Source organism: Pieris brassicae, chromosome 4 (genome assembly GCF_905147105.1).
Source record: "Pieris brassicae chromosome 4, ilPieBrab1.1, whole genome shotgun sequence".
Classification (NCBI taxonomy): Eukaryota; Metazoa; Arthropoda; class Insecta; order Lepidoptera; family Pieridae; genus Pieris; species Pieris brassicae.
In genome coordinates, this window is record NC_059668.1 from 3,108,405 (window position 1) to 3,180,493 (window position 72,089).

Below are 72,089 nucleotides of genomic sequence, written 5' to 3' on the forward strand. Positions count from 1 at the left end.
ATCAATATTTTTTTTTAATACGGTAGAGGTATTTTTCTACTCCGATCGAATAACAAAGAATAAAAGAAAGAAGAATAGAAGATAACAGAGATACTGAGCAACTGCCATATGTTCGTTGCTACTTGGGACCCGATAATTATTTATTCTTTAATTATTTTATTTATATAATGAGATATTTTATTGTTATTGCTCATATACAGTGGTAGTCGTATACTTAGAAACACTACCAACGGTCCATGACATTATGTAAGATACTTCACAGCAATCGCTTTTATATTTAAATTAAACAATAAATTGTACAACAATATATCCCATTACACAAGTGCAGTTTCAATATTACGTAAAAATATTTAAATCAGTTTAAAGGTAAGAATAATAATGGTCAACTTATTAAAAAAATGTGTACGTGTGTCAGCTACGACGCACGATTGGAGTTTACTCCTTACGAACGATAATTATGATATATATCGAATAAAAAAAAATGAACTCATCTGCTAAAATGATAAGAGAAACAAACATATATCTGTAATTATTCGCATTATTTATATTACTTCAATAAAGCGTATTACATAAAGTATGTTACAAAACAATATAAATAATAATAATAATAACAATAATAATTGTGTTCAATTTATACAAATCCAATTTTAGAGAGAGAATGAGATGGAATCATTCTTTTACACGTTCAATCCTACAGATATATATGTTTGTATCTTTCTACGTAACGCCTCAACTTTTCGTGTTACACTTGATTTTACTCCTCATCAAATTTCCGTACCGGGCCTAAGAAACTCAAATCGTTTCTTAAGGAGTAAACTCCAACAACAACACAAAAGTATTACAACAATATTTTTTTAAGTATTAGCAATTAGTATTGTTATTTACGAAAGAGCTCCTACCCACAGCCTACCAATAGTTATAATAATATTTATTGGTGTATCCCTTATTTTCAATAACAGCACTGCAACGACGTGGGATTGATTCAATCAATTTCATACATTTGTCTAGCAGCATTGAATTCCATGCTTCAACAAATGCTTCATATAGTTCATTTTGACTGGTGTTACGTTTGTTTGAGACTTTATATTTAACAATATACCAAAGATTTTCTGTGGGGTTTAAATCCGGACTATTGCTGGCCAGTCTAAATGGGATATAAGCTGTTCGCTAAGGAAACATTTGATACTATTGACTGTGTTTAGCATCATTGTCATGCTGAAAGATCCAGCTTACAGATCATCCGTGTAGGGAATTATTGTGTGCTCTAAGTTATTTATGAATACTGATACATTGTACCTTCGTCCTTCAGGCTCCCAAACGAGTCCAACTTCACATCCGGGAAAATACCCCCAAACTTTAATGTTACCGCCACCGTACTTGATTATTCTCATTGTGTAATTATAATTAAAAGTACTGTTTACAGGACGTCTAACAGCGCTTTCCACCTGACTTTACCATATTTATTTTTGGTTCATTTGAAAATAACACTTTCGCCATTCTCGTACCGTTCAATTAACATATTTTTTTGGGAATATTTATCACTTATTTCGGTGTTGCTTGATAGGAAGTGGTACCTTTCGAGAGATTCTTCCAAACAATTCATCACAGCAAACAAACAAACTGTCGATACACAATCTTATACTAGAATAATAAGTCCTGAGTACATACCTCGTTACAATATCTTCTTACCAGGAAGAAAGGCACACAATATTATCAGCCGTAAGGATTTGGAGAAATTCTATTAGTTTGGGAACAAAGAGAGGTTAGACTGATGCTAATTAATACCTTGCCTCACGATATTTCTCAAAAACGCACTAAACACTGACTATAAAATTCTAAATAGTGGACGTAACTATTATTAATTATAATTAAAAAAAAGTATATATCAAAATAAAAATGTGTCTAACGTAACCCGAGTAAATCTCAACAATGACTCAACTAATAAATGAAATATGTGTCATAAAATGAAAAAATATACCCTCATCAAAAATTATTAAATTGAAATTATGTTATAATAGAATGAGGGTAGAGAGAAAACGAGAGGCACAGGCGGTGATTGCCGTGTTTTTAAGACATAAATTGTATTGGTGTGATGTATAATTTTGAATTATTTCGGAAATAACTGTTTTGAGGGGTATGTTTTTTCTAATTATTATTTTAAGATTTGGTTTTATTTTGTTGTGAAGATATCAGAAATGTTTCCTTCCTTTTTAGCTTTGCGAAACGCCCTCAAATTAGATGTTCATTATTGAATGATAAATTAACAAATTTGTTTATGTGGTAATCGTAACTTCATATAATAGGTTTGGTAGGATAAACCAAAAATCCTCCTGGCACCCACATTTAATTATAAAAAAGGAATTTTTATAAAGCTAATTTTCATACATTATATTCCTTAATAGCATTGGCCGGTTGGAGTGCTGTTTTCGACACGCGTGACCCAGACGGGGCCTTAAATTATTTTTATAGTATTTTTATTGAGGTTATTAATAATTGTGTCCCTAAAACCAGTTAAAGCCTGGTAAATCATACATTTTACTTATCGTAAATATTGCTATCCTGATTGGTATACCTACTAAGGAATCTATAAGTAACCTGCAGCTAAAAGCGATATTACACAAGAAATATCATATTAATTCTATAAAATTAAATTAAATATTATTTAGCTTGCGTTTGAATACATAATAATTTAATAACCAAACCAATCCTAAGTCTTATTGGCATTATTATATAAAGGCGGGGAATAGTAATTCTGCACATCAAAATTGTATTTAATAAAATGGTGAGGTTCGATTAGATACGGATTGTCGCGTATTTTTAGTCAGTCAACAGTAGAGAGACCGCGCAGTTGAATGTGGAGAAGGCGATGGCAGCGGGTACCGGGAGTGGCACGTAAGTAAGAGATGCGCTTGTCAGTCTAAAACCGAAGTGCTCGGTAGGCCCAGTCGGTATACCAGCATATATTATGAGAGACTGCCGATCTATATTTGCCGAGAACCTTATCCTATTTGTTCAATCTATGCCTAAATAACGGTTACTTTCCAGATTGCTGGAAAATCACGATAAATGATTTTTTAATTAATGTTATGATTTTCTTATGTAGCCAAGTTCACATATCAAGGATCGTCAGGCTCGCTTAAATGTTATTGCTTGTGGCGGCATCCATACGTCGGGTTGCCTCTACCCCAAATATATGGCGAGGGGGCCGATGGCTGGCTATGCGTCATACTCGTGAACGAGTGCTACTTGCGGTGACTGGTCGGACTTGAATTCGTGTATGCGGTGATGTTAGTTATTTCGACTACGTAGTTCCGTGATGTTTCCATGAGAATGTGAGTGTGTGCTCCTATTTCACCATGCTTCCTGCTGATAGAGGACAAATCTTTGTTTTTAATTTATTTTATTATTATTAATTAACGATTAATGACTTAAGAAGTCATGTGGAACGTGGTTTACACCACATGGTTTGCGAATTCTTACAAACGTTGTGTAAAACAAAAAACTTGAAGATTAAAAAGAGTGGCGGAGTTTATTGCCAGTTCCTCTCTTCCATTCTTCTACCTTGATTTGAGAACTGTCATCATGTTAATGTAAAATTAGAAGCATTTATTATGTATTCCTTTGCTAATGTTCATAAGTGTATTGTGTTATCTATATGGCGTCTATTACTACCTTTAATGTATCTACCATTATTCATCTTAGGGATGGTGGGGTACAATAAATTGGAAAACAGACGGGACTTACAGTTACAGTTGGCCTTCTACGTACTTAAAGTCTTGCGGCGGGTAGTGTGCTCCATGAAGTCGATGGTCGATGGATCATTGTACCTTTGAAGTGCGACGGCGAAGAGCAACCAAGAGCCAGTCTTACCACATCCCTGTTATCAAAGATGTTGCGTCTCCGATACTATCGGCCTATTTATGTGTTCGCAGAGTGAATTTACAGTAGCGATATTGTGTATATTATGTTTTTTTTAATTTTATTTTAGTTTTTCTCGACATCATCGTATTGGCATAGGTAAGGATAATGTATGTATTTCTGTAAATAAAAATATATTAATGTTTCGGTACTGGTACTCGGCTATGTAATATTCTCTGCTTGACTCACTACTGTCACAGGTATTACGTCTTAACAGGTCTTATCGACGTGAAGTTAGGAGTGGAGTTGATGAAGAGAGGCTATTTGACGGAGAAGTGAAATGTCATGTATTCCGCTACAGTCAACCTTAAGCTCCCCTTTTTGTAAGGAGCACTCTTTTTTCTTACAGAACAGGGGCAAACGGGCAGGAGTCTCATCTGATGTTAAGTGATACCGCCCATGGACACTATCAATGCTAGAGGACTCGCGATTTCGTTGCCGGCCCTTAACTACTAGCTCAAAAGCTAGGAAGGGTGTCATAATTCATTCATAATCATTTTGTTTCGACTTTTAGTTGACTTTCCAAGACATAATCTCTATATTTTATATGATATGATAGATGGGCAAACAAATCTACAGAATAGCCATTAAAGTCAGCTGCCCATGGACCACCACTTTAGAAATATATTATAAATATAAAATTGTTATCTACAATTTATTTAATAATATATATTCCTAAAAAACAATCATTCTTAGTTTTATACTAGACAGATACAAGTATATGTTTAGTCTACCTCATTATGATTTTTTATACGAAACTCGTTGAAAATTATCGATCTACATTAAATTCAGTTGTTTATACTTCAATTCACTAAACGCGAGTAATTTCAGTATTCTACCGTTTCATTGTCGGACTTTTACACGGTACTCGAAGAGGTGATCGTAAAAAGTTTTAATTATTTCGTTCAAAATAGTCTGTGAGACCACAAACATAAACCAGTATGCATTCTTTCAGCCAGCCGCAAGCCCGCAAGCGGTAAGTGGCTTGTTTAAAAGTGTTGTAAAACAAGCGTAACTCTCAACCCTCTGTATGTTTAACCTTAAAAATAACAAGCGTTTTGAACTGTTCCTTTTTCTTGGAAACTCTGAAGAAGACTAATATTTTGGCTTTAAATTTTAATATTATCTGCCTATATTCAGGGATTCCAGTACTGACTTCAGGTGGTTTGTAAGGGAAAAATTGTATTACTTAGAAGAGCCTATATTTGTGTAATAATTTCAACATATATATTTATTATTCTTTGTATAAATCACATTTACTTAGAAAATTATAGGCTTTAATTTGAATTGTATTTTAGAATTTCACCAAAAAAAGTCTTATCAATTAAAATTTGGAAGCGATAATTTTATACTAAAGATATAATCAAGACTAATAAACTTGCTAGAATGACAAAAAAATCAATTATTAATTTAGAAAAATATATGAATGATGAAGTTAAGGTGAACTAGCGAGGTGACCAAAATATTAAAAAGTCCATGAGAATAAAACATTGGGTCACTAACATTCTATTATTCATTTTCATTACAGCTTTAGCAAAAATTGTCAGCAAGAGACGTACATTACATAGTTTACTACGTAGTCAAATCCATATAATCGTGATATACTTTTATACGAAAAACGAACTCTAAAAGTGTGTCTGATAGGTTATTATTATATATTTATTGTGCATGTCTATTATCATCTTCGTTAACATGTCCATACTAAATAATTATTCTACATAAGCTTGCAGGTGAGTTATGAAGTGTCATGTACGGCGTCCATTGGCAATCACGGTCACTAGTATCTAATGACAGGCTATGAACACTGGCTTGACTGACAGGTCACTTCGAGGTCTTGAATAGCTTAGAAATAAACGCTTAATATTCTCACCGTAGCATTCGAATCCTAGTAAAGGAAATCGAAAAACTAATTGGGACATAGGGAAATAATATTTTCATCTGATATGTTGATGATTTTTTATTACGGTAAGATGTACTTTTTACAAGAAATTGAATTTTTCGAAGGAGTGGAATAGAATCCAGTTTTACGACTACGCCTTGGTGTAATACATAATAATCAAGTGGCGCTACAACCCTATATGACTTTCGGGGTCTCTTTGTTTCTATATATTTGAATTGAAATAATATATTTCCGTATACATTTGCACATAAATATATTGGTGATATTATCCATGAATCCACCTCCGTAATCTGAACGGACAACCTCAGAGTTGAGTCGGCAAACTCATGGAATTTAATTAATAAAATGAACACATTAATTATAGATGAAACAAAACTAATTAATTATTTTAGTCAAGGATGTACGGTTTACGAAACATACCCGATAATACAACGGGTTTAGTAGGCTTCTCATTAGTTACAAGGTTTACACAAATCTGGATAATTAATAAAACCGGCAATTCAGCAAAAGCGGAATAAAACGAAACTAAATTGTCACTTAATAAATTGTTAAATAGGTAAGTGATTGGAGCAAAAAATACTATTCGCCCAACGACCAATCTCCAGAACATCTGACAATCAATTTAATTCAATTGCAAAGCGGGTTTAATCTTTTTACAGAGTTATTTATTAAAATAGTATAATGTGAAATATTGTTGTTTGAAGAAGAGAGAAGTAAGAGTTGAATAAGCAGTAATCATTTTTCATAATATTATTTAAAAATTAAATTTTGTTGACGTGAATATATCTTAATTAGACTGCTTATTTTTTCTCTACATTGTTTATTTTTTGTTATATAATCAATAAATATTTTTGAAACAATAAAAAAGCTTTGAGACGTAGTTTTAACAATATTTATATTAAAATAAAATATATTTAGACAGTTCATTTATGAATAAATAGACCGCGATTATCAAAATGGAGTAGCTTTCTGGGATATGATATTTAAAACAGATTAATAGAAAAGAGTAGACAAACACACATTGTTACGTCTTAGTAACTGTCCTATTAAGTGTTTTTGTGTCCATCAAAATGATTCGCTATAAATGCATTGAAATGCGTTTTTATATGCAGTTATAATAGGCAGGAGGCTCATCTGAAGTTAAGTTATATGCCCATGGACATAATCATCGGCATAAGGCTCGGCATAAAGCTCGCAAGTGCGTTGCCGGCCTTTTAAGAATTGGTACATTTCCTCTTATGTCGACATAGGTGCGCGGTAAAACTGCCTTAAAATTAGCCCAGTTGTCAGGAACGTTGGATGTCGAAAAGATACGGATGGTACTCTTAATATAGTTGCTATGTTGTTGTATGATTACTTAATGTCCAGGTCAGGGAGATCTAAAACCTACATGGTTTACACAAATACAATCTTAAAATTTTCTGTGTTAAAAATGGTTTATTTGAAAATACTATATATATATACTAATACACAGTACCTAACCATTATTATATATTCTAATTAATAAATTTCCCTAAGTTGCAAAAACTTCTAAGTATGAGGAAGTTTTAAAAGAAAATGTAGTGAAACGTCTGCACTACACGTTTTCAAGTGAGTCAAAGATGAAGTTAAGAAATTGTCAGTATGCAAAATTGTACAAAACTTCGCGATAGCTTTTCAAATAAATAGGTAGCGTGTTAATATTTTGCTCTATAAGAAACTGCATGTGGCGAGTGAGTCGAAGATCTTTTATAAGTTAATTCCTGTCTCATGCACAATCCGTAAACTTTGAAGAGCTACCTTGCGTGCATCGACGCCTGTCGTGAATGAGAGCACTTCTGTATTTTTATTAAGATTTGTATACATTCCAGATAATTATTTAACATTTTCTTTCGATTCATATTTCATTTTCTTAATTAACTCTGTGGGTTTTGTTTCCATGAAAAGATGTTGACTGTATACGAATGTAGTTTCACAATTCGTTCTAATATTCTATTTACGAAATTACGTAATTGGTAATGCTAGACAGGTTTGAATATTTTATAGTAAAGTATCGACTCTATGCACGTGACTTGGTTTGTCTTGTTGCTAATTTAAATCGTTTGTCAGAAAGAACAAAATCTAATAAAAATTATGCAAACGCAATTCAACCCAAATATTTATTCTTTTACTTAGATGAAATCGCTTTATCAATTGAACGCTCTTAAAACTAAAACTTCTAACTTTCAAAAGTTCCATCTTTTTTGTTTCAAAATAATGTGTTGTTAAATTAAATCTTTATAAAAAATATTTAATCAAAGATGCCTCACAAAAGCAACGTGCCTTCCGGGTATCATTAACGAGTATAAGCGTGCATTTGTAAGTTCATTCGTTTGAATTCTTATTAACTTGCCCGTGAAACTCAATACGGTGTATCGGAGAAATGAGATAAGAACAAACAATTTGCTTTATCTCGCTGATCACTTATTGTTCCTGTGTATAAACTTGTAGCTAAATGAAGACTTCTTAGTAAACAGACAGCGTATAATTTGGATAAAATGAAATGTGCATGTTTCTTGGTTACTGAATTATTTAGTTCCACACTAAAAAACTACATAATATAAATTTGAAACGATCCATATTTTTTATAAGATGAGGCAGGGGCTATCATCGCAGCCCATGGACACCGGTTCTAGTGGGTCTTTCTTGAAACAATTGGAGGTCGTATCCCTCAGATACCACAGTTCTATACATGTAAAGTAAGTATTTTATAACTATTATATTACGTATTATCTAAATATATCTTGTATATGTATTTTTTAATATATATAGTATGGATTAATTTGTAGTTTAACAAGTGAATATTTGCATATAAGAATGGCGTCTTTCGAATGCATTTACATTTTCATCGTGTGCAACACGTGTGTAACATATTTGACTTCATAAAGAAAAGTAACTGATTTTGAAAGGATAATAAAGCTTTGATCTCCGTTTCAGGATAAGACATTTAAAATGATTCGACTTATAATCCGCGTTAGTGTAGACAGAACGTAGAATAATAGAATTTTTATTCATTAACCCACATAGTATAGCAAGTTTCCGCAGAAAAGTGAATAGAAATTATGTATCAAATTTTGATACAGTTTCGTATAAAGAGATAACCATGATCAAAGGATTGCTTTCAAAGTGGTTTACCTGGCGAGCATATTTAAGTTTTCATGAAGTGGGGAAATGGAAAATAAATTGGATTTGAATGAGTTTCTTAAAGCTACATCAGGACGTGTTTACTTTGTTTCCCGCCAGGATTAGATACCATTATTATACAAACTCCTCGAGCTAATAAGAGACTAATGCATGTCTAGAATAAAAAGAGCGAGAGAGAACTGCTTCATTTTTCCTCATTGCGTTTTAAATTAAATTGTAAGGACCGAACCCGTGTATCTATAGTAAACAAATTTTCATTTTAAGCTTATTTTCGTAACGAATACTATGGTATGAAAATACATATTTATAACATCGTTGCCTAAAAGTGGTTATAATACGGATAGCAATTTGTTGCAAACAAAAAAAACTACTACTTACTAAACTAATTCATACAATTAAAATTTTAATGTTTTTAAAAATCTAAAAATTATCATTACATTACATTATCAGTAATATTATTGACCAAGTAACACAAGTAATAAGGATAAACATTAAATTTCGTTCTGAGCTTCATATTACGTTACTTATAAACAATATATTTGATACAAATTAAAAACTATTTAACTAGCTTATATATATTTAAGAATATGAAAAAAAAATTATGAACTTCGTAACATTGAAAAACTTTCCTAAACCAACCCACACGAAAGTAAATAGAGTTTAAAAGGTAATCCAAACCCTACTTAATACACTTTTAACGGCAACTAAGTATTTAATGCATGATACAATGAGAAACACATTAACACATCAACTTCACTCAGTCGAGAAGTTTCAAACATTTTCGCAAAACTTTTCTATATGCGAAACGCTATTGAAAGCTCCTAGCAGAGATTAACACGGTTCTGATAATAGCCGTTTGAGAATTACTCGTGGAAGTGTGAAGTTCATATTAATGGACCCCTACGCGGAGTTCTGTTGTTCCATCCATCTTTTAATTTTGTACGATGTTTTGTGTCTTTTTTATCTGTAATTGTCTGGCTGCTGGTTTTAAAAGTAGCAATAAGAAGTATTTAAATTCTCTTAAATGTACTGTAATAAATAAAGGAGTGTTTAGAATGCCGTGTCATTAGAAACATATGCCTAGGTATTGCTCCAAACGACGCATACTTTATTTGCCGAAAACCTGTCTAGTAGTTCCCTCTTTTATGATTTGTTTGTACATAATCTACAAGTTAACTTTTCGGTAAATTTATATATATCTACTACACTAGTTTTTAATTAGTAAAAGTAAAATTCGAATAGAACATGTGATCTTGAGCAACAATCAACCAGCTGTGAACGCAGGCACGCATTGTTTCCGCAGCTAACTAGATCTTTAAGCGCAGTTTGGACGTCGGTTTGATCATGTTTACTCGATGCTCACTAGTTAGACTCAATTGTGAATAGCTTCTTTGTGTTTCACGATCACAACTTGCTAACTAGCTGCCAGTGACTGATGCCTAACTACGTAACCGCGACAAAAGTACGACCCAATTAACACTTGGGAACAAAAAGCGAATGTTTGAGTAAATTCTAATGAAAGTATTTAAACAATGGGATGTGATGTACGAACCCCTGATTATTATTAAAATTTGATGAAAAGCGTTTGGGTATTGTTCGTAAATAAGGTAAGTTTGGTAGAGAGAACGTTTTGGGGTAGTTATTAATAATTGGCAATTGGTTCACAAATGGGTTTGCATGTTTGTGATGCTGCATTGGATATCTAACTGGATTATTCGTCTTCAAACAACATTTTGGTGTGGGCAAATTCAATGCATTACCCGACCGCTCATTTGCTGAATTGTCCTTACGTGTAAGAATTTCCTGAGTTCTATTTAGTTGCTCTTGTACTTTTTTCAATTCGTCTAATTCGTTGTAGAGATTTTTTATCTCTTGAAACAGACGTGAGAATTTGTATCTTTCCTTTTCATTGTGGCTGGTGATTTTTTTTTCTAGTTCTTCAATTGTACTTTTGAAGTTAGTATTACTTTCACTTTCTTCGTAAACAATTTGATCTATAACAAAGTTTGGTAAAATACTTCCTCCGCTGAGAGGTGTTTTTGTATTTGAAATGTGACTTCCAGCGGCTTGCAATTCCGCTTTAGATTTAACTTGTTTTTCTAAGTTTTGTAATGTGTCTATTTTATTTAGAGACCTATTATGTTCACTCCTTCTAAAATTAGGCAGCTCATTATCATATGTATCATCATAAACAAAGTCAAGAGATTCATTATCTTCCTTCATATTCTCGACATTACTCGGTTGTCCTTTAAATATTTTAGGTTCTGTCACTGATTTAAAATAAATAATCCTCGAACTGTTTCCCGGAGTATTTGATGTCGTCGATTCTATACTTCCATTATTATTATCTAATTGCTCAATTAAAGTCTCTATATCAGAATTTTTAATATTTTTTTGCAAGGTTGTTGAAATTTTACATGACAATACCACTAAGCCTGTAAATAATTAGTCCTTATTAAAAATATTTAGAAAATATTGTACATAAATATTAATTATAAATTACTTACAAAAATAAAGATACATTTCACCGTCCGTCACTTCTAACACAAGGTAATTGAATTCCGATTGGGCATTCGGTTTAATGTCGATATCTAGACTGGAGCTCCAGAGCAATTTAATTAAGTTACCATAATTGACCATAACTCCTTTAACTATCGTATCACGGCAAAACAAAGCCGAGCGTGGTTTAATTCGTGGCGAAAATTTGAAACGCATCATTAATATTAGCTTTGTGCGTGACAGTTTAGTGATTAATGATTCTAAAATAAGTCATAATATACAGGTGATTATTCACTCGTGATATTCAAAACTCAAACATCCGTTACGAAGCATCAAAAATAGGGAAAAAATGAGATAAGTTCTCCGGAGATTTTAAAATGTAACTAAAACATTTTACGTTATTTGAAATGTCTCTGAATAGAATCTAAATAAAACCATTTATAATTAAGCACTAAAGTAAAGCACTCGGCTGAATTACTATTTGTAGAAAAACATGTAATTCAGCCATCTAATTGGCACGGTGACATTTTTACAAGTAACTGTGAACCAAAAAGGCAATCTTGGTTATCGTTGGCCGGCACCGAGCAGCATCAAGTAAACACCCGGCTCCGTCCTGCATTTCAATCGACTCTATTTGTATTTTATTGGAGAAGACTCGAGTCGAGGCCAACCAAACGGCGCGGACCAAAGCTTTATGTTTTATTGAGTTGTTTTTATGAGCTCAATAATACAGACCGATATTAACAGAAACGGCAGCTTTTAATTAGCTTTTTCATTAAATTTTTTATCATGCTCACAGTTTACATAATGTGGTGCAGGTTTAATTTATTTTTTCATGTAAAAAGTCAATGTGTGCGTGTTCCTCCGAAATAAATACTTTTGAATAGTTTAGTTGTAATGAAACCGACTTGCGAAGCCTGAAGTAGATATAATGTTTTTCACAACATAATTTAAATGAAAGCCCACAAGCAAAAGCCCCTACAAGGCCTTAAATAAGTTTATTTAAATCATAATCCTTTGATTTATTAATAAACTTATGTAAGTGCAAGTTCTCTTTCAATCCGTCTTGCAAATAACCTGTCGAGTCGAGTAATTATAACATACCGGCACTTATATGTTTTCAGAAAATTTTATAAGAAGTAATTAAAGCTAAATAAAGTGACGTGGGTGACTAAGTTAACTGCCTATTTAAGAATATACCTATATTAGGCACCTATTTACAGATTTTGCGATGAAATTAAAGTTTGAATTATAAGTTACTTTTCTATTTGGTACTGATATACTTTTTAACCAATTTAGAAAAGTTGTAAAAGTTCATTTATAGATACTTTTAATCTCATTATATATCGGCAAAAATCTTGTTTCGCATGAAATCAACGCCTAGCGATTTTTGACTCTCATATATCAATAAGTTTTAATATACTTAAATAGACAAGCTATTAAAAAAAGCTAAAAAATTAATTTTCATATTTAAAAATGTAGATAAAACAAATATGTAAAAACAAGTTAGTGTACCATTATTATCGGTTTTGTTGACAGATGGCTATTTGTCCAAACGCAACTGTTGGAATAATTGAGGTGTACATTTTCACTTTGTTCCGTTTCCATTCGATTAAAATCGTTGTACCTCACTTGTACACAACCTATTCGGCGTTTACTAAACGATTTGAACAGTTCGACGATTTGTTCAGCCAAGCGCGGGCATTTTTTGCATGCGCTTATGAAATTATACCGGCATAGATGTTGCGATTCCAATATTCAATGTGAATTGATTTTTAGATATTTCAAAGCTTTAACAATCTATTTTGTAAAACTTGTTAACGATACAATGTTATAATAATGGTTTAAACGTTTTTTATCTTTAAAATTTTTATCCAATAACGTTTATGAAGTCTTGAATGAAAAGGATAATTTTATTTTTTGATACTTTTCTTAGTCGTTAGTTGATAATGTCAGGTAACCGCTTTAACGTCAGGGCCATACTGATTCAATACACTCATATACGCATAATTTTGTAGTTGTAATAATAAAACATGATGCGGTTTAAAGCAGGCTTTTAATTTTGAACGGCTATTATAATGGTTAGTTACAGGGTAGTTTTAAATATATTGGCTACGGGGTCTCGCGAGTCATCTCAGTACATTTTACGGTCGTCTAATAAATTTTTTATCGTGTAACAGTAAAGAAGCAATCAGTCTGTCGGATATTGGCCTGCAGGGTTCGTAAACACGTGCATTTTTATGTTCACTAACGTTTATCCGGACTCTGATTGTACAGCTTACAGATTATTCTAGAATGAAGCGTGAGGACGTGATTTTTATATTAAATGGACATTAGTGCGCGAGAAATATTCTTCATTTATTATTATACAGTATACGCCGTTTTGGAATCGAAATGTGATTGAAAAATTTAATTATCACAAATTTAAGATAATGTTTGTTACTCCTGTTTGCTAGTGGAAAAAAAAAGAAAATTTAAAGGAAATAGAGCACCCTAGTAGTTTCAAGTCAGTCGTAAGGTTATACGCCAATTAATTGAACTCTGGATGGTACGATGATGTAAACCATCGTGAGGAAACAGGTATGCCTACATACATATATAGAAATGATCACGGAACTGATACAGAAATCGAATTAGGTCTGGCCTAAAAAGGTTGTAGAGCGATGGATATTAATTATTACGTAAAAAGGAACCTTTCATGTAGGATAAGGTTCATCTATCGTCTATAAATTTTTACGAAACAAAACGCGTTATAAATATGGAATAAATAGATTGGTTGGACGACTTAAGAAATATAAAATTATTTTACTATTTCCCGATAAAATAGCCCCTTGCCAAAGCGCGATCCTACCAGGCGAGCATAGCCTTGTAGTAGGTAAATAGTAAATAGTCCTTGAGTTGCAATGCGGTATGAATTGCTGGTTATGCAATCTGCGTAGCTGGACAGATCCCGTGGACGGCGGCCTGATCACGCACACCGCGTTTCGTTTGTTGAGGATTTACCGACCTATACTAATATGTTTGTCTTCCTCGCCTATCTAAACAATACGTACACTGGATTGAGATGTTTGTTTGCGAACTATTACTAATAAAAAAGCCACATGTGAGAATTTAAGCTTCTTAGGAGCTTAAAAGTTAATGGTCTTAGGAAATTATTGGGTTTGTGAAAAACTTTTAATTATGCTTATTTTTATTAAACGGCCCGAATTAAGCAATACTATGTTCGTGCAACGTTAGACGAAGTTTTAGACGTTAAGCTATATTTATTAGCAAAAAATCAGTCAAGTCCAGCTGTTCAATATATTTGTTGGCATTTCCCTGATATAAAAAAAACAGTTTTATCTTTAAAATCTTTGACTTCAAATTGGTGTAAGATTTTCTAAGTCACAGTAGACTAAGTGACATAAATTGAGCTCCACTTCAATCTTTCCATGTCATGTTCAAGCTGTATCGACAGCGGAGACATTTTCGGATGTAACACGTTCTCGAATTGAGAAATATCAAGTTTGAGTTTCCTAGACTACTTTTACATATTTATAACGAATTCTTTATTTCGTAACTTAATTCTTAAGTCATATTACCTACATGACCTTTATCTTACTTAGTGGCTAAAAAAACAACTCGTCTTGATTCCCAATTATTGTGACAACAATGAAATGAACAGTATTAAAAATATGTCCCGTTGCAAGAAATCTTCAAACAGGCATATGAATTGTATTTTATGCAATTTGTAAACCTAATTTAAAAAAATCATAAATAATATATATTTTACAGGAAAATCAATATCCACTTTATTCAAGCCTATATATAGATACTACTTAAACTACAAAATATTATCCACCACCTAATTGTTTCAAATAATAAATTCATACCCATTTTATTCAAACGAACAAAACAGAGTAAATTAAAGGAACAAAAATAAAAGCTCGGGCTAGTGAACGTGTATTAACAACGCAGTTAATCCAACTTCACACGAGTTCTAAAAACATCGAACAAAACAATAATCCAACTTATAATAGTGTGTTCGATGCAATTGGCAGCTAATTTCTTGCTCAAGCGGCGATCTATTGTGACTAATTTTATTCCTTTTCATCTTAAAAATCTTTCTTGGTTCCTAGGAACACACGTTCTAGGTTTTTATAACGACTAAACGTGAAGTAATTAATTATAATTTAAAATAAAAATTAAATGGTTTTGATCGCGATTTTTTGTCTTTCGTTGACTGAAGACAGTCGATAGTAAGTTAATATAATGTAATATGTTTACATTTAAACCCATTCAATAAGTTTTGTTTAAGATTACCTTAGTCACATTTTTGCTAAAAATAATAATATGAGTTTTACTATAATTTTTAATGTAGGTAGAACATCGATTGATTTTGTGTTTATAGACTTTCTTATTTAAGAACAAACTTTCAGGAAGCCAAAAATAATATACGTATTAAACAATGTGTTATTTAAACCAATGGTCTTAAACAAATTCTGATTCACAATGTTATGTAGGCATTTTTTGCCTTTGATTTACGTGAATTATAAAAATCTATGTAACTTGATATTTTTTGATTGATAACATAATTGTAAATTTACGTTTAAAACCCGATCAACTAAATAAATATGTTTCCTTATGAACACATTAGACTATGGAAATATTTCTCGAGAACAGTTCTGATATTAAAGTGAGATATATTCCGGCACCTAATCCCTGGGCTGGTCTGTCCGCAATGCAATAAAACTTGCCGTTATGTCATAATATTCACATGTGATAAACTCGGGATATGACGTTTTTAAAGTTACTCAAATTACTCGTTTCCCGGAAATATATTAAAAGATATTGTGAAGATACTTACGTGCGAAGTGAATTTAATTTCAGAAAATTTTATTTCCCATCTTTAAAAGGCAATTTCAAAGTGAATTAAAGTTAAACTATTTATTAATATTAATGCAAAACGTATAAAAGCTTTGTTAACAGGCTTTATATACACAAACATGTATCGGTATCGGCTAGCTTGAGCATTGTTGACCTAGTGTCTTCAGTGTTCGGTTTTCAACCCTGTGGTCGTAGGTTCGATTGAGATCTGAGGCCTATAACTAAAAAGGTTGTAGCGCCAATTAAGTTCGGTGGCGGTTGTTCTATGGATATATTTAAATGGATATGTTCTTGCTGTTTGCGTTAAGCCAGGCCTTGGCCAGTTTTGGTCAGCGTAGGTCGGCCTGAATGGGCGTTTTTCCCGCGACTAGCGCAAGGGCATTCTGTGAGACTCGGGCCTCAGATTAGGGGTAAACTGACTTTAATGGTTTAAAACATGAGCTTTTAACGAAAAGAAGAAAGAAAAATCTAAGGGTTCATAAATCTAAATGACATTTTTGTTATTGGAATGTTAAAATACAATTTATAAGTCTGGTATAAACTACAGGGCTCAATATTGGCTTGAAGCGTACGATAATTGTTTACGCGTCTACTACTTAAAATATTTATATGTAACTTAACTAAAGTTACGTAACATAACCAACATTTTATGTTACGTTTTAAGTACGAATTACTTCCATAGTTGCCACGATGTTAAATCCTTATAAAAATCAAGGCCCCTAATATAATATCTAAAAAGCACATTGCAAAAGAACCAATTTGGTTTGATATCGCATTACTTAGGCATACATATTGCCTATTAAACTCACCTATATGCTTCAATACATGAGCATAAAACATTTGGTTGAACATCATCGATAAATGGCAGGTTAACTGATCCACTAATGCAATAAAGATTGCGGTCACACTACTCCGATGCATCGAGAACGCTGTTTTTGCGATGGTATTAATTTCATAAATAATAAATAAAACATATTCCAAACAGCGAGCAGAGGACACAGATGAAATGCACTCGGCAAATTAACTGAAAACCGCAATCCGGAAAAGGCTAAATACCTGCTAATGATGGCGCAATCGAAGCTTTTAATTCTATCAATTTTCATTTTAAAAATGGCGGCTATATAATAACTGATTGTGGATTGTGATATTAAAAGTTCGGTTGATTGTCGTATATTTTTTTTTTCAATATTAATATTAACAAAACAAGATTATTAATTAGACAACACGGCAATGTCTTAAACAGGATATGGGCTAGTTTTATTTCATTGTTGTTTTAGATAAAAAAACAGTGCCGCTTCAACCTTTTTAGGTCGGGGCCTTAGATTTCGTTATCTGCTTCATGATCATTTCTTTAGCCGATAGGCAAATAGGTGATTAGCCTCTGGTGTCTGATGAATGCCGTCGACTTTGTGGATCTAAGGCAAGCTGGTTTCCTTACGATGTTTTCCTTCACCATTCGAGCGAATGTTAAATGCGCACAGAAAGAAAATTCATTGGTGCACAGCCGGGGATCGAACCTACGACCTCAGGGATGAGAGTCGCACATTGAAGCAACTAGGCTAACACTGTTGTTTTAGATACACGTTTAAAATTAATTTGGTCTTATGAATCCTGGTTTTCAGTGTTTTTCTTCACCGTACGAGCAGCCTATAAAGACTGATCCATTGCTGCAAAGGTTTCGAGTGCACGGCAGAAGGATTAAGGTTCGCATATTTGCACACTACATTTACAGTGTAAACTCCGCGTTTTACCGACGATATCAATTTGCTTCGGTTGGTTTAGCTTGTCATCCATACAAAGATACACTCTAGATAACATTGCACTCACTCTCAATAACCACAAATATTGAGTAATAAAGTACTTTTTAATTTGTTAAAATTTGTTCTTCGTTCTTTCGTTCGTTCTTTTGTCGCTTGATTATCCTAGCCCGCAATAAACTCGACTGTCGGCATCATGCATACGAACTTTATAAGAAATCCGTTATTTTGTTTACAAATTGGGATTGCTTGCACGTGTAGACTGTTGTTGACCATGCCTAAGAAGAAGGAGTCATAGATTATCTATACGTTTTTCTTTTCTGAATTTAATGACAAATTCTCTGTAACGCCATAAAATGCACAGTTCCTTTAGTGTCGTTATATAGAGTTTACACTGCATTTTATTATTATTATTATTATTTTATTATAGGTAGTAATTTGTGGTTAGTATTAACTAATTAGAAACGAAATTATATCATTAATATAAAAAATGTTAACCTTAGTATTGTCTTTTGTTAAAAAAGCTTTTACTATATTTAGCTATGTTTATTATTATGCTATGTTTACATTAAAGCTATGTATTATTATTAAAAACTTCTAACTGAAAAGCTGAAAAACTGAAAAGCACGCGAAACGTCGGGAAAAAATTTAAAATTTAGAATTATGTAAATAAGTATAAGTTTTTAATAATAATACATAGCTTTAATCCGTTCAAAAAGTGTTTTCTTAATGTTAACCTTCGTAATATGTATGCAAGTACCTATTGTAAGTGAGATTGTGTAATTCCGACCAATAACTCGCTTTGCTTTGTATTAGAAAATCCGATTTGAACGTTGAAATACGATATTTGAACCGATGATAGATCAATTCGCTCTTCTAGTCCAATTTACAATCAATGCACGCGTCGATTGTGGGTTTGTATGTAATAGAAAGTTCACACGTACTGTGATTATTCAGTAATTTACACTGAGCGCTAATCAACTGTCATTACTGATATTGACGATCGGAATGCGTATTACAATAGTTTCCTATATTCGTGTTTGGGCAAATACCATTGGCAAATCCATATTTGATTGTTCCTTTTATTACCGAATTTCAGATAAAAGCTGTCGAAAATATACGAAATATAAGACAATCCGCGCTTAGTCAAAGGCTTTTTTCGATGTACGACAAATTCCTAAACATAGTTTCAAAACTAGAGGTGAGGAACAGCTGGTGAATACAAAGAAAAAGTCCGAATTCAACCTGTTCCGAGCGGAACAAGAGAGTTGTGGAACAAAAACTATTAATGTAGAGCTCCTCACGGCCCGCTGAGCTGTCGGTGCGTTTCGTTTGATAATTTCTGTATACAGGCTTTAATCGAATGAAGTTCCCCTAACAGCGCTTTAGGCATCTTTACCCGCGATTTATTTTAACGTATTCCTATTTTGCCCCAATGAAATTGTATAAAAATACTCGGAGGTTTATCTTGTTGCCTATAAGCGGATTGAAACAAAAATGGTTGGACAGAGATTTTTTCACTTATTCCCTAAAGCTTTAGTTTTTTTACCTGTCAAATTTTTCAAAATTATTGACAATTCATTACATATTTTCCAGATCGAACCAAGCGTCATGCTGTTATTATTTAATTCTTAAAACTACCAATGAACAAACTTCAAAGCGTATAAGCAATATTTTTCGCGTTAGTACAGTTAAAACTATTAGACCGTGTGCGTGGACGTCGAAATTAAGCCCTGCGGCGGATCCGTATCAGTCGTAATAAAACGCATGCAAAGTTTTCTTTGCAGAGCGAGCGCTGGCCGCAGCAAACGGATGTGAAGCAACAGGCTTGATTAAAACACGTGTTTACAGAACGCAAGTCCACTCGGTTAAACGTAATAATCACTTTTCACATCGCTGCGTCTTTTACCTTCAATCTTATAAACTTAATTAGGTAGTATAAGTGAAATTTACGTAACTTTAGTGGATTAAGATTATTTATTAGTATTGTCACTGATTCGATTTCGGGCGGAATTAAATATTGCCCGGGGTATCTGGTCTCAATGGTGGTACTGGTGGAAAAATGTTTAAATTGTCCGTTTTGCTCGCGTTGATTTCCATAGCGATCAATCATGAATTAAAACAGAAATTATCTAATCACTATTTCAATCGTACACTCAACAGTTAAGTAAGAAGTGATTAGAGAGAATCGGTTTTATTTAAGTTGTAGGAATACGGGTACCTATTGTTAAAACGCAAGTAGGTATAACTCAGCGCATTTTACGTCTGTAAATTATAGTTTTACGATCGAAAATCATTTTTATGTTTTCGGAAGAATTTAATATGACGCCAGCTATGCTCGGCACATTCGCTCTTTTATTGCGCTGTAATTTTATTGTTTTCTCGATTTTTATTAAGTTTCAACTACCTATTTTAGGTCTCAGTTGTCAAAGACCATTGTGAAAGGAATCGATTATTCTTTTAATTACGATCTTACTTATCTGATGTTATAAGCGTTTCCATGTTTCCGGAAAGTCTGGATTTTCATGTATAAAACTTATTTTTCTTTACAAGATAGGTTAATATTAGATAAATGAGTCCAGTCTTTCTATGTAAGTCTTCTAAGAAAGTCCTTCAGTTACGTAATAAATATGGCATCAGCGCTTCGTATCGCATTTTTTGTCACCTTGCAGGTTTCGTAGCAATATTATTATAAATTGATCTCACTAAATAAATCGAGGTAAAATTATCAGTATTACATAAGATGGAACAAATGTTTTTTTTATATAGACCTATTTGCCGTCGGATTGTTCTATATAATAAAACTTTCTAGTACAACATAATATAGTATTGAACTATATACGCATACTTGATGCATTGTACCTATTATAAATAATTAGACCTCCGTGGTCCAGACAATATTAATCATAATTAGAACAGACCTAAATCACATCCAAATCGAGATAAGTGACCATTTAATTAATGATTCATGTATAAATTCTACTGAATATTACTGACACATATAAGATATGACATACATTTATAGTTAATACAATGGCACTACTAAAAGATTGCATCTTATTTACATAATTTTTATTAAAAAAGTAGGTGATAAACTGTACCTACATTATCCAGTTTCTCTTTACTAGAAAGTGTTAATTGAGTAATTTAAAACTTATATTTTTTAGTCTACAAAGGTAATTAATATATTTAACTACTAAACCGATACGAAGCAAAAATTAGCTATTGATAGCACTGTCTGTGAGTAATTTTATAGATTTTAGAAAAAAGTATGAGAACGAGTTTTTCCTCTAATATTTTAACCGTTGTTAGTATTAGTTCAATTGTTTTATCTGTATATTCATTGACACCTTACAGTGACAAATAAAATTATATACGCATTACGTAACATAAAGGATATAGGTTCAAGTTAGTAAGTAGTTTACATATCTACTACGCAGTTTGATTTGAAATTTAATTAAATACATATTTCTTATCATGATAATTCCGTATTATATTTTTTTAATAGTAAAAGCGAAATGTGTAAGATTAGTTTTTGGTAATGTTTATGTAAAACGAGGTCAATTTATTTATTTATTTCCCCACATAATTGTTCTATTTTAACATTTATTACAAATACGATATAATAACTATAGGTAACCGACACGATCCACCACCACGACTACACCGATAATTTTACAAATCTATGTAAAAAATGTATATAACTTTTTATATTTATAAATAATAAAATAGCAAGCAGCTCTTGTGAACTAACCCAGTGTTCCGTGTACAAACAAATAGGTATACTTCGATAGCGTGAGTGGCACCTCGCTAACCAAGTCGAGCGTGCGCGCGTTACATCCAAAATCAGTGACTTCTGCTACAGATTCTTGATTAGAACTCGTAGACCGCCTCTTCATTATAATATTATGCCAAGCGCTGGGACAAAAAAGCGTAGAGTTCTCGTCTCAATTGGCCGTTAGCGACTGTCTACTGAAACAAACGTTTGCCCGAAGTTCGCGTCAACTGTGACGAACGTGTTTAGTGGAACAAAAATTTAATGGGCGCCACGTGCTTTAATTTAAATAACTCTTATAATATATAATATTTAATATTATCTAGTAACAGCTCTAGACCAAACAAATTTGATATGATTTAATAAATTTTTGGCTCCATCATATCTACTATCCATGATTGAATACAATTGAAATTGACGAAAATTAGAGGTGCCTTTGAAATTGACATTATAGTGACAGATCCATAGATATTCATTGGTTTTAATTCAAACATTACATACTTAGATTAAATTATATCTACGATGAGTGTTTGATTTATGCCCGCTCTTGTTGTATTGTTTGGTACGCTTAAAGACGTTATCGGCTTTATTTGTTATAAGACAATTACATCTCGAAGAATTAAATCTCTTCTTATCTTCTTTTGGAAATTGGCGATCGACATGGCTACTTTAACTTTTGATGCCACTCTGCTGGACGTTCCCTGCGTTCAGGTTTCCGGCCTGCCCCATTTGCCTTGAATGATAAAGGAGATCGTATTCTTTAGTGTTACGTATTAAAAATCATATTCGGAGGACAAAATACTTTTATATGTGTTGGTACGGTACGTACTAAATCTGAGATCGTGGGTTCGATTTTCAACAAATCAATTGCAATTTCGAGTATATAAAGCTCACCTACCTGCCTATTAAGAAAAACAGCTCTATTCTATTTGCTATAGTGGTAACAAACAAAGAGTTTTTGTATTATTTAGGCGAAATGATAAGGTTAGTCAACCAAGGAAATTGAACGGTAGAAAACCTTTGTTGATTCACTTAGCAACTGTTACTTTGATAAACAAATCAACCTGAAAATGATGTCAAGTAGTTTTAGACAAACATATTTTTATATTAGACGATTGTTTTGATCTGCTTTTAACAGTGTTGTGAATTTACATAACAATGTTGCGTGTTACAGACATGAATCCGAGAGAAACTGAAGGAATCGCGCCTAACCCAGATTGTATTAAAGGAGTGGTCGCTTGTCAATGTGAATTAGGGCGTGAGAAGCTGCTTACTGCGCCACCGTATAAAAAGTTTAGTTTAATAAAAGATGATGAAGAGAAATCTCGAATCCTCACTGCTCCCTGTACAAGAGAAACGGAGCAGTACAAATGCCCAATCAGTCATATTCTGGTCACATTCAAGTCCCCATTACACCCTAACGAAGTGTTCAACAAAGTCTTCCCATCGAATACACCTATTAAATATGTCAAACGCAAGTTAGCCAAACTACTATCTGTGTCAAACAATAATCTTTTACTTACAAAAAATAGAAACGTGTTGAAGGAAACCAGTGTTCTCTCAGAGCTGAAAACTGATACCCTAGGAAACCTAACAGTCGATGTCTTCACAAAGGATTCAGAAGATTTCTCCTTATCCACAGTTCCAAAAGACTCCTACGTTCATGATCTCCTTCAATCAGTCATTCCAAAGAAGAAAACCATGGCATTTATAGCAATCAAATTCCGAGTACGAAATCAGAACGGAATTTTTACTCGCTCATACCATTCTATAATAAAGATTCACGAAATTAAGAAAAATTTGGGTGGTATCTTTCAAGTTGAGCCCGATAATTTAGTTTTGTTGAGAGGTGAACACCCGCTGAAGGATCGCATGGCTCTTCTGGACTTGGATTATGATAAATACGGAATCGTGGAGGTGGAATTGTTAACCAAAGATAATGTACAACTAAGTTTGGATAAGCTTTATAGGGAATTGCCTATGAACGACGTGCTTACAGTAATGGTCCCCTTCGGTAGCACCGTGAAGCATATAAATGTTGAAATATTTTCTGAACCCATACAAAAGCCATTTCTTGGCGGTTACAGAAATGTTCATACAGGTATGTATGTAGAATTTATACTTGGTAAATGTAACAAAATAATAAATTCATTTTAAATAAATTTAAGGGGCAACGTATCACCATGCATTCACGCAAACACCACAAAAACCAGAAAAGCTTGTGTCGGATGATAAAACGTGTCGCGATACACAAACAGCCGAAATGCGAGAAAAAATATACGTGAGTATCCAACGAATCGTAATGAGTAGACATAACCGTTTAATAAGCAGAAATATGCTTAGGGATTATATAATTTCATTCTTAGTCTCCAAAACAGACGCCAATCTAATTGTCCTATGCCGTGGAACTTTGCATCGTGAATTCTAGATATGTCTGAATAATGAGAGAGAAACTCCCATCATCCTTGAATGGGGCATGTTAACACGTCTCAGTCATATTTTTGCGGTTATTTTTTAAGTTATTACTAACCAATTTGTCAATGCAGATTATGTTGACATCATCCTAGGATTGTACCTTAACGTACTATATGTACAAGCGTATCATTAATAATTTGTAAAAATACTACCACTGTCACATTTTAAAGGAAGTACAGTATAATTCAGTTCTCTATTGACACTGTCAGCCAATGGTATAAAATCCAATACGTTGATACTTTTCTGTATTACAAATGTCGGATTTTTTGTATGCAATAAAAAAAAACGTAATTACACGTGCCTTCCGGCTTGTTTAAACAGTACGTTGCACGTCAATTAGGGGATGTAAGGAGGGGTGTGCTATTTAAGTCCTATAGCTCGTTTAGATGTTGCGTTCGTATAAATATACAAATTAAAAAAAATAAGCGTTGAGGACTGTCTAGATTCGTTTCTTTGCCAATTTTCAAAACTCTGTTCTAAATTAATGAATTCCAGGACACAGCGTACAGCCGAGCCACTCAAATGAACACAGTACACGCTTACATCCCCAACGTAACTGACAGGATTTTGGTGCCGGGAAAATATGAAACCTATGACGAAATGATCGCGAGACTGAATCACGACCACTACGCCACTATCATTCAACGAGCCTTTAGGCACCATCAATTCAGACAGAAAGTTCACAGATGGCTAAAAGAATGCATGCAAGTATCAAAATTAATTTCTCTATAAGAACTATAAACGCAAAAAAGAATCTTTTCGCCTTTTGTTTTACGCGAGTACAGCATATTTATCGCTAACCACGAGTGTTGTAAACGAGTTAATTAAATTCTGCGTTTATATCGGTTATGTATTTTTAATTATATATATAATAGAACAGCAGAAAATATTTTCTGTAGGTCTAAATAGGTGTCTTTGGCTGTCTTTACTATTATGGTCGTTCTTCGTACATAAACGTACATGTCACGTCAGTGAAAAATATCAGGCAATTGAATGTTTTAGTATATTCCTTTAAAAAAACCATGTCCTAAATGATTAAATTATCGAATTATTGGAATAATTTTCAGGGAGAGAATAGCAAGGATGAAAGAGGAAGAAAGATTGGAACGTGAAGCTATGGAACGTCGTTTACGCGGAGATCTTATCACCAAAACGTTTCCAAAGACACGAGAAGATTTCGATCAACTTTATTCAATGGTACAATAATAACGTATTTTATCAATTCTCGTCAGCTGAGTTTAGTGTCCGTAGAGATCAAACATAGAGTTCTAAAGAGAGATATTCTTCTGAATTAATTTTTAAATCAATTTTATTTTTGTTAATATATATGTAAATGTTTTAATCACTTATTTGTATGTATTAATTGTGTCAGTTTCTAGTAGCTTTTTAAACCGGGCATAACTTTTTTCTCCATTTGTAACTGATGGTAAATTATTATAAATGGGAATAATATTTGCCTACAATTACGTGTAAAAATCAGTAAATTAGAAAATCTCATAATCGGGACAGTTTACATGCTTAGGACAATATAGAAATATGCAAGGCTGACACGTTTCTGTGTTAAGTTTTTTTTTATTAAAGAATGTACCTGGGACCTTTCCAAACTTGAACATTTATTATAGTAACAGTGCAGATTTCTGTTTTAATATCTTACTTATCTAGGTCGATCGCTGGAAACACGCAGAAATTGCTAGAATATCTCAGTTACACTCAAAAGGACCGAAAATCGCCGAATTTACATTGCTTCTTGATAAGGAAGTTGAACTGCTGCGATGTATTGAAGCCTATCGAATTCAAGTGAAGGAGGACAGCCGAAAAATAAAAGAAAAACAGTTCCTAGAAGAAATATCGAAACCATTCGCGTGGTATGGACGGGATGGGAAACTAATAACGATGGATACTGTTGAAACCCAGAAGGCGAGGAAACTTAAGGAGCTGTACAACTCATTTCTCCGCGATGACATGGAGACAAATGAGAGAATAGAAATACTAGTCGATATGAAGTTTGCCCTACAAGAGTTCCGCCACCCTTTAGCGGAAGAAATTATAAACCTTCTCGATAGAGAGTGTGACCTTCTCGTCCGGAGATGTGACCAACATCAATTGGATTTTTTAAGGCGTAGAATTACAGCCAGTCTTTTCCAACTGATAAAGACATCTGAATTAAACTCGGGCGTAACCAAATGCAAGGATATAAGAGAATATAGAGAAATGCAAAACGACAGGCTATACTTTTGCGAAATGTGCCATCAAGTTAAGCTCTACAAAGATTTTCCGTTGAATGCGAAAATAAGCGGGTTCTTAGTGTGCACGTCGTGCTCATGGAAGGATGTCAACGAACGCAGTTGGGTGGATATGACGCCATATAAGTTTATACTTAGAGCTGTGCAACGCGACGAGAGAAAGCGAAAATGTTGGAGTTCATTTGCATTTGTTTTACAAGAAAAGGACATATTTTTCATCGTTGAGAAGCTGTGGCACTCGCATTCAGCCATAAGCGAATGCCGGGATTTATCAGAGCTCAGATTATGTAGGTGGCACGTTGACGAAGACTGGTCGCCGTGGAACTGTTTCCTCGTAACCGTCCAAGAGATGAAAGCTCACCTGAGGCTGGAGAGACCTGAAGATGTGTACGATGAGGAACTAGTACAAAAAGTCCAGAATAAGCATAAGCTTGCGAAAGCAAACTTTGAGCAGCTGATGTCAGTAAACAAACGTTTCACGGAGAGTGGTGATTGGCCAGCAATTCGCGCTCCGGCAGTCGCGAGAACAAAAGCGGTTGATATAATATGAATCGGAAACATAAAATTCATTTTAAAAGGCCGGCAACGCACTCGCGAGGCCTTTGGTATGGAGTGTTCATGGGCGGTGGTATCACTTAACATCAAGTGAGCCTCCTGCCTGTTTGCCTCTGTTTAAAAAAAAAGTCTTATATGGATTTTGCTTACTAGTCACTCATTGCATTTATTAATGGTAGGTACAATAACCCTTTAGCATTTCCATTGATTTGGTAGTACAATATAGCCATAGGCTATAAAAAATCCTGAATAGTTTGAATTCTGTTATAGTAATAAAAAACCTTTGTTAATTTTCCTTCTTTTAATAATAATAATTACATGTAATACTTTAAAACATAATTACACATTACATTTACAATAATTTCTTAAGATATCAAACTCTCGTGATAAAACTAACAACATAATATAGAAACGTATTGCCAGTTTCTGTGTTCATAAAACGACTAACGGTCCGCATGACGTCCTATGAGGTTTCATTAAAAGATGAATATAGAAACTGACACATATACACATAATACACAAATGACAACGCACAAAGGGAACCTATGATACTATAATTCAATAAATTACGTAAAATATATGTTAGAATACAACTATACAAAGATAATTCCAGTCTATACTTCACTAAAACCGACTTAAGGTACCAAATACAGCCGAAGCGGCAATGTTCGCAAGATACTCCTAAAAAATAAAGCTGTCAAAAATGTTAACAATCATTCAAAGAATCCGCAAGGCGATCACACAAACTATAAATAAAACATATCTACACATTGAGAATTTGATACCCACACCTAAAACTATTAATAAAAAAGGTATCTCCAAAATATGATTTCTTTAAAATTGTACCTAAATTTACCCAATAGCTTTAAACACAGAAGATTATACAAAATATTAAAAGTTTAAGTAGGGTGCCACTGTATTAGCTAAGGATCGTGAAACTATAGAAACAAATAAAGCTGTACTATGAGCAAAATAAATTACGAATCGCGAGTCGAAGACGAAAATGTTAAGCCTATTCAAGATTTAAATTCTTCAATTTACCCCTAATCTAATAATAAAGGCTATCGAACTATAACAACCTATTAACTAACCAATTCAATCTGATGCAATATTCAACATACATAAATTATCAATTATTTCAACCTCAATAAATACTATGAGACCTCTTTGTTCGACTTCACTTATTGGAGGTGGAAATAGAAGAATCTAGAAAAGTGAAACTATATATACGACAACTCGTGTGATGCTACCTCACTTAGTTATTTGTATAGTTATGATTTATAACCAGGTGGAACTCACACGCATGCAAATGTCGGCAATTAAAGGACGTCGCTGTTGAATTGATAAAAGAATCCATCGTGCGAAAAAAAAAATGCGATTTTAAACAAGTGCTAACTGTCAAATTGACATTTGACAGACGAAAATCGTCAATGACGTCACACAAGTGTTATACATATGAAAATAAAATGTTTTTTACTAACAAATTACTAAGTGAAATGCCATAATTTTTAAACAAATGCGTTATCCGGCCTTTTAGAAAATTTCCGCAGAAATTGTCAATGTCAAATTGACAGATTCAAAGACAGACATTCTTCGATCTGTCAAACGGTTATCGCATTTGATTTTGAATCATCGATACATCATGTGATCATACAATTTCTGGAGAAATTCAAAGCAAGTTACTTTGTGTGACACCGTTCCACCGTGTTTGACCTAGACATTCATGGAGCAATATTTGATCACTTTAAACTGTAAGTAAAAAGTTAAGATCACAAACAGATTCGTGAATTTGCATGCAGTTTTGTACCATCATTTTTTGTTTCATTTCAGAATTCTAATCAACGCTATCAAATTTGTTACAACAAAACCATGTTTTATGGCAGGCGATCAAAAGTCGATCCATGAATTCAAACTCAATGTAACAATCGCCACACAATAGACTAGCCCCACTTTGCAGGTTTATATTTGGGCTACGTTTCGTCAGAAATCGTATAAAGTACCTAGCACAGAAAACGATCTCGCAATAATTCAATTTTTTTTGGGATTCAAAAGCTATCTAGATATTTTTTACGTCAGAATGCAAGCCTATAGGAAATAATATATTGTTAAAAAAGTTTTACACGCGCAAAGTGAAACTGTACGCCAGGCATTATAAAGCAGTTTGTACTCGATCGAACCTCACCAAACATCTCAACCGATTAAACTAGCTAATCTATTTACATGAATTGTGCCACGAACAATTGCTCGGAAACGCTCGGAACTATACAGTGCGTATTCACAACTATTATACACTTAAGCTATTTGCACTTTATATTGCCGAAACGGCTTAAACCCGGAAATATCTCAATTTAATTAAGAAACGATTTATTTACATGGGCGACGGGTGAGGTAAATCATTTAACAATGAAAACTAACATTACGAATGGCATGATTTAACTATACATTTAATTATTTACAAGTCGCATCATACGTCATATGGTAATTTAGTTAAACACATTTTCTTTAACGCAATACAGAATTAATTAGAGCAATACTTTATTTGGTTGAGCGCAAATCTCCATTTGAGCGCATAAAACTTATTCGTAAATTGATCGGAAATAAGATTGAAATGAAGCCATTATTATGTATTAAAAATTATATATTACCATAGTGACGTCACACTTCAGATCACTAACAAACAAAGTGCAACAACATTCCCGTTGTTTATATTTATTATAGGAAAAATACATTTTATTGTAAACTCATTTAGATTTTTGTAATATGACGTCAGAGCCGAACGAATTCAATGAAAACGAAAAAGTGACTCACTTACTCTAAGCCCGTACTAAATCAAATTTGGATCTAGTTTCAAGAGCTGTCAAATCGTTTTTTTTTCTGTATGAAGATTGACATATTTGACAGTGCTCAAAACGAGATTCTAATTTGAGATACGAATTACAATATGGACCAAAGATTCCGGTTGGCCTGTTTCCATAGTGTTTGTATTTCACCTATTTTTCGCGGTAGCATTCTGAAATCATATTTAGCGCTAAGTACGACTCCCGTATGTCAAAACCATTTCAGACCTTAAGTTTAAATGTAATCTCTTGTAAATGATTTATTTATCTTTTTTTGAGATTAAATACAATCTATAAAACTGCAAATTTACGTATGTCATATTAAGCGCTAATTCTAAATTTTACCGTAAAAATTACGGAAAAGTGGAGGAAATACGTAAACCGTGGGAGTTGTAAGTTAACGAATAACACTTTATAGTCGTCACCTAAAGACAGTTGTTGCCATGGTTACGATACCGTTTTCACATGCTTTATAGGGCCAAACAAGTTTCGGCTATTAGTTGACCCGGAACTTGGCCGAAATTCATAGTTCATTGAACCCGTCGGCGGAATAAATCAAATTTATAGAGATACCGTTGCCATATACAAAGTCAGAACAACCATATTTATAATTAAATCCACGTAAGACGAACAAAAATGGAGGGCCAAGACACTCGGCCCTGCACTTTGCTAAAACCGTCCCGTCAGAATGAGGAATTATCTAGAAAAAATATACGTAATACAAGGCGGCATGACCTAGGCTTCAGCTAGGTCAGGAGGCGAATAAAAACACGCATTTCCCTACTCCTGTCTAAGCTCAGTGGTAGCCATCGACTTCCATAGATGACGACATTCGATCAGAACTCGAACTACTGTAGTTCATACTATAATTAAGATTACTAAGGGACATATCTTGAGGTACGTCCGAGGGAGAAGTCTGGTAGTAGTTGGGGTAGGCACTGGTGTAAGGCGCGGCAGGGGGCGGCGGCTCCGGGGGCGAAGCCTCCTTGTCGCTGTCCTCCATGAACTGGATTATCCGCTGCGTCGATTTCACGTGCGCCACTATGGCCGCTTCAGCCTGGAATTGTTTGCGGTATTATTATTTGATGTCTTAAAATAGATTTAACAAGCTAACAATAACAGTTAAAACCTAACCTAATGTTTAAAGAACTTTATTTCTCATTACAAAATTATATTTTATTTACATGAGAAACTTAATATATTATTATAATTAATGTAGTGGCATTATAGTCCACTACATTCACTCAGACATTAATTTTTAACTCCCCCTTAAATCTGTCAAACACGCCAATATGGCGAATTTTAGATGGCAACTGATTAAACAGTTGCACACCCTCATACTCAATCGACCTCTTCAAATAATTTGTGCGCGGCTTCGGCAAGATAAGCAAACTCGCTCGACGAGTGTTGCGTGTGGTTGTATTATTGATCTTTGGACTACACACGACGACACTATGGAGAGAGCCATTTAATTTTTTTTAAATTAAGATGACAAGTGCTATAAACGTACAGTTGTTTAATAATAATTTTGGTTTCTTGGTAAATTTTATTAGTCTGTGTTAAAAAAATTATCTAAATAGTGCTTTTATTCATTTATTTTGTAACCTGACAGAAGAATTTTGGGTCTAATATCAGTTTTCATAGATGCACAACCGGTATGAAGATCAAGGAGTTTGAGAGTCACAGCTTGAAGAGACCAACATTGCTTAAAAGCGAACACATACATTTATACAGAAAGTTTAAAAACCATACTATAAAACAACTAAATACTAAATAGGGCCAACATTGGTTGTAATGATCTGCTGGCTATAATCTGGATAATCTGGTTTTTCGGCAGCGCTCTCAAAGATGCTTGTTAGAGATCTTCTTGGCCAGTAGACCCAGAATACGGCGAAGACTAGGAGTCGTTGCAAGATGACTTTAGTGACCAGAAGCCCTGATACTATCAAAATTTAATAATTCCTTGTAACAAAGCCTTGTATATTACAACGCACTTATAGTCATACAGCTGGCGCAATATCAACATTGCTGGAATATTTCGAAAATTTCGCCATACATATAAATAATGATACACAGTGAAATTTGGTGTTATACATCATAGTGAACATAGTAGACCGGAGAATACCTATTTAGTACATATTAGACCAATTGATAAAACATTACTGTACTGCAGCAGTGTTGGCCTATTGGATTCAGCGTGTGACTCTCAACCCTTAGTTCGTAGGTTCGACCGGGCTGTGCACTAAACTGTGTGTGAACACTGTGTGTTCGTCTATGGGCGAAGTTGACAGTAGCTCGTGAAGGAAAACACTCAAAAGGCATAGTAGGTTGATGGCCTACTTGGCTTTTAGGACAACAAAAAGATCACGAAACAAATATAAAAATTTGATACCTTATAGTACCAGTTTTTTTTACTATCAACATAGTAAAGAAGTATATGGAAAAATTATGTATTAATTTCATGAATGTGTGTTTTAAAATAAATATTTACTTACACTGGCGGTAAGAGAGAGAAACGCGAAGTATTTTCTCAGCGTCGGCAATAGGGGCGCGTACGAAGGCAAACGTGCCCGTACTGCAGCCGCGTGCACGGGCGCAGCGGCCGCCGCCTGACCCACTGCCAAGGCCAAATATGCCCCCACCATCGTGTGTTCCATATGGGAGCCCGCGCGTGCTAACACTGGAATATATTTAATAACATTTATTTTAATAATTATTTGTTAGAACATAATATCAGCCACGGCGAACTAGGTTCTAAAGATGACCTAAAGTGAAACAACTAAATAGTAAAAGGGTGATAAGGTCTCCGTCAACGCCTAAGATGTTTCCTGACCCTTTTGGATGTGGCCGGATTTTAAAATTAACAGATGTTACTTGGGGATAATTTAGCATTTTTTTTTAAAAAGGTCGTGTAGTTTTTGAGTGAATTCGTTTCTATATACAAATATTTCCTCTTTGGTTTTACCTTTAATTTTAAAAATAAAATCGTCTACGTAAATATTTACATTTAATTAAAATAAACTGTCCCTACTAACATAAATTAATATTTTTTTCATCGCGGAAGAATCAGTCACCCACGTAGTCCTGGAATGCGAAACTGTGTCTAAACATCGTGCAGAAATTTTTAGGACAATGAGGTCACTCCGTAAAGCCTGCGAAGTTCCCAAGAGGTTTGTGCTTTTGGACGGAGTTAGGCTGGCTTAGTTGACAGGACATTACGCACAACGAACCTATTGAGAGTCTAAGTGCGGAAACTGAGTCCACAGACCAATAATTGTTTCCTTCCTTTCTTCTTGATGGCGCGAATAATTTCTTTACCGATTACGGTACTGCGCTTCATTTACAACGGTGTATAATTATGAGGAAGACGAGTCTTTAACTTGATCAGTCCATCTCAATCGCGAACGTTCACGCGATCTTTTGCCTAAGTTGTTGCAAATCACGATGCGCTTCTCTAGGATTTTAGCACCCATACGCATTTTGTGACCAAAGTGCGAAATTATTATATTATAAAAACACATGATACAACAAACAAATTGACGGACATACAAAAATATAAAAAACGTTGCCGTCTCTACAGCACGCGTACACGAAATGACACGTTGCCGGCATATAGTTGATAAACGGGTTGATATGGAGCTGCATTTAAAACAATGAAATATATACATAAAACTCACGTTTAGCGACAGTTTCGTCAATGTCGTCCGGTTGTTTCTTGTTATGACTCTCATCCTTTTCGCCGTCTAACAGCGCATCTGTGTTTTCTTCAGCTCGCCTGAAAATCGAAAGAACACAATGTTTATGCAACATATATGTACGAGCAATATTTAACACAGAGTATATATATAATAGAGCCTTTGTTACCTACAGTTTCAGTAAAAAAAAATAAGATAAATATTTGACAAATCATTTGCGTTAGATTAGCTTATATTTATAGTCGTTCGCTAAAGGCTTAAAATTAAAAATAACAAGGTCTTAGGTCCATATTCTAATTCGTATCAAGTCACAATCACGTCTTGTCCTTAAATATATCAATGTTCAACTAGAATAAATTAATTGAAGGCCTTAGTAATATTCTGAACTGTCAGTTAACAATTTTTATAAACACAATTAGTTACTAAGCGTCATAAGATAAATCTATCGAACAAAGTTGACTTCAAGTCACGGCATAAATTAAGTTTTCTTTTAGTATGCGCAATGAGTACATGCTCCCGCGGTGAAGGCATCCGCGAGGAAGCCGGCTTGTCTCAAATCCAAAAATGTAACACATGTGTCATACAGAAAGCTGATCACCTTGTCCATAAAAATCAAGGAAACTGATGCAATCTGAGGCCAATGCCTATATAGGGTCATAGCGCCACTTCATTATTATTCATTATATATGTAAGTGCTTTTTCGTCTCTTTCTGCGCAAATGTGTTTACACTGTGATGAAAGGAGATATAATTATTTTTAGAATGGTGCGTGCAGATTGATTTAGTTTTTTTTTTTATACATAAAATTTGAACTCAGTAAAAATAGTAAAAAGTATAGTTTAAACCGTACCTAGCGAGATCAACCCTCTTGTGGAACAAATCCAGAATAAGGTCTAGAGCTGAAACACTCCGTGATATGACATCATTTTCCCGATTCACTCGTATCCTTAAACTTAGCAGCCGTTGCGTGTTAATTTCATTGTTTTGTACTAGATTTATTAGTAGCATTAAAACCTGAAATAAAATCAAATATAGATAAGTAATTTAAAATTCAATTGACATCTGTCGCCAGTGAGACGATTCAATCTTCAATTTCAAAAAAATGCATGCATATTATTTATTAATTGGTGTAAAATAAAACTTATCGACTGTCATTTGTTTGACAAATAATGCAATGTTGCCGCACTTACCAAGGTGTGTCATTTGTTTGTCCAACTTGGCAATGTTGGACAAACAATGTTACCAACTTTATATTGTTACGTTATAGCTCTTTAATGAAACAACAAATGGCTACAACTTATTTGAATCATAGGTAGTAATTTGTTTAATTATGAAAAAATATACTTACACAGACGGAAAAGTCAAAGTTACTGGTGTCTGGTATAAAGTTGTCCTGGTTATTTAACATGGTGAGGCACATCTCCATCACCGACGGCTGTTCACCAATAACCGAGGCACCCAATGATGATGCTGAAATTATTTTAAGTAATTACTGTTATGATGAAGATACTATAGTATATATATATATATAACAATTTCTTTCATCGATATCGGATTGTCATTACCGAGCTTAGTGGGCGTCATGTACATATTTAATTTAAATTTATTCCTTTTAACACTTTAACCTTGAATTATAACGAGGTTCGTGGCACCGATCTTACTTTTAATCATAGCCTACTAGATCCAACTCGAGCCAACCCTCAACACAACGCTACACTGAACACTCATCCTTTGTTCCCTAGTCCTAGTGCAAAGTCAAGATGGCGCCTCGACCCCACACGAGGCATTTGCTCTACTCTGATTGGTCGTTACAATATTCGTATTCTAATTTAAGAAATGATTCCAAACTATGAAACAATTAAATAATAACAAACAACAAGAATCAAAATAAATTAATAGAACGAATCTCATTGATAATCCGATAACTTCCATACATACATATACTGACTATGATATACACTTCGTATAAAAGTTGCTTCATATTGGTTGAAGGAAATGTTGAATCGAGTCACGTGTCTTTGTAATTGACAAGATTGTATGCACTGAAAATCTGTGTCACTTAAAACTGAGCTAAGGCGATTGAACTAAATATTTTTTTAAGATTAGCTAAATCAATGAAGAAATAGACCCTGTAAACATTTAATAACAATAGGTTCTAATTAAGGCACTATTATAAATCAAAAGGAATAATATCTTACAATTTAAGGAAAAAATTGACTAATAAGCTGTGTAAGCTTTTCCATTTAAAAAGGAAATCTTATAGTATATAGTAGTATATTTATGTAAAAAAATATTCTATAAGAGGGTCTCTCCTTTCGTGATTATACTAATTATGTACGTTACTTACAATTTCCACCAAACGAATGCGACAAATTGACCAACACTTTAACAGCTGGTAAAGCTGCATCTAGCAATGCCGTGCGCAGACGCAGGTGTTCCCGAGCTTCGCTCACGCATCGTCTTAACAGAGTTGCCAAAGTGCTTGCGGCACCTAAATTGCCCGAGGTAAGATGCTGCTGGTTCGCTTCATTCATTTGCGTTACCTAAAATATGTATAAAATTATATTACATATTTCTGATTTTTATTGTCAAAATAAAACATCATATTCAGTTACACGAATATATTTTAAATTTTAATACATAAATTACATGTCTAATTATTTATGTATGTACATACATACCTAAATTCTAATTAATTTTAAAATTAATTATTATAACTAAATTCCCAAAGAAATAGGTAAACATAAAAAAACAGGTCATTGACCTATGGCTAAGTAATTTTTGGATATAACTCAACATATAAAGCGAAGGTGTGATGTGATGTTATTTTATAATTTACTAAATTATAAAAAACCAAATTAGTAGTACTTACATTCTCCAGCACCCGCATACACCGATCAGCTTTGCCCAGTATATCCAAATGTGATCCAGTCCAGGAGGCAGCAGGTACTTGCAAACGTTCAACGCAATCCTGTATTGTCCGGACAATGTGGTCCACACCTCCAAGGTTCCGGAGTTCCTCTTTGAACCACTCTCCGGCTCGCTTTGATGTCAGGGACAGTAGTGTTTCCATTGCTAGGTGACCCACCTTAGATAAAAATTATTTGTGATGTTAAAGTAACTGAATATATGAATAAAAAGAGATACTAATGTTCTATGTTTAAAAAATGCTAATTGAACTACTTGTAAAATTTTCAAAGTATTGCATAACAATTCAATGATAAAATAACACATGGTGCAATGGGTGGCCCTATTGCTACTAAGTGATCTCTCCTAGGTAACTTAAAAAAAAATGAAGTGCTAGAATACAAAGATCTTAGGATCAAGAGAATACTTATAAGAGAAAGTTCTAGTTATAGGACACTACTGAGTGAATTTTATATTGTAAAATTACTTTTGCCTTTTACGCTATAATCATTAGTCTGATTAGTGTTTACACTCTCAAGGAGGGATCAAAATAATATCCATAAATATTTATTTTTATTATGGGGATTAAATTGGTGGTCAATATATTTATATTGAACAACTTTTCAATAAGAACAAAAGGGCGTTTCGTTTAGGCCCGAACAGATTACTGTTATTTAAGGGTTTGGTAATTAATAAATTCAGTTTAAAACTAGTATGTAGTGGAACTAATAACTCACCGTTATATTATCCAGATCTAAATGTTTCGCCTTTCCTTGATTTTTGATTTCAGCGCACAATTCTCTCACCCTTTCTTGGGTCTTAGCGAGCTGCGCCGAAGTCAACCCGCAATCATCTAGGGCATTTCTGAGGAGAAAACATGAATAATTATACCATATATATTTTTATCTTCTTTTTTGACGGCTTTATGCAAACTAAATGTATAGTATATTTCATTACGAGTGCGGAAAGCCTGTCATTGCAAACAGTTGGAACAAATTGCAATGACGGTTCCGCACGTGTAGTAAATGTGTATTAAAAATAGATGTTCAACTATTTTTCATACAGTTGCGAAAAAATAAAGCAATTTAATAAAACTATTTGCTTTTTTCTCTTCTCTCCACGCAATAAATTCGTCATATGTCTATAGATAGTATTGACTTATTGTTTTTCCAGTAAAATTTTCTCCGAAGCATTTTGTGCAATTATACTGAGTTCGGTTGGTGTTCATTAAAATAAAATATCGTCGAAATTACTCATTTTGTGCAACAAACAACTAAACTCGTAACTTTTGGAAAATGGCGCCAACCGTAAAATAATATAAGCAGATTCTTTTTTGTTTTCTTCACCCATTCTGGGTAGGCAAAGAGAACTATGCCCCTACAGCCAAGTCTTCAGTAGAATTTTTTATTGAAATGAAATGAAATTTAATGAGATAAAATGAAACCTAACCTAACTCCTGATATTGAAACAAATTAGTAGCTTCTTTTTAGAAATATTTGCATGAATCATAAAACTTCGTGGTTCGAGTGCGGAAAAGGTGAAGAAAATGCTCGAGTGTGTAATAGCCCATATCCCGAACGGTATACGTCCCTGCAATACCTCACATTTTTTATATATTTTGAGACAAATATATGACGCAGACGCGTCAGATCATTCGTTAACTTAATGACAATGTAAAAGACAGACAACATTCATTAAAATCTACTGAGGTACAACTAGACTTGTCTTAAATCTGTAGAATCGCTCAGAGCACTTTACTCAATAAAATAGGAGAATAAGAATTAATTCGGGACAGATACTCCTTACATAGCCTGAACCCTTCTGGTATTTGTAATACATAAAAATATTTTCTATTAGTATGAAAAATAACAACTATATATCTTACTTGTGAGAAGCATCAGACTCCAACAGATTCAACATGAGTTCCAGTGACTCCCGATCCAAGTCCATATTGAGGCGATCTTGCGAGAGTACAAACATCACCGTGGCTGTACATAATCCCAAGCTCTGAAAATTATTTAGAATAAATGTAAAAAGACATATTTATTAAACAATATTGTAAAACGATAATTCACAATCTTCCCTTAAATAAATATTTAATTAACGTATGGTTAAGAAATAAAGAGGTCTCTAGGTCGATCCTGGGTGGAAACTAATATGGAAAATAATACGTACTACATATTATTATGTATTATGTTCTAATTTTGGTATATATAGGTATTCAATTATACATTTACAAATTACACCTTAAACCTTAAAAACCTTAAACCTGTAATTATAATTACATTATTTAAAATAATCACTTATTTTGGTTTGTTAGAAAGATTTGAATGCATTAGCAATTAAAATATTTACAACATAATTCAACATTTGCAGGGCGTCTTTGCTTTGATACAAAGAAGCTACATAGTGTCTTAAATCATTAACAGCTGATAATGACTTGGCGTTTGACAAAAGTTGACTCATCTTCGTCTTCATCATTATCACTAAGGGCCTCGTTTTGTGATTGAATTTCGTACGGTGCTACATTGTCATCAATGGAAGAATATCCAGGAAAACCCTGCAGTATCTCGGGTTCTTCACGAGCGGGCGGGCGGGCTTTTGAGAGCTCTCGTTAGAGCGCTCGGTTAGACCTCTCGGCTCGGGCTCGGGCGTATTAAACGGGATGACGAATCGTATTAAGCGTTAAGAAATGTATGAAAATAAGTCAATTTTACAGAAACTGGCGTATTATACGAGAAATCGTATTAAGCGTGATCGTTTTAAACGAATTCTACAGTATTTCCAACAATTATAGTTAACAGACAAATGACGCACCTGTGAAAATAATGTTACGTTCAATATCGAGGATCACTTTGGTAATATAGATCTTCACGCCTTTTTTTACTTTTACGAAATATATAGGTACTAAATGTTTTTTACTTACGGGATCATTGGTGGCGTCATGTAAAGCACTGAAGAATTTCTGCACTGTGCCGTGCGCACGCAAATGCATACGGAACGCCGGCGCAGTGCATTTACTGGCTAACGTGATCACTGACAGACAACGGGTTGACATTGGATTGTTGTCCTAAAACATTTTATATTAAAGTTATTGTACTGGATATAAACCAAAAACACTTCTGGATTTTCCTAACATGTTGTATATAGGCTAAAATTAGATCTATCATCTAGCTATGCTCATCTCTTAGGTGGGTTTTTCTTTTTTTTTTTCTTTCGTATATTAGTATAATAAAACATGATTGTAAAATGTCAAAGGCCCAAAAATCGACAATAAAAAATCATAAATGGCAATAAAAAATAATAAAAAAATTGATGACAACTACTTTGTAATACATAAACACACTAAAAATATTAATTTTTCCACTTAACTTTAAATTTATCTTTGAAGGCACTTAAAAAAATGAAAGAAGAAAAAGTTTATCCTGTCTATGAATTGGATACCTTTACTTAAAACTAGCATAAAGTTAAAACTATTGCCATAATATAAAAAAAATGGAACCTGTTGTTGCTGTTTTATATATTAGTCATGTTGTGTAAATATTCTATTAACTTATAAAATCATTACATTTTAACAAAATAATAAACCATTATTTTCATGTGTACCTGTAAGGCATCAAGAAGAAACTCCACGTCATCATTGAACTCTTGAAATTCGCCAATCTCTTGAATTTGATGGGCTTTCTTTACATTTTTCACAACAGTGTAGTACTGAAATATTTACAAATAAAAATTTATATTTTTAATTACTATATATTTTCAGCAATTACAGCTAAAAGCCAGACAACTGTAGAAACTGAATTATTTTACGTTTGATAAAGGAAATTTTCCTATATTTTCTCCTATCAAATACTATAAGCATTCAATAAGATTCTATATAATTATACATTAATATGCTTAAGATATTTTATAAAATTTCTTAGCGTTATTAAGGGAACTTTACAACAACTAATTATTCATGTCAGTGAAAGATACACAAAAAGTGTTTACAGTAATTTACATATTATAGTAAAGTCTATAAATGGAGGTTAATTAAATGTAGTTCTTGGATAAAGACAATATTATGCACAATAAGGTTAGATTTTTGGTTAAAATTCAAAACCAATGTACCTGTTTAGCCTCCTTTGCACACTTCACACTAGAGTAAGGTTTCACAGCTTCACTTGACATGGGCTCATCAAGAATCAGATCGGCTGCTCTATATCTTGTAACTCGAGTAAGCTCCTCTGATACTTGGGCAGCAGGATTCTGTGCTTCTGTTGCCTCTGGCCTATCTGGTCTTGGGGTTTCATTTCCTTTCTGTAATTTTTTAATATAAATTAAGATAATAATACTGGAAATAATATAGTTCATAACTAAGTAAAATCTTAAATATTGGAGCAATACTGTACACAATTACAAATATAGATAAGACTATTTTGTTGAATATATATTTATTAATATAATATAAAACCATATATAATATATATTATAAAACCATAATATTTCATATTAATTGTTAAATCATTGTGATATGTTATGCAAGGGAGCAACAATTTATTGCTTAATTTAAGTGTGTTAACAGTTACTTTTATGTAACAATGTGACATAACACTTATATCTTAATGTTTCAACTAATTAGGATAAACCATCTGAAAAAAAAAACTTAGTGCAAGTAATTTCCTATATGTTTTTGATATAAATAATATTTAACACATTAACTGTAACTAAACAAACAAATATTTAAGATTACTTACATCATTGGCCCATTCATGTTTATACAAATGCCTCCTTTTTCTGGCTGGGAGTGGTGATGGATCATCATTTCCCAAAGATTTGCTTTTAAATATAGAGCCCTTTTTCTTTGTTATAACTAATTTAACACTCGGTTTGTCATCATTATGTTCTTCTGAGTGTGGAGATTTAAAAACATCATGGGATTGCTTTTGCGATTCTTCTTCTGAGAGCTCATTTGGACAACTATTATATGCAGAGTCCGATGATTGAGTTTGTGTTTGGATTTGAACTTCATTTACTTCCTGTTGTATATCTATTAACTTTTCTTGCTCCATTGGTTGTTCATTAATTGCTATACATAATTCACTATTTACATCATCAGATATTACTTTTGATTCTGGACTAGATTGTTTTTGCTTGCCTTTTTGTTTTTTATTTAATTTCAGCTTCGGTATAGTTTCACTCTTTTCATTGCCAGACAATATATTAATTAAATCATCATGTTCAATCGGTGGTTCTGTCCCTTTGTGTACATCAGGTTCTGTGTGAATGTCTAGTATTTCATTTGATATAGGAATATCTGCCACTGTCTCATGCTTTCTTCTTGTTTTCCTTGTTTCTTTTTTAATGTCACTAACAGTCTTTGTGGTTTGTTTAGACAGACCAGCTGCTATGTTATAAGCATCATCATCTGTTTCATTGTAATTGATATTAGGTCTATTTCTTCTAGACCTCCCTGATGCTGCTTCAGGTGGCTTTGGGTCTGGCGGTTCTTCATCAATTTCATTTACATCAGGTGTTGAGTCTAGTTTGGCCAATTGTAATTCTATAATATCTATCTGTTTGCTTTTGTTGGGGGTTTTGTCTGGTAAAGGTGTATGTACTGGTGATGCTAGCATATTATACAGTTCATAGTTTTCTGAGCCAGGCTGTGGAGAACTAGGTTTTTTAAGTGGTTCATCATCAGATGATGCTTTGTGATGTTTTTTATGAGATTTGTGTCCATCTTTTTTATCTTTCTTCTTTTCTTTTTTAGCTTCTTGACTATAACCTGAACATTTTATAGTTATTTTTAATCCTTCATGTTTTGGTGAACAAATTGCTTCCATAGAAGGGCTTTTTTTATGATCTAAACCTAAGTCTGAATGATTATCCAGTGAGGAGTGTCTATCTGATCCTGGTGAGGTAAAACCTTCATTAGAATCTGTACTAACAATTCGAGAGGTTCCCTTTGAAATGCGTAGAACTATTGGAGGGGGTTTACGTTCCTCATTGCTATCTTTACTTGTTGATGGACTAACTACTTCAAGTTTAGCAGATGAAGGACTTGCAATAGTATTTTGTAAAGGACTTGCTGTCAAGGGACTGGCTTTTGGAGTAGACACTTTTGGCTGCAATGGTTCATATCTAGTAAATTCTGGTATTGGACTATTACTTCCATCTTCTGCATAATTGATCACCTTATCCCGATTACGAACCAGGTAACGCTTATTTGGTGGTTGTGATGGTTCTGAGGAATCTTCTTTTCTGGCTGCTTTAGTAGCAACATAATTCTTTTTACCTCTAGACTTTTCAGAGTTCCTTCTAGGCAATTCAGGAGATGAAGAGTCTCTGTTATATCTACTTTTCTTAGTTTTCTTTTCTTTTGTGTTATGCTCAGGCGATAATGGTGCAGGAAGCACAGGCGGAGCATAAGTAATTTGTGGCACTGGAGGATATGGTTCAGTATTCCTAGATTTAAAAAACTTCTTAGGTTTTGGTGGAGGTTGCTCAGTTTCAACTGCTGGCACTGTCAGTGGACTATTTTGATCCTGAACAGGTTTCTTGTTAGTGTTGCTTTGAAAGGCTGAAAAAGATATAAATAAATAAAGACTATTTCAAAACTTATAGGGAACAAACTACAATAAAGCTAAGAAACTTTATAAACAATATCTCTTACCGTAAGGAGCGCTTCTAATAGATGTAAAACTGGTGATTCCCCATTTCCCCACTGTTCCCGCGGACCGGGCTGCACTTGGACAATTACTGTTTTCTCTGAAGAGGGCACTATCAAGCGGCACGGCCACGCTGCCGCTTCGGCCTCTGCCCCAACGAGACATTCTGATAATTTCATCAAAAACGATGACACCTGCGCCGTCTTGACAAACCACTCTCTAAACGTCAAAATAATAAGTAGTTCATGACGCTATCAACTATAAACGTATTCCTTATTTTTGTATCTTATATGTTTTGGGCAGTTTTCCACTACAATCACATAAAACTAGTCCAATAGACAGAAAAACAAAAACCCTAAAGATAACACACCCGCCATTTTCACAATTTATAGTATGGGTACGGACCACTTTCCTCGGGGACGCAGTCGAATGTAGGATTTATCCCAAACGATAATTTATCACCTTTAAAACAAAGCTCCTCTTAATTAAATGATTATTTAATCGTCCACACATCTGAGGTAGTAGGACTTATTATATATTGTAACAAACAAGACACAAAATACGATGTTGTCATCTCATAGCACTAGCCGCGCCATATTGGTAAAGCAAAACAAGATGAGAATTTCAACCAATAGGAATACGAATGCCATAAACAATTTTAACTTTTATTTCCTATCCTTGTCTATGAAAAATTTAACCAGTACATATAGTCAAAAAATTTATATGTTGCGTTTGCTTTTAACATCCACTGCGTAAAAACTTGTTTATTTAAGTTATACATGAAAGTAAAATATTCATAAAAAGAATACTGATACAAGTATAAAATAATCTGTCTTGGGGACTACTGACAACTGACTCATTTGACATTTAGGATTCTTTGACTTACTTTCACTGAGCCTTACTAGACTGTAGCGCTTACATCGTCCTGCGTTCTTAGTTTATACAATTCAAATTTCAAAGTTCGTACTGGAAATGAATGTCCCTTGAATGAGACTTTTGCAAAACTTTTGTCCCACGAGACTACAGAATTTTCGAGATAATTAAGACTATGATCTACGGATCAGCCTGGATAGCCGGAAAGCGAATAATGAGAACAGAGAAACAACTGTATAATTAATTTCTTAGAGTATAATTTTGTAAAAGGAAGATTGTTATTAGACGACGACTAACGAGTTATTTGATAATGACGTTGACGACAAAAAAGTTGTTGTTAATGAACTAAATAAAAATACTATACACCGAAAAATCTTTGAGAAATTGCAAGACATGTGTTATTAATATAAAAATTAGGAACTTAAGAAAACACTAAGCTACCTAAAAATGTCAGAGTTTCGATGATTTCAAGTTCATTTTTAAATATAATAAACAAAGGAATTTTATATTTTATTCAGTATTAGGTGGGCTGAAAAGTTCGTAGACTGACACATAGGTACTTTTGATTGGTAAAAAATGGATAAAAGGAATTTCGTGTGTTAATACAGCATTGCTTTTTGGCGAAGAATACTATTGAAGCTAAAGTTTGGCTGGATAAACATTATTCGGACTCCACACCAGGAAAATTAATCGTTGAGAAGTGGTTTGGAAGTATAAACGAGGCCGGGTTTAAAATAAGCACTGAGGACCATGAAGTAGAGTCCCCAAAGAGTTTGTTACCGACGAAAGCATCAAAAAAGTCAACAAAATAATTATGGATAATCAAGTAAAGTTGATTAAGGAAGGCGAGACCCTAAGAATATCAAATGAACGTGTTTGACATATTCAGGATGAATATTTGCATATGCGAAGCTCTGTTAAAAGAGACAGACATTTTATATGTCAGTCTACGACATTTTCAGCCCACCATAGTTTAATATTAGAAGGATTTAGAAGGATTTAGAAGTAGGGATACTATTTTGTATCTTATCCTTGCTAAAATACTGATCGACAAATGCAAATCGTATAGATTCAGGGAGTGTATTCCACAATACAATAAAGCTGTCAAATGGGATTTCTTCAATTCATATTTCAAAGGAGGGACTTACTTAATTAAAAGACAATTTTTTATCAATATATCTCTTCTATCTTGGAATCTACTTAATGTTTTCACAACAAACTCCCAAGCGAAATTAGAGAATTATCACTGAATAAATTCAAGAAATTAAGCTTTTTATAAATTTGACCAATATTTAAATGATCTTATCCTTGGCATTTGCTTCAGTTACTCAAAACTTGGCGATTAAAAAAAGTGGCGGAGAGTTTCTTGCAAGTTCCTCTTGCCCGCTCTACTCCCTGGACTTTCGAACTGGTAGTAAGTAAATGTAAATTTAGAATCAATTTAACATCGTTTCTGTCTACGTTCATCTTGTTTATATTTTGTCTATATGAATAAATTTATGTTAAAAAATAAAGAATTTGGTGAATGCGTTCAGAAATTTCAGTAATTCGTTTATTATATATATATTATTTTTGTATCGCTTGAGGAGGCTCAATAGAAAATGTAGTCAAATGGCGAGCTAAACGGGTAATGTTGCGCAAAAATCATGTATGACAATCGTTTACACCATTTAGTCTCAAACATTTTGGATCGTAGATTTAAAGTAACTGCAATAAAATAATGGTCAAATACTATGCGTAGATCATGATGTGCAGGGACTTAAATTAATGCGGGTGAAACTGCGGGTAAGAACTCGTTTAAAGCAAAAGGCTTATTTTTATTTTTTTGCGTGGAAATGAGTTGCGAGAGCTGTCAATTAAATACTTCATGGCTTGTTCTGTGAAGAACAATAGACAATAAAATATTTATATGCATAGTTAGGTACCTACTACTTATATATTAGGTCCTTACATATGAAATTGGCGTTTTGTCGTACTGGGCTTTGACCTCAAATACCTTCTCTTTGGTTAGGAATTGAATTTAAAATTCAAATTTGTACAGCTATTTACTCATGTATTTGTGCTTCGATGACCGTCATTCATTTGTTTTTTTCTTCTGTTTTTTTTCTGTTTGCGTCACTCATTTTACAAAATGGAAAACTTAAAATATCGCATTATTTACGAGTACGAGTTCCGCCATGGCACTAGTGCTGCGGAAACGACTCGAAGGGTGAATGATGTGTATGGCGGTCATGTTGCAAAAGAAAACACCGTTCGTTTTTGGTTCCAACGTTTTCGTTCTGGAAATTTCGACCTGCAGAACAAGCCCCGTGGACGGCCTGAGACCCAAGTTGATAATTAAGTATTGAAGGCTATTGTGGAAGCGGATCCATCGCAAACCACGTCCGAGTTAGCTGCAGGCTGCGGTGTTAGTGATAAAACTGTTTAATTCACTTGAAGCAAATTGGGAAGATTAAAAAGCTTGAAAGGCTTGACTAAAGCAAACCGGCAAACGCGCGTCGACTGCTGCGTTACATTACTGAACCGGCACAATAATGAAGGTATTTTAAACCGAATCATTACCTGTGATGAAAAATGGATTCTTTACGATAATTGGAAGCGCTCAGCGCAATGGTTGGAACCTGGCCAGCCAGCCAAATCCTGTCCCAAGCGAAAATTAACCCCAAAAAGTTACTTGTAAGCGTTTGGTGGACTAGTGCCAGTATTGTTCATTGCAGTTTTGTCAAATCTGGCCAGACTATTACGGCTGATGTCTATTTTCAGCAATTGCAAACCATGATGGAAAAGCTAGCGGATAAACAACCTAGGCTGGTCAATCGCTCTACGCCACTGCTACTTCACGACAACGCTAGACCACACACTGCACAACAGACGGCTACCAAATTAGAAGAGCTTCAATTGGAATGTCTAAGACATCCTCCGTACTCCCCGGACCTTGCTCCAACAGATTACCATTTTTTTCGGGGAAAAAATTTAACTCTGATGGGGCAGTCCAAATCGCCTTCACAGATTCTATTGATTCCCGTCCGACTGGTTTTTTAGTAAAGGGATCAATGAACTACATATGAGATGGAAAAGTGCATAGAAAACAATGGTTTATACTTTGATTAATTAAATATATTATTTTTAAAAATATTCGACTTTTTGTTCCTCCCATACAAAACGCCAATTTCATATGTAAGGACCTAATAATAAAAGGTATGTGCCTAAACAAATATATTTTCAATAAAAGTTATTATTCCTTGCAACAGGTTAAATTAGTACTTTTTGTAGGTATGATTACTTTTATAAAATGGCTAGCTTGCTTAGTAAAGGCATGACATTTCATAGGCCACTTCGTTTTTGTGTAGGATATGAATAAAATTAATGTCTACCAGTGACTGTAACAAGTTAGGCCAAATCAACTATGCACTTTAATATGTAGTTTAGTTTTAATATATATTTGTTTTTATTGTTAGTACTGTATTTAATATATCGTAATAATGTTATTGTTATTATAATAACAAAGTAATTTCAAGTTCGAAACCAGTTAAAGTAAAAAAGAAGCGCTAAAATTTATTCTAAACATAATTTTAACTTAATGAAGTATTTTTATTTATTTAGGTATACTTCGTTACATTTATAGAAAAACCAATAACATAATACATAAAAATTATAGGGGCGACCTTATCGCTCTCAAGCGATCTCATCCAGGCAACCCTAGTAAGAAAAAAAAAACTATAAAAATAAATATGATGGGTAAAGTGCAAGAAGTGCAAAACTAAATGTTATAAAATATTTTTTAGAATCACCAACCTTAATCTAAATAAGTCACGATTGAGCAGGATAGGATATGGTAAAGAAATGTTTATGATTACATAACATAACATACATATGTTATGTGTATTTTTATGTTTTATTTGTGTAATGTGTCATTGTATCGTTAATTATCTTAATGACATGATTGTCCGTTTTTTGGCGCTGCAGTTGCCGATTTCATAATTTGCCATCAATTAAGACTAACTTGGGCTTCGAACGTTTCTGATACAAATATGAACGTAACTGATGAAACTTGACTAGTTTCCTATTTTATTTAGATAAGTAATTAGAATTGCTTCTATTAGTCCGGTCAATTTAGACATTCGAAGTTACATACAGTTACAGAAGTCCCAACAAGCTGAATTTCTGTGACAACTTCACATGTCTATGATAAAACTTACCGTTTTGCTGAAAATCGCGAAAAACTCATTTTTTTGACCTTTGACTTAAATTTTTTCCTTACAGGGGAATGATGGGGAACTTCTAGACATTGTTTAAATTTATATTTTGAACAATTTCACTGAAATTCAGCTTGTTGGGACTTTATGTAACTTCACTCTCATTTTTTGGTCTAAATTGACCGGACTATATTCCCTAAACCTAAAAATTAAACTGATTTTTTCCTAATAGGTTGCCTTCTATGGGCAAGAGGCTCACCTGATGTTAAAATGTTAGAGGGCTCGCAAATCCGTTGCCAGCCTTTTTCCAGCCAGTTTTTTTCTTAAAAGGGTAACGGTCTCCCAAGTCGAATTGGTTCGGAAATACTACAGTGACCAGCTGGTTAGCAGCAGCAGCCAAATAGTCGTGCACGACAGAAATTGCCTTAAGAAACGCTCAGTTGTTGAACGCTGGACGTCTTTTTAAGAATTGATCCGCTCTTTTCTTGAAGGAATTGTTGTCGAATAGGTTCGGAAATACTTCAGTGGGCAGCTGGTTTCATGTAGCGCAACGTACCACGCGTGGCAAAAATTGCCTTGAAAAATGCTCAGTCGTGGAACGTTGGACGTCGAGGTGATACGGGTGGAATTTTGTATTCTGCCTTGACATCCGATGATAAAACTCAGCTGCTGGTATTAATCCAAACGACTCCTCAGAACACTCTCCATGTTAAATGCGGTAGAAGATGCAGAGAGATCCTACATCTCTACGCAACGCCAAGGGATCAAGGACGCTCGGAAAGTTACTGGGAGTCGACGATTCGAATCGCTCTTCGTTCAATAAGGTTAAGCAGTTAAAAGAGCTGATATTTGGGATCTCCAGCCCAAATGTGAGAACAGTACTCGAGGTAGGGTCGAATTTGCGCTTTATAGAGTTGCAAGCGGTGGCGAAGAGTGAAGTACCGTCTCACCTTACTGAGCACACCAAACTTTTTGGAGGCTAATTAAGCCTTCCATTGCAATTGACCGCGAAATTGAACGTCATTCGATATTTAAACTCTCAGCATTCCGATGCAAACTGAGGCTTTAAGAAAAGTGTCTTCGGGGAGAGGAGTAACGACAAAGGGTGTTTTTTATAGCGGAAAACGCGCAAACTTGTGTCTTCTTGGGGTTACATTGGACTAGATTTAGTCTACCCCAGTCCGAAACTCCACGTAGAAGAACGTAACAATGAATGCTGCTAAGTTGCAGTATATTATTGATATGCAGAATGAACAGTGTCGGGGATAGGACAGAGCCTTGTGGGATCCCAGCGTTCACAGGCTTAAGGTCGAAACATGCTTCGTCGATGACGACCTTGATGCTCTGATAAACGGGAAAGCTGATCTAAGAAAAAAATCAAATTTTGAATATTAAATGCCTTAAATGAATATTTAAGGCACAAAGTTAAAGAGTAAATAGAAATAGTTTTTATCTGATTTTACTTAATGTTTGTTTTATAAATATAATTTATTATTATTATTATAATGTTTATCTTAACAATTTAAGAGGGTCGTACTATAATAATTCCATACATGTATTAATCCCAGTTTATAAATAAAATTCCATTACAGGAAGCATTTATAAAATTCCTTTTTATTCAACGCCCTATCTAAGTTTCCCTCGATGCGACCCCTTATAAAACAGAGCTCTGCTATTCGCCGCACAAAGATAAACGTGGAAGGTTCGAACGACCCTCATCCCCACAAACTTTTATAGTTTTTCATTACTCAAGTAGATGTCAATAAAAGGGGAAATAAAGTTCGACTAGAAAATTGCACATCTTGCATAAAACTTACGTGCCAAGTGGTCTTAGCTGTCGTAAATTTTACGTCAAACGAAATTAGATTTAGGTTGTAAAATGTTTGGTATTTTATTGCAGATGTTGGCTACAATGGAATTTTAACAATAAAGTTTTTTCAGGTATTTTTGCTATTCATAGATAAATGGAAACATACCTACCATTTATAGTAGGTACTTACTACTCATTAGGTATGTACCTAAGTCGGTACGCAACTATACATCTCAAAATTAAAAATCAAAGAAAAAGTTTTGTTGTTTACTAGTATTTGATTTCCGGAGCCTATTGTTCGATTATCCCTCTTTCGTGAAGCCTCCGGGGCTATGTCGCCCGTATTCTTAATATACCTATATCAATGGACCTTTACATATGTGAGTGAAAGTTGATCAGGACATAAGGCCTAAAGACTGACTCATTTGCACACACACTGACTTACAAATGACTGATCTTATTTAATAATTCGAAAGCGGCAAGGTGATACCTTGTGTTTGGTAGATTATATTCGTACATTCCTAGACTTGTCTAGAATGACTTTTATGTATCAGTAATAGCCAATGACTGCTATGGTAAATATAAGGAATATGAGGAAGAATGAAGTGCGTTGCTAGCAACGAATACATCTCTATCTCAATCTGAAGATCCGATTGGAGGCAGCGTATTGAAAATTTTTACGCTTATCCTTTTTTCTATCTGCTGATAATACTAATGGATCTGAAGCGAGACCTACAATTACAGCGATGAAGTCATGCCTCGACCTTAGCCACTGAGGCCTTCGGGCTGACCAGCAAGATGCACATTAAATATTTTAATGATTCAAATAGAATTACTTGTTTACCCCATCAATACCTATTCTATTCAGCTCTTTAGCCGTAACTGTAATTCCTATAATCACTGAGATTTATTACCTCTACCTACCTACCTAGACTACCTATAACTAGATGCCTCACCATGAACTCCGAATTTCTTGAAACTTCTGTAATGGATGTTGGCACGCAAATTAAAGATTTGGCTTACAATTTAAAATTATTTATACCTAAATATTTATTATTTGACCGTCTTGATATGATAAACGCTATCAAAACATCTCAATAATATAAACGTCTTACCTAAACCAACATTACTGCCAAGTTGTTATTAACTGATAATATTATCTTTGCTTTGCGTGTACTCCACATTGATGTTAATACCTTATGTATTGTATGTGTTGGTTAAGTGCATCATCAACTTCAAACTGTATATTTAACGTATTTAGATATTTTGTGTAGGTATCCCATTTTGTTTATAATTATTATCGATATAATTAAAGTCAGCATAATAAATTAATAAAAAATCTTGTTAGTAAACTTATTTCATAAATTATTAAAAAAGTTTTATTTAAATTCAATTGGCATGTTTCTTCTTGAACGATTATCAGATTGTGTTCGTATTCATGAGGAATTGTCCGCATCTCGTGGGAACTTGAATGTTTGAAGCAAAAGAAAAAACCATTAAGATTGCGATATATGGCCAGTGTCATTCCTTTATCACAACAAGTAAACAATTGTTATTTACGATATCGTAAATCTCAAATTAGTGGTTTACGCGTATTTTACGATCACGTATAGCGGAACTAATCAGACTGGATATTATATTATCGGTCTTATGTAGAGGGGTGTCACTGAATCAAATATGTACTCTATATGGAGGGTTAAATCGGCCGATAGGTTTGTTTTTTCTTTCCTTAGTTTAAGGTCAACAAATACTAGCTACTATGACGTATGAGTATTATGCGTTATTGGAAATGGGCCGAACACATTTCCCGCGTTAATGATGACAGATGGGTCAAAAAAGACCCTTACTTGTAATGGCCCAGTGGGAAGAAAAAATAGAGGACTCCCTGGGAAGAACCCCAAACCTGGGAAGATAAAATAAAAGGGATAGCGATTAGCGGGTAAGGATTGAAAAATGGTGGCGAGGATGAGAGACAAGTGGAAGAAAAACACTTTTTGAACACGCACGCTGAAAAGCACGCGAAACGTAACGAAAATATTTAAAATTTAGAATTATGTAAATATTTATACGTTTTTAATAATAATACATAGCTTTAATCCGTTCAAAAAGTGTTTTTTTTAATGTGTAAAAGCTATTTTAACAAAAGAAGATTTTGGAGTATACCTTCGTCCGTCGGAGGTCGTGTACCTACTAACGTTATAATTAAACATTATTAACATGGAATTAATTCCAGGATTACATTAATTCCATGAGCATTAGTATAATTCGCTTAGTTGTCATTGCAATTACCTAATATTGTGCTAATAATATGCTCTTCGTTGGCATGTATGATAATACCATAATTCAGACTCGTGTAAACTATAATTTCCGTAATTCAAATACACGTTAAATTTCACCAACAAGAATATTACGCTTAAATTTGGAGTCAAGACGCTCTCCCGAAGTAGAGAAAGCAGTAAAGCATACTGGGTTTGTAGAAGGTAATTAGTAGGAATCAAGGCATTGAAGATGAAGAGGTTTTGAAGCCCAACAAGAATATTACGCTTAAATTTGGAGTCAAGACGCTCTCCCGAAGTAGAGAAAGCAGTAAAGCATACTGGGTTTGTAGTAGGTAATTAGTAGGAATCAAGGCATTGAAGATGAAGAGGTTTTGAAGCCCCGTTTTTTTTTAAACCTGTTGGTTCTGACATACGGTCGTTTTTTAAATTAAGATTAAATGCAAATCAACATAGTCAAACAAACGTATTTGTTAAACTTGCATGAAACTTTCTGGCCCGTTGGGTACAATAAACACCGTATAAATTAATATGAAATGTGACACTCACGTTCTTGTGATGCATGTATTATATTATTTGCGTGTATAATAAGTAGTATTTTTCGTTACTCAGTTGTTATGAAACAACCTAACCTACTAGCCTACTAACCCAACAACCTAGCCTTAGGTTTCTAGTTTTATTTGACTAGAAGTTTAAGAGTTACAGTCTTGGTCAAGTGACTGTTTGTCAACCTTCTCAAACGTTCGAATTACAGCTGTTAGCCAACCAATTTCTTTCTATATCTAAAATTAACACGAGAGACGTACGGAGGTTACGTAAAGGAACATCGAACTCTGGCTTGCCTTTCAGCACATAATGCCTTAACACCTACTTGCCTATTAAGATAAATAATATCACGAAACATATACAGAAATCTGAAACCAAGACCCAGAGGTTGTAGCGCCACAGGTTTTGAAGTTTTATTTTATGCACAAGCGCGTCAACACCTAGATATTTCTATTACATATATTATACCAGGTATTTTTCTTGTTATGTTGTGTGTTGGCCCAGTGGCTTGTGTGTGACTCTCATCCCTGAGGTTGTAGTTTCGATCCCCGGCTGCGCACCAATGACTTTCTTTCTATGTGCGCATTTTAACAATCGTTCGAATGGTGAGAAAAACCGCATGCCTTGGACTGAAAAAGTCGACAGTGCGTCAGGCACAGGCTGACCACCTTTGACAAATGATCTTGAAACAGAAACAGAAATCTGAAGCTCGAACCTTGAAAGGTTGTAACGCCACTGATTTATTTATTTAATTTTGTTTACTGGAAACAAAGTAGTATAAAGTTAATTTCCTAGTTATTTTCCTATTGCGTACTTACATTACACGAAAAAAGTTCTAACAGTATACTGGCGCTGGCTTTTTATCGCACGATCTTATATAGCTTTTTTATTATTACTGCTTACGTGTTGCTACTGTCGACTTTATTACGTATGTCTTAACGTTATATACAAACAGTATTTACTGTTTTGTGTAAATAATTCTTTATTATATAACAATTCTTATTGTACCATTCAAAAGAAAAAAATCTTAATCCTGTTATTATAGCAGGTATCTAGAGACATAAAGTGTCTTTCACATGAAGTCCAAACGTATACAAACAACCAACAAATTATGTTTGTATGATGTAAAAAATCTCACTCATTAACAACTGTTACAATATACACACACAAATACAAACATAATTGACGTTTATTTGTTTGGAACCACAATAACCTATGTGCGCATGAAATGAAAATAAAAAAACAAACATAGGAGAAGGAGGTTGTTGCGGTTTTTTATCTGTAGATACACCTTCGTTCGCTACACCTAGGCAACTATAATGTTTATTATTATTTATTTCGTTGATTTAAAAGCCTAGCACACACAACAATAGTTATGAGAGCAACAGAGGTTTTTATAGTTACACATCATTTCAGATTATTTTTCGAAAATGTGGTAAGTGTAAGTGCAAAGCTATAATCAATATATAAATACGAACATATAAAGAAAACAAAATTTTCATGTCTTTTGTTAAATTTTATTTATTCTGAACTAGTTTCAAAATAAACAGTGCACCTTGTAATTTAAACATAAGTGTATATAATATTTGTTAACTGCGCCCTATGATTGTATTTATATATGTACTGATGTGTGTGTGTGTCCCGGTAATTTTTAAATTGGTAGAATTGCGATGGTAATACTTTTAAAGTAGTGATTGCTTCACGATTGCAGTATGTATGCTTTTTACATGAGATGAAAGCAATTTCAAAGGAAACTGGAATTAAAAGGAAAACGTCCAGAACATGTTTCTTCTTGAAATTATTATAATATCAATTTTTGACCTAAGTTCCCGAAGTAATTTATTGTAATCAAGAGCCAAGCCAAGACCTACTTTTAGTTTCTAAAATTTGTGGACAAAATTATTTGAAATACACTTTTAACATACGTACTTAGTAGCCATAATAGATCATCATACGCAAATATCGAATTCCTAACGAATATTGTACCTTTTTTTGAAGTTTTCCATTTAGTAGATACCTAAGTCGTTGATATAATTAAATATAAAGTAATTATTTTTTGCATTAATTATACAACTGATAAATTACCTTCGGGGATAATATTACAATACATGAATATAATAAGTAAAGTTTTTTTAAAGAGTATGGTAACCATTGGAGAATGTAACGTACTTCGGTCCACGTTTTGTAAGCCGATTACGTAAATATTATGTTCAATAAGATTAAGATACTTATTTGGTTCTTAAATATAAAATATAATTATTTACAAAAATACATACATTATCCTTCGTACTGACTAAGGCAATTAAATTTGCTTAGTCTGGATCTGATCTCTGAAAGCCGAAGATAGATTTTTCAACAAAATGTTTTAGAACATTATAAATAATAATTTTCTAATAAAATAAGTTTACTAATGTTATTATCTAAAATTGTTCTACATGACTTATACCTATATGTATAATACGCATGAAGTTGTAGGTACCTATAACTGTTATAAATTAATGAGTACTTATGAAATACCAACTAAATTACCTTTTAACAAGATTATATTAATAAATTTGTATGTTCTCATTTGACGTATGAAAAAGTACAATATTCTTAACCTACATAGAAATAATATCATATAATTAAAAATGAATTAATGTACTAGAATGGATGATTAGGCTAAAACAAATTAAAAAATTTAAACAATTTGGTCCCTGTGGCAATGTACCCTTGATGCTGGTAGCATTTCCTAGCTGTATTGCGATATTTACCTATTCATTGAGCCAGGAAAGTACTAGCTCTGGGATCACCGGTAATAGTACTGATTGATAGCTATCAGGCGCCAACTAACATATTTTAGTGCACCCAACAGCCCAAGAGTGTCTATTCCAAAGGGAATAAAATCAAAGGTGGAGGAAAAACTTTTATACTTTAGCTATGTATTATTTGCTGCTCTGCAGCCGCGCCAGATTTTATGCTTGTCCGAGGGAGATGAGATAGGCCTAATGTATCCACACAAGTAGCATCCTAAACCAAAGCTCCAATGGATGAAAGACATCCCATCCGGCCACATGCCATTGTCCCTAGCGATGCCGGCTTAGTCCAAAATGGCTGGAATATGTCAATATTAATAAGGCTATACGTGGGTAACACTGAAAATGTTTAGAACTGTCCAATTAAAACTCTTTGGTAACCTAATGTAGTATATTGCATTCATTTGTCGTTTGGTTTTGTGAATTGGCGGCTAATCTAAAACTCTTGTTACACGTGAAAATGTGTACCTAACACATGAAAAATTTCGGCTAATTATTTATTATGATTTTCGTTGTGTGTGAGTGTGTCTTACTCAACAAAAAAACTTTGATAGGCTGCGATTAGCATTTCTTAATGAAGCCTCATCTTTTCCACTATTTACAATTGGTTGAACGAGTTTAAGCGTGGACGTAGCAATCTCAATGGTGATCCGCGTGAGGGACGTCCCTTAACAGCGACTACTGAAGATCAGAGTTGTGCGACGCATGATAGAGGTACATAAGAGAGTGACCAGAGAAGAGGGAGCAGATACGGTCAAGCCTAGGCATTGGTATAAGTCAAGATCAAAAAATATTACACAAACATTTATGCGTCAGGAAGCTTTGTGCCCGATGTATTCCCCATATTTAACCGACGACCAGAAACACCTTCGCATGGACTGATGTCGCCAAATGTTAGATAGATTCAACGGCTGACTACGGAAGAGTCAAGTGCTGGATTTATCATCGCCACAGGTGATGAAAGCTGGATATATTGATACGAACCCGAAACCTTTCGAGGATCGGCCAACTAAGGTAGAGAAAGCAAGAAGTCAAGGAAAAAAAATGATTGCCTGATTCTTTGGTCGGAAAGGTCATTTCGCGACAGTTGTGCAGAAGATGGAAGGACAGTTACTGCAGACTAGTATGTCAATAGTTTGCCTGTTGTCTTGGAAAAAAATCGTAGCAGGATCCTCTAACACCACGACAACGCTTCAGCGCACTCCGCAAAACGGACTGTTAAAGATTTGACTATGGCAGGTGTTGAGATAATGAGTCATCCGCCATATAGTCCTGACCTGGTGCCCTGCGACTTTCATTTATTCCCAAGAACTAAAGATAATATTCGACGTATTCGCTTTACTATCGGTGAAAGAAAACAAAAATGCCATAGAAGAGACCACTAAGGAAGAATGGACCCACTGCTTTTCTCAGTGGTTCTATCGAATGCGACGGTATGTAGAGAGGAACGGAGATTACTTCGAAAAACAATTAAAGTAATGGCAACTTTTTACATTCAGCCGCTTCTCATTTTCTTTAGTGTTACCAACATTGTGAGGAAAACGATCTACAACCTTTTGGCAGGAGGCCATTGCCACAGGAACACTTACAGGAAGTGTATATGGGGACTTCTAAGCTATGGCTGATGGCAAGTCGAAGACTAAGCTTTAAGCTAATTTTTATTTTATTTTTGTTATATACATGTCTCTTGTACTACGACATCATGGAACATTACGATCTAGCCTAACTTAAGACTAATAAGTAATTTAAGTCTAACCTAATTTACTAAAAAGGATTGTTATCATAAGTAAGTGTCCAATAACGCTACTTATAGTCTCTATTAAAGGAAAGACATTCTGTTCTTGTGCTAAATTTTTTTCATTCACTGTTGAGCACTTAAAGTACACTAGTTCAAATGGTTTTGTCCTTTTCAATCTTCTCACTAGGCCTGTGGTGTCAAGGAGTTGAATAGCCTTGACATTCACGTGATGGTAGAGCCTATGTTCGTGTGCTCCAGCAGACTTTTTTATTAATGTGGCAACGTCCTCTACATTAAGGTCCCGATAGAGGTCGTAATTGCGAATGTACCAGGGAGCATTGACTATTCCCCTGAGCACTTTCTTTGGAATCGTTGGATTACTTGGATGTTACTATTACTGGTACAACCCCACAGCTGGTAACCATAAGTCCATATAAGTGTCAGGACTTGTTTGTAGATCAGTAATTTATTTTGTACTGATAACGTGGAATGCCTTCCGAGCAACCAGTACAATTTAGACTTAGAGTAACGGAGATCTAAGCTAATGACCGTCTTGCCTAGACTCCACTACCACCTGCGTTGCGCGGTCTGTAATCGAGGTGTGACCTAATAAGTGTTTGGAATTTACAAAGAGGAATGGCACCAGCCTACACGTGTTAAAGCCGCAACCTCGTAGTTTGTTGAATAAGATCTAAATATTTTACCTACCAGACTGTTAGATTTGTTAGCAGGTTAGAGAAACGCTGGAAGAGCTACAATTGTTATCTTGTGTACTCCTAATTCACAAAAGCTAATTACGAGTAGGTACACAAGATTAGTGAGCGCTTGATTCCAAGAAGATGTTTCAAAATATATTGTAACAGTTATTTTAAACGTTCAGTTTAAAATAGATACCAAAGAAGTTTTTAAATTGTTATGCAGAATACCGTAATAGAACTGATTGAGTCCATAGAGGGCAACAACGAAGTTGGGAATAAACACATAGAGATTTAAATTGAAAAGTGCTGAGTGGACGGTAATTTTCAGAATACGTTAAAACCTTTAAATTTTGATATTGATGAAAAAATGGATTCTTCAAAAGCTTCTTTGAAAATCGGTGCTCCTCAGAGGTAGAAGAATGATTTATTTATTATATCATCGGTGTCCTAAATCTCACCATGGAGATAATATATAGGTAGGAAATTCATATTTTACAAAATTGTATCTCAGTTTCAAAGTCTAATTTATAAGACTATAGTCGTATAAAAATCTGAAAGTACAACATGTGTATTATTTTGTGAACAAAGAATTTATAGCAAGACTTAAAATAGCCGACCCAAGAGAGAAGAGAACAAGGAGATCCTTGTTAACTAACTTCTTAAGTGGGTTCGTAAGATTACGTGAATACTGGCGTCAACTTTCAACAACTCCTCAAATATGTCGTTAGTAAAAATAATGCTCAGAGCGGCAAATATCTTAGAATTCAACAATAAAGAGGGATTAAGAATCGTGCACCCTTACCAACAATTTCCTATTACTTGCTTCCATAATATCTATACATCAAAAGTTTGACGCGAAAGTCCGCCTATCTGCAATGGCGGTGAAAAGCTCGAACGTGATTCGCCCGCGAAGCTTTCTCTATAATGGCGGCCGCACAAGCGCAATGAACTTCCGTCCCCTTTTGCTTTGTTGTTCAATGGCGGAATGTCGTTGCTAATACCTACAGTTAAATTGTGTGTGTAATTAACAAGGTAAATATTCCAAATTATTATGATAAATTACAAATTTATGTGACTTGAAAAGTCTTAAATATATCTTAAATATATTCTTTAGTATAGGTAACTAGTGTCAATAAACATTTATTATTCAGTAAGATTCAAATGGCAATTTTTTGTAACTACATATGAAACATATTTATAGAAAACTTAATACTTAATAATATTAATCTTAAATATCTTTAGTTTTTTAATTGTATGATATTAAGTTTGTTTATTTTAAGTATAATGGTTGAAGTTAATTATTGGGATATGTCGTTTCTTCATTTATATTATTATAGGAATAATGTACTTGAGTATAATTGTAAAAAGAGCGTCATAGTTTTTGTCATTACTTTGCTTGCTGAGTTTAGGTACAAAAGTACTTTCGTGAGTCAAATATTTATTATTTGGTTGAATTTTCTTCAAACCTCTTTTCTATTTCCATCTCTTTCGTCAGTTAATTAAGAAATCAATGCATAAATAATTCAATGAATTAATTTATCGATCAACATTATTCTAATAACTGTTCAATTCATGACAATGCCGTGGTTAAAAATATTTTTGTTGTTTTGCCAATTACTTTATGTATTAAATTTCTACCCTTGTTATGTGTAGTTGGTATATAATATATAGTAACTATCCATATGGGTTAAATATCAAAACGTTCAATGTTCTTGTCATAATCATGTGTAAAATAATACAGGGAGAAATTGCTTACCACTGTATACATACATTCCTTTAGAGCTTCCAATATATTTCTAATTAAGAACATAACGAGTAGAATCACTTTGCACACACGACACCGTGTCTAAAATGTTACTGGTGTAATTCGTTCTACTTAGAATATGTGACTACAGAAGGCTGTTAACCCTTTTGTATGATCCCAATAAAATCAGAGCCTTGTAAATCTATCACTTTTAGTTTATTGCGATGCCATAAAAATACCACAGCTGCTTTGAGGCAGAGTAGAACTAATATGTATGTGTTTGAATTTTACACCTTTCAGATTTTTTTAACTGAGTCCGTACTGATTCTTGATGATATATAGAATGATGATATATATATATAATCTATATGAATAAACAGGTATTCATCAAAATTTATAGTCTATTTTAAGACAAAAAACAACATTGTCATGTAATTTGTTTGCTTCATACGTACTTAGAGCACTATCTTTTAGGTACGAGATAAGTTTACAGCAAACTAGTAAGCTTGGGGCTGAAAAGCACTGTAGGTAACCTATTATAAAATATATAAAAATGTCTGTAACTGCATTTAATAATATTAAATGCTTAATAATTTGTATATTAATATACACCCTGTTTCCCACTATTCAAACTATGTCAATGAATATATGTCCTATAATGGCAAAGTTTTAATAAATCTATCCAAAATATTTAAAATCCGTACCTGGTTTATAACCCGTTTAGATTTTATTGGTCATCTTTTGTTGCCTAATGCTGTGTTTGACAACAATGCCTACGATAATCACTCCTTTTGTTAACGTCTTGGCTTTTAAGAAACATTGTTAAGGTTTTATTAGGCTCACTTTTATAAATTTGGAAACATTTTTTTCTATCTAAGGTGTCACTTCTATCTTAGGTTCGGTTACGTACTTGTAACGCAGCCATATTTCACAGGGTCTCAGCGCTTGCGGTCGCTCTCGCATATCCAGGTTCCAGTGGAATATTTCACACCTTGAAGTGCATTGTATGTTTGCATGGAAATTTGTATTCTGTTGACTAATTATATTACGCTCATAACACTGGTGTAAAAAGTTAATATTAAAATAAATAAAAATCATTTAATTCAGACCATTATAATTCCATAAATTGTTAGTAGAGTAATACTTATAACTATGTTGGCAAAATTATTAAAACATTTAATTCATAAATCTCTCGATTTAAATTAGGCGATATTTATTTACAATAACAATACAGAACATTACCAGCTATTTTTTTATTCATTGGTATTCATTTTTAAACGTCTAATATATATGTTTATATTGTTAGATTAGATTTGCCATTGGCATATGAATAATTCATTATTGAAGAACTTGCCTACATGAAATAGAATTTTTAAAAATAATATTATTGACGAGATAGGCAGTAAAAATTAACCTAAACTAATAAAAGTTCTTATAGTGCGTATATTTAAAGACCTTTGTAAATATTAATAGTCCTTGAATTATACATCTTGAAAACGTATTATAATAAGAAAGCGTTGTATATTTTAGTGCACTGACCTCTGTTCAGAATACATTTAAATATCAGAACTTTAAAATGTGAAAATGCTGATAGTGTTTACACCAACATGCAATTTGTTTAGACCTCGTCTTGTAATAACTAATTTGCCATTTTTCGAAAAGATGGCGCTTTTCTGTTTAAGAATAACTGATTTTTGTCCTTCAAATCCTACTATTCTTTGTAACTAAACTAATATTTTAGAAATCTTTATTTTGAGTATAAAACTCAACTCATATTTTACATTATCAAACGTTTAGAATTAATTAATCGCTTTTACCTCCAAAATAATGCACTAGATGGCATTAACAAAACAATAACAATGCAAAGATTCCATTTATTAGAAGTTTCAATAAAATTTGATAGATGGCGTTGTACTTATTATTCTCAAACGTACACAATTAGCTCAGTAGATGGCGTTTATTTGAATAATATTAGAAATGTATAAATTGAAATATTTCCATGGCCTATTTAAAATTAATGATGAGATTTTAGAGTACTGCTTAGAATATAATGTAATATTGTTTTATTTATTATATGTAAGTAATTAAATACGGACATCAACTACCTACATATTACATTGTATTATTACAAATATATTACGTAATAAGGTTATAATCAAAGAACAAAAACCAACCACGTTGGAAGTTCTGAAAAAAATCAACTTGAACTCCTCCTGCTAAGGATTTCAGAAGTTTAGTATTTTTAAAAGTCCCGACTAGGCAATTAGACGATCAGTCCGGCAACCAACCCTTAATATTTTTATCCTGAAAGTTGAACCCAAAGTCCGTTAATACTAAGATATAACTTCAATATTAGTTTACTTTAAATCTCAAAGGTAGATACGTGATTTTCTCTTTATGGTCTGCATTAACGTTGCATCTTGACCCAAGCAATAACTTTGAGGGGTCACTCTAAAGGGGAGTCCCGTTAACGAATTGCTTACTAAATTAAATGAAGCGTTCGGTACTGAGATTTAGTTTATATATTATGTAGAACGTACCTCCTGCTTATTGCATTATTCCCGCATTTCCAGATATACTTACTCCTATTAAACGAGTAATGTAATAAAGTTACTCGTTATTCGTATATATAATTCGTATTTATTTGCATTAGGCAAATAAACAACAATTTTCAGCTTATATATATAGTAGTGTATACGAGGAGTGTTGGCCTAGGAGCTTCAACTTGTGACTCTCATCCATAAGGGCGTAGGTTCGTTCGTAGACTGTGCACCTATCATTCTATGTGTGCATTTAACATTCGCTCGAACAGTGAAGGAGAACATCCAAAGGAAACCGGCTTGCCTTAGACCCAAAACGACTTGCCTTAGACTCGACGGCGTGTGTCAGACACAGGTAGCTGATCTCCTACTTGCCTAATGAATAGACAGAGGCACATATATAAAAAGGTTGTAGTGCCATAGATTTATTTATTTATTTTGATACCAACCTGTAGGTATAGACTGTCAGTTATGTGGCGATGAGTTATGATGCTGATACATAAATATAACATATGTAGTTATACAGAGGAAAGATGGTGAACAGTTCCTCCAACCAAATGATCGACCAGTCTAACCACTGACTAGCCGGCCCGATGACCCCAATGCTAAGATCGAGGTGTATCATATATCATTACCGACCGGGATAACTTCCTTAGCGCCTTTCTTTTGCCTATGATATACTTACGTTTCCATATCAAAATTTCTATTGAATGTGGCTTCACCAAATAAAAGACAGACTCTATTGGTAGGAAATGGAGGAGGCACTTAATTATGGAATTTACTCTATAAGCAATTCCATTACTAATTAATTTAATTCAGTCAATAGTATTGAAATATGAATAATGAAGTGTAGAAGACTATTGACAATTGACAATCCCTTACATAGACAAATCCTTTATATCTGATCAGCTAGTGCTGTACCAGTAAAACATTATTTACGTTATACTTAGTTGAATACAATTTTTGATACATCTAGAGATTAGATCTCGTTGTATGTTAGTAATATAGAACTTCACAGTAGTTATTCCGTATAGTGGTTAGGTAGGTAGTGAGGGTTAATTATTGCTTCTGGCAATTATCCTTAACGTAAATGCAAGTTATATAGCCAACCAGTAATGGATCCGTACTGAGTCCCAAATGAGTAGTATTAACTCATTCACAAATCCCGTTCATTTTATAGTTCAGTGCTCTAGCAAGCCGCGTAGACTTAGCAAAGTAAATAAACAGTTAGGAACAAAATACTATTGAATCGATTCATTAGTTTGTTATTTATACCTTTGCGTGTACTTATATTAAGTAGTTAAGTTTAAGTTCTTTATTGTATTTTTAATAATAATAAATAATTAATTCCCGTTTAATTTCCAGTCATTACAAAAGTAGATTATACAGCTTAGAGTTGTTGTATACATTTTTTTTTTTGTTATCCTAGCTAACTACAGTAGGTACCCGGAACGGGTAACGGCTCCTCCAGCTTTTGTCAAATACCTCTGTTAAAGGCTTTCTTACTCCATTGAGTTCTACGTCTGGATTATCTGGAAGATACTGCTTTTAGCAGTAACACCGCTCATATAAATCCTGTCTTCTTTTATTTATTTTTTCTTGTGTTACTGTGATGTAAATAAAGCGTTATGAAAGATTGTGCTTGTAAAATCATTTTGCAGAAAGAGTTTGGTTCGAAATTTAAGATTATTTTACAGATATCTTTGTAATTAATTCAAAAAACTGATCGGCGCAGTTAAATTGTATAGCTACCTACCTAGTGTCAGCCGACTTAAAATCAGAATTGATCTTTATATTTAATACGTATTCTTACTAGTGGTAATAACTTAAAGTACATTATCTCCAATATGTGTACCTACCTATAAACATAATTTATGTCTATCATTTGACCTGTATGCCATTTTTCAATGTAGAAAAGGAATAAAATAAAACCAGTTTCCCAATAGGTACACAAAATGTATTTAAATTAATATTTTGTTTTAAACTTATATTTTACACCTTGCATATACAGTATTTACAATTATCTTAACCTACATAGTAATATTAATAATTAAAAATTATTAAATAGAGACTTTTAATTAAATTTAAAAGGTTTGGTCCCAATGGCAGTGTATCTAGCAATGCTGGCAGCATTCCTCGCTCAATTGCAATATTTTCTACTTTAATATAAGTAAATTATTTTCTATACCTAATATTACATTTAAAATTAAGTTTGCCTAGCGTAAATATTGATGTTGGTTCCCTCCGAATCTTAAAATACGCTTGATTTATTCCACCCTCACCCTCTAAATTTCGGGCCTCCCCAAGGTACGCAGCATCCGCCATATTTTAACGTGAGAACGGGATAGTGTGTATTTTCCGCACGAGTGAGAGAGACGGAGAACAACGGACCGGGAACAAAGGATGAACTCGCCCTTTGTGTTTTGAGAAATCTTGGAAACTTCACTTTCCGACGGAAATTTATCGCCTCGACGCAATCTGGAATTAATAAAGCGTATTATTACAAAATTATCTTAGTACTTCGCTGAACTGAATTATTTTAGTTAGATTAGGTATGTTTATACCTAGGTACTATTGAAGACAAGGTTCTTTATGCAGTAGGTACCTAGTCTCTCATAATACCTAGGGTAGAGTATGATTATAGTAAATAGTTTTGTTGTGTTAAGTTATTATACTACTAGTATTCAAGTGAGTAGGAATATAAAAAAAATGTATAAACTTGTAACCATATTGGCATTGTGATATGGATTTAAATTCTAATCTTATCCATAATATTATATACTAATAAAATATATGACGCAATGTTATTTCATCTATATTTTTTGGCAATAAGAATAATCAGACGTCAGCTGTTCCACAACTTAGCATTTTTTAAGACAGTTTCTGCCGCGCACCACCACTATGTGGAACTAGCTGCCGAGAGCGTAACAATGCTTAAAAGGCCGACAACAGCCGACACACTTGCGAGGCCTGTGGCATTGAGAGTCCATGGGCGTCCTGCCGGTTTGCCATGCTTTATAAAAAAAATTACGTGCAGTCACAATCTATGCCAAGTATCTATGAAGCTTTTGTTCCAGGAACTGTATTAGCGAGTCACGGCAGTCGGTCTTAATAATAAGATCTAAAAAGTATATAAAGTACGTATCCCAAAACAGTAAATAACATTCGAAATTCCTTATCAAATCCCGTAGAAAGCACTCAAGTGAAATTCCCCGCGACTCGACAAAAGTTTATGGCCCTCGTTATCAAGGCTCTTACTTTTCGTCATTCGATCGCATTAGGGTATGACGCACTAATATGTACTGGAATTTATTGTACACTTAGCGAGGTAAATTCGTGGGTCGAAATCTTATTCGTTTATAAAGGACTTAGTATTGTCATTGGTTGAGCTTTTTCACATTGAAAGAAAACAATTTTGTTACCGGATTAAAGCTATTTGTATTATTATAAAGTTATAATTATTTACATAATTTTAAAATTTTAATTTTGCGTGCTTGGTCACGGTGACAAGGACTTTCACAAAATGTTTAATAATTTAAAAGTATTAAAAAAACATTTTATTTAATATATATATAGGGCAGCCAACATATTTGAACTTTGATAGTTACATATTTGAGTTTTCACTATAAGAATATAATAATAATAAATTAATTTTCATTTCTTGTTAATTTCGTTTCTTTGTTTACTGCTGTATGGTTCCCTTTGAATAAAGACCTCGAAAAAAGAAGGTTTTTTTATTGAATCATGTCATGTATTGAAGTATTGAACTGGTTAATCATTAGATGTTAGACTGCAATAGAATGTCATTTTCAATTAATTAGTCATATTTTTGTTAAATGTTTCAGGTTTAACTGTGAATTGGTTGTGACCGTAACGGCATAGGACAGCACCAAGATAGAAAACGTGACACCTTCTCCCCAAAACTATTGATGAAACGATACAATTAAATTAATCTCTAAATTTTAGTCTGAAATTAACGAAATCCTTGATGTTGATTTTACTCATCAGACATACTTCAGTGGGCAGCTGTGGTAGTGGTGGTGCGCGGCAGAAATGACTTAAGGAAACGCTCAGTTGTGGAACGACAAATGCCATATAATAATAGGTAATAATAAAAATTATCTTCTTTCATTCTGTAGTAGATTCATTTATTTTTTATAAAAACTTTAAAGTAACGTAAGCGTATCTACCTACTTAGGGCACAGACTATTACAGAAATTTGTTATATAACCTAGTTTAGTTATTAATTAATTAATCAATGGCGCTGCAACCTCTTCAGGTCTGGGCCTAAAATATCTGTGTCTGTTTCATGATCATTTTTTTGACGAATAGGCAAGTAGGTGATCAGCCTTCTGTGCCTTACGCACGCCGTCGAATTTGGGTCTAAGGCAAGCCGGATGTTTTCCTTCACCGTTCCAGCTAATATTAAATGCGCACATAGAAAAAAAATCCATTGGTTCACAGCCGGGGATCGAACCTATGACCTCAGGGATGTTGAAGCCACTAGGCCAACACTGCTGTTTAATTATAAGCATACACATAAATGATCAACTAAATTTACTATGCTATATTTGCTTCAACAATTATTGCGATATATACGATAACATAATCGATTACGAGATATAAAGCAAAGAATCCACGTCAGAGAGAGGGAAAGAGAGAGGTAAATTCAATTTTAAAAAAATGTGTACATGCGTGTACGCACGAAGTGAAAATTCTTCAAGGCCTTATTTTTCAAAAATGTATTTACTATATGCAACTTTACAGAAGAAGGTTAAATAAAATTAGATAAAGTTTAACAGACGGCTTTTATTTCATACACAGCAATACAAATAATATAATTATTTCAGTTTACCTCTGTAAGATTATTACAGAATTTCATTAATTGTAAAAGATTTATTACTACCATTGTTATCGTTATTATATATTTTTCTTATTAATTAACCGTGGTAGGGACAAGAAAAGATGGCACGTAACGGCAAAATGTGACGGTATTTTTTTTTCAAAACCAAACGTCAGATCACATCGCTTGATTCTGATTGGTCAGCGTTAACTGAAGCGACACAGTAAGGCACTAAGTCCCACAGTTCCCCTTAAAGCTGTGGGGAAAAAATGCCGTCAACACCTCGGAGATAAAAAATCACACTAAAACAAACTGCGGGCACTATTTACTACATTGTCTTAGTTGCTTTTTAATTAATGATACAATTTTCCCTCATAGTCATTTAACTTATATGGTATTTAATCTATTTTATAATTACACTAAATTAATGTTAATCACAGACACGTGTGTTTGATTACTCGGTGGGGGGCAATCAACGAATTATATTAAGCGCTCTTATAGTGCGGCGAACTTTATAATTACCAGTCTGCACCAGCTTTTATTAATAAATATGTATCGTTATACATATTGTAGAGCTTATTATACTTCTAGCAGTAGTTTTATTAGTATTAACCTACTTAAACTTATTCTGAAAAATCAGTACATTTGCATTATCGTTGACACTTAATACATTATAAAAAGCTTTTTTTATATAAAACAGGTCGCAAACGGACAGGAGGCTCATCTGATGTTAAGAGATACCGCAGATCATGAACACTCTTAATGTCCCTCAACCTTTTAACCAAAGTCGAATTTGTTCGGAAATACTTCGGGCAGCTGGTACCACATAGTGGTGGTAAAATCTGCCTTAAACGCTATGTTGGGGACAACGGAAGTCGAGGTGATACGGGTGGAATTCCGTTTTCTGACTCGACGTCCGATGATGAAACTCAGCTGCAGGTATTAATCCGAACAAATCCTCTGAACTGTTATATTATGTAAATATTTTAGTATGTTTCTAATGAATAACTGGAGTACAGGATCGATTTCAATTATTTTTTCAGCATTATAAGCTTAAGTTAAGAATATAATACCTACTTCGAAAATATAAAAAATATTCCATAAGAAAAACACTTTTTAAACGGATTAAAGCTATGTATTATTAATAAAAACTTATAATTATTTACATAATTCTAAATTTTAAATTTTTTCCGACGTTTCGCGTGCTTTTCAACGTGCGTGGTCACGGTGAATTGTGCAAAGCCGATAAAGGCTAGTTATTAATAAAGCGATAGGATACCTACGTAATGTGAAATTTATTTAAATTGAATCAGTTATTACAAATAGAAATTTTATTTTTTTTAATTAACTCGCGTCATTATACTATGCTATAAATGTATTTACTAATTACTTGTAAACAAATGATCAAGATATTTCAAGTAGAAATTACAGTATTCAATTTATCTAACAATAGTGGGAAAGTTACTTTATTAGGCATTCCGTAGCCCTTACAGCAGGACGCTTACTACTTACAGTTTCTAAAACTATTCTGATATTATATTATTTGGAAGCGATATTTTTGGAACTCGGTCAGGAATTAGATTCTATGCACGTAAATTTGACTACAATACAAATTTTACTCTGAATTTAAGCCTGAACTAAACGGAATCCATCGTGTAGCTTTAGAGTGTAACTAAAAAGTTTATTTGAACTTAAATATTGTAAAGAAGTTGTTTAATAATAATAAACATTATCTTCCATACTGAAGTAGATTCATATATATTTTATAAAAACTTTACATTAACGTAACCTACTTATGGCTATTACATCTACCTATATACAGCTTTAAGCTTCTTAAAACTATTCTGATATTATATCATTCGGGTGCGATATTTGAATAGGATATTATGTATATGAAGTATTTGTGAGCGAGTTATCTCCAATGTATAATGTCAATATGACAGCCTTTTATAAAGGCATGATTCGCATTTGTTTTTGCGGTATTCGCGGCAACTCTACCGAGGCCTAGAGGCAGTAGCGTGTAAGCGGTCGGTCTATGCTCGAATCTATTAGTGAATAAACTTAGTGCCTAACATCATTTAGCGGTTTACGACGGCGGTGAGTGTAGAAACTAGTATTGTCGGTCTATATGTGAGGTAATTTTATAGTCGAGTCCCTAGCCCTTTAACAACCTCGTAATTGCGAACTGAAATTAAGTGTTATTTTTATGGTGATTTCTCTACAGCTACTTAGTTGCTTTAAATAGCGTATAATGTTTTATTAATTGGAATAGTTTCGATGCGTTTCTTTTGCTTGTAACATACAAATGTAAAATGGTAAATCAAACGCATATTAAACTCTTAAGCACAGAATACATAAAGATACAGAATATGGTTACTTTTATTATTTTCTACTTCAATTTTTTTTCCTTTACTCGCAATTAATAGTACACAAGAACAGAGTGTCTCCCCCTTTAATAGAGACTGTAAGTAGTGTTAATGGATAGTTACTTATATTAAAAATCCTTTTAGTAAATAAAGTTAGTTTTAAATTACTTATTAGACTTAAGTTAGTTCATAATCATTAAACATAATGTTAAATGGTGTCTTTGAGCAGAGAAAATTTATTTAAAAATCCTGGCTAGTCAAATAAGATTTATAATAATTTCCTTAAAGTCTCTAAAGCTCAAAATATAGAATATAGTTCCAAATTTTATAATTTCTATAGTTTATGGTAATCAGTTTATATTTAAAATGTATATACCTAACTAAAGTGGTATTATTTTTCCAAGATAACTCAAAGTCCTTAGGTTTAAAGTCACTTCAAGGAGCGCCAAAACATTCTTTAGATTAAACTCTTGATACTCAAACTTGCCAAAATGAAGTTCAACCGGTTTCGCAATTAAGCGAAACCTTTCAGAATATATTAGGTATAATAAATTACGCTCACGTTTGACACCGGGAAGGGTTACATTTACGAGAGGAAAGGCGCATGTGCGAACTCGGTCCGCAATAAAACGTACCGTCATAAATTATTGCAACTTTGTTATCTACACGTGACGGGTATATGCGCCCACACATGCTTAGATATACGCTATAAATAAACTAAAAATATTGGTATTAATAGAAGTCCGAAGTTAGAACTGTAATGAGCAGGCGGAACAAAATAACAATAGTTTTTTTTAAACGAAAACTTATTACACAATTACAGGAAAATGCAACTAAATTAATATATACAAATGTTATAAGATTTTCCATTTCAATTTCAATTATATTAAAAAATCTTGTTATTTAAATATCGATATATACGATAACCTTTATAGGTTAGTAAGTATAGTGAATTGCGGCCAAATAAGCTTGTTAGGGAGAATATCGTAAGGAAACCAGCATGTCTTATACCTAAATTTGTTACTACTGAACATAAATGAAAATAAGCAACAAAATACAGTTTTCTATATAATAGGCGTACAAACTGGCTTTACCAAGGCAAAATGAAAAATTTAAATAGGTAACCGAAAAATGATTGGCCACAATATTATTAAAATAAAATATCGACTTTCTTAATCTATGATACGCACTACTCCATTTTACATCAAGGAGGACATTATCCTTTCTACCAGGCCCTCATAAAACCTTATCTGAAAGAAAGCAAGGCAAGCGAACGGAGCGCAATCTACATAGAGCTGATAATAGCACGACCAATGGATCGTGACCTACCAACTTTCCTCTAAACCTGAAAATCTCGCCAACATAACGAAATACGGGGGTCTCAGTAAATTGGACACGGTAAAAGTAATCTTGACTGAGGGCGGATACGATCTCGGGCGGAGAAGGCTTTTATATTTATTAAGTAAGTTGGGCTTTCGGCAGTATTAATCCACCTTTATGGAGGGGTGCAGGCGCCTGGTCGAAGCCAGTGCAAGTGGAGATTATGCCAGCATTCACAGACCCTTCTCACTAAGTGGCTGTTTTATTATTATTGCGTAGAATACATTTCAGGAATTGTTTGTTTATAGTATTTAACTGTAAGTGTCGATATAATCTAAAATATAATGGTTGCCATAGTTCTCCTCTATAAAGGAAAATATCATGTGAACATACGGGATATATTATATATTTTTACTAATCATTTGTAAGAATGACATAATGACATAAATTATAAGATAAGTTAATCAAGCATTATATTTGTACATGACACGCTAATGTTGGGCAATCACGCTAAATGAGTGCCTTTACCAATAGGGGCTACATTTGCTGCCCTGTATTGCGTTTCAAGCGAGAATTAGACATTGAAAAATATCTTTGATTTTGCACTGTAAGCAAAGATATTTATAAATTAAGAATTTTTCATTTGAAAATTTGTATAAAGAAGTCTATACAAAATTTGATAAATCGATTTTTGAAGTGTAACTGTGAATTCTTGTAGTGTGTGTAGTGTGAATTCTTTATCGGCGTTGGAAAAAAATTACCGTCACATTTTTCGGTTACGCGTCACATTTTTCGGTTACGTGCCAATTTTTTCTTGTCCCTACCACGGTTGAATCGAAGAAATTCGAAGCCATTAATAATGAAAAAAATATGTAATAACGATAACAATGGTAGTAATAACCTATGGCAAATAATTAAATTCTGTAATTATGTTAATAGTAATAAGGTAAAATGAAATAATTGTATTATTTGTATTAATGTCTATGATAATAAAAGCTTTTTGTTAAACTTTATCTAATTTAACTTTATTTAACCAATATCTGTAAAGTCGCATATGGTAGATAATTTTTCTAAAAATAAGCTCGTAAAGAAGTTTCACTAACGTG

At 33.6% G+C, this 72,089-nt stretch overlaps 3 protein-coding genes across 3 annotated transcripts; 1 reads left to right on the plus strand and 2 right to left on the minus strand.

The window, feature by feature from the left end:
- Window positions 1-7,320: 7,320 nt before the first annotated feature.
- On the minus strand, window positions 7,321-11,695 carry LOC123708319. Its single transcript, XM_045658988.1, has 2 exons — window positions 11,488-11,695; window positions 7,321-11,415 (listed from the first exon to the last, which is right to left on the minus strand). Exons 1-2 carry the CDS (start codon window positions 11,693-11,695, stop codon window positions 10,493-10,495), a joined length of 1,131 nt encoding a protein of 376 aa, XP_045514944.1. The 3' UTR covers window positions 7,321-10,492.
- An 11,253-nt stretch (window positions 11,696-22,948) lies between these two features.
- On the plus strand, window positions 22,949-27,434 carry LOC123709104 (IQ and ubiquitin-like domain-containing protein). The gene is made up of 5 exons (XM_045660233.1): window positions 22,949-23,978; window positions 24,046-24,158; window positions 24,848-25,056; window positions 25,420-25,549; window positions 26,015-27,434. The coding sequence occupies exons 1-5, from the start codon at window positions 23,036-23,038 to the stop codon at window positions 27,143-27,145; spliced, it is 2,526 nt and encodes an 841-aa protein (XP_045516189.1). The 5' UTR covers window positions 22,949-23,035; the 3' UTR covers window positions 27,146-27,434.
- A 4-nt stretch (window positions 27,435-27,438) lies between these two features.
- Window positions 27,439-43,825, minus strand: LOC123709102 (protein wings apart-like). Its single transcript, XM_045660232.1, has 14 exons — window positions 43,244-43,825; window positions 41,325-43,150; window positions 40,699-40,887; window positions 40,195-40,299; window positions 39,515-39,658; window positions 38,474-38,595; window positions 37,326-37,452; window positions 36,554-36,769; window positions 36,029-36,224; window positions 35,030-35,151; window positions 34,532-34,695; window positions 33,665-33,762; window positions 32,483-32,667; window positions 27,439-31,044 (listed from the first exon to the last, which is right to left on the minus strand). The coding sequence occupies exons 1-14, from the start codon at window positions 43,401-43,403 to the stop codon at window positions 30,784-30,786; spliced, it is 3,915 nt and encodes a 1,304-aa protein (XP_045516188.1). The 5' UTR covers window positions 43,404-43,825; the 3' UTR covers window positions 27,439-30,783.
- Window positions 43,826-72,089: the final 28,264 nt, after the last annotated feature.

What these genes read in the sequence shown, in the direction of transcription:
- LOC123708319 (XM_045658988.1), bottom strand. Translation starts at nt 11,695, where the DNA reads ATGCGTTTCAAATTTTCGCCACGAATTAAACCACGCTCGGCTTTGTTT. An exon ending in TGAAATGTATCTTTATTTTT is followed by an intron (nt 11,416 to 11,487) that starts GTAAGTAATTTA and finishes AATTATTTACAG; the next exon opens with GCTTAGTGGTATTGTCATGT.
- LOC123709102 (XM_045660232.1), bottom strand. Translation starts at nt 43,403, where the DNA reads ATGTCTCGTTGGGGCAGAGGCCGAAGCGGCAGCGTGGCCGTGCCGCTT. An exon ending in GTATGCGGGTGCTGGAGAAT is followed by an intron (nt 36,225 to 36,553) that starts GTAAGTACTACT and finishes TACATATTTTAG; the next exon opens with GTAACGCAAATGAATGAAGC. An exon ending in GCATTCGTTTGGTGGAAATT is followed by an intron (nt 35,152 to 36,028) that starts GTAAGTAACGTA and finishes AAATAATTTCAG; the next exon opens with CATCATCATTGGGTGCCTCG.
- LOC123709104 (XM_045660233.1), top strand. Translation starts at nt 23,036, where the DNA reads ATGTTGCGTGTTACAGACATGAATCCGAGAGAAACTGAAGGAATCGCG. An exon ending in AGATGGCTAAAAGAATGCAT is followed by an intron (nt 25,057 to 25,419) that starts GCAAGTATCAAA and finishes AATAATTTTCAG; the next exon opens with GGAGAGAATAGCAAGGATGA. An exon ending in TCGATCAACTTTATTCAATG is followed by an intron (nt 25,550 to 26,014) that starts GTACAATAATAA and finishes TTACTTATCTAG; the next exon opens with GTCGATCGCTGGAAACACGC.